General features: G+C 37.8%; 1 protein-coding gene across 1 annotated transcript; it reads right to left on the reverse strand.

Moving 5' to 3' along the window:
• Window positions 1–5,239: 5,239 nt before the first annotated feature.
• Window positions 5,240–53,602, reverse strand: CERK (ceramide kinase). The gene is made up of 13 exons (XM_064506132.1): window positions 53,251–53,602; window positions 43,868–43,981; window positions 42,644–42,766; window positions 39,586–39,711; window positions 38,986–39,049; window positions 34,428–34,573; window positions 23,844–23,918; window positions 21,641–21,793; window positions 20,486–20,591; window positions 16,574–16,644; window positions 10,795–11,000; window positions 8,383–8,591; window positions 5,240–7,959 (listed from the first exon to the last, which is right to left on the reverse strand). Exons 1-13 carry the CDS (start codon window positions 53,393–53,395, stop codon window positions 7,863–7,865), a joined length of 1,635 nt encoding a protein of 544 aa, XP_064362202.1. The 5' UTR covers window positions 53,396–53,602; the 3' UTR covers window positions 5,240–7,862.
• Window positions 53,603–60,948: the final 7,346 nt, after the last annotated feature.

A 60,948-nucleotide genomic window follows, 5' to 3' on the forward strand; every position in this document is an offset into this window, starting at 1 on the left:
TTTTCAAGTACTCAGACAAAAAACATTCATGAACCTACATATCAAAGGCCATTCAGTATGGCCTGGATATACTGTAACATAAGCACTTTGGTGCTCAGGGATGTGTCCAGATGCTAGACAATTTTCTCATCTCTTGTCAGTGATACACAAGTAGGCCCCTTGTTTCAGATTTAAGTCTGCATCCCAAAATCAAGGAGAAAAGTTCCAGAACAGAGCATCAAAGGAGCATCGAAGATGGACCAAAGAAGATTAAAGGATGAGAGAAATGTAATCAGATGGATACTAGAGGAACTGTATTTTCACACAAGAAGGGACCAGTAAAAGAAGGCGATGGGAATAATAAAACATCAGGATAGCAATGAAGAAAGGAAAAAGTGAAAAACTGGAAGAGCTGAGAGCATATGTGTCAGGGTAAGCTGGCTAAGCAATAGGAAAAGCAGGGGGAGAATAGTGGCACTCAGAAATGATGTTAAAGCATAAAGAAGCAAATGGGGCTGAACCTCAACCTGGGAATTATCATGAAGAGGAAAAGCAATACAAGACTGAGTAAGTTTTGCTCCAGCTTCCCATATGCCACATGGCACTGACCAAAAATAATATACGATACAGTGAGGGAGCGATTTCCTGGGTGTGGTCTTGCAGAATATCGGTTTATTTTCCTTATTTCTGCTGTATTATGAGATTCTTTTACTCTGTCTTAGTGCAGAGCATAGTGAAACCCTCATTAACCAGGAACTAGAACTACATAAGACCTGATGGAAAGGAAAATTTAAGATGCCTTTACCAGTGTGCCAGACGTACTTAGAGCGCAGGCAAATTCTCCAGGAGCTGAGAAGGTTGGTACTCGAACAAGAATTTAAGGATCCCAGACACTAAAATCTACAGTTATGTTTTTCCCTGATTTGAGCTATGCTTCTATCCTTTTTTAATGAAGATGTTGTTCAAATCATTTAGTTGTCTGGGACAAAAAACAATGGCACAGCATCTATCATTGTTTGAACACAGTGAATTTTGCAAAGAAAATTAAACGTTGAAAATCTCAGTTTGAAATAGATATATAATTTGAATTGAAGCATATGACAGCACATCTCATCAGGAACCATAAGAATCCATAAGAAATGGATTTGCCAGACTACCTTAAAAATGAATGCTGTATTTTCGAAATGTGGAGTTATTTTCAAGAGAAGTAATTTTCAGTAGAGGGAGCTGCAGGACTAAGTCAGACTTAAACACAAGAAAAACTGTCATTGCGGTAAGGTGGAAAAATAAGTATTTACTTTAACATGTAGAATTATTAAACAGTGTACTAGAGAGTTTATTGTCATAAGTTTATTATCACAAAGGAGTGACATGAATATAGCTGAATGCAAAGGCATTACTTGACATTCTACTGAAAAGTAATCTCTTTTCCTGGATTATAGGCATTGATTTGTGATACAAAGTTTCTGAAGAGAAAACAAAGCCATATTTCTTTCTTTTTTGAAAGTTAGTGGCAGTATTTGCAATAGGTAACTTTAGACTGTAGGTTCAGAGATTCAAATAACTTGCATATCAGAGAATAATAGGCACAGTTATCTATGCTGTCTTCCATCCTGTTATATTTGTGTGCAAAATAATCTGCTTCTACCTAAAAGCAAATCTTGTGCATGTGCAGTTTTCCATAGATGTGTCATTTTCAAACTCTTTTAGACCCAGAATTCACTGAACATTTTTTCTCTTGAGACAGCTCTGCCAACATACGCCAGTTAGCAACACTTGAAACACTGTGCCACTTACAGCTATTTAATAGCCCTCAGTGTTAGTCTTCTGTATAGGGAGCCACAGGGACACCATAGGGAAGACTGAAGAACAAGACCTTGACAGAGGAAGCTAAGGTTACAGCAAAATACCTGAAATTATATACAGGTCTCAGAACACATCCAAAAATGCATCTGGAGTTGGATAACATTCATATCCTTAGCCCCCCAACCATGTCAAGCAGAGGAAAAGGTTCTGATATCTCAGTAGCCTTTGTTAGGACCTTGGTAGAAATCAGTACAAGGAACTGTAGTGTCTTACTCCCCTTGCATGTGTAAAATGCGTTGTGTCAGTCTTTCATAAGGGACTGGGCTAGTCAGCAAACCTTTCCTCACCATTTTACTCTCTAAGTTTCCATGAAAAAACTGAGTCCAGTCTACTTTGCTAATAAATTTCTGCTGTGCTTTTCCAGAGCAGTGTTACAGGACAGATTTGTCCCAGACCAGTGAAGTTTTCTCCAAAAAAATAAGGCAGGGTAGACAGCGACGGCCTTCAGTCCCAAAATTCAAGCAATTTACAGAGGTGCAGTGCAACTTTGTGGTAACTTTTTTGGACTGCTGAGTCTGCATAGCCATATATTCCTGCTCACCTCATCCCTCTTCTGCACTAGTCCATTCAGAGGAAGCATTAAAATGAGGCATAGCCTCTGCCTGCTGTTCTCACTTTAATAGCCCCAGGGTGGACTTCTCCAAGGACAGACAGCAGCAGGCCTGTGCTTCTCCCTGGGCTCACTTTTCCTCCACTGAGTCTGTAAAATCTTTTATCTAGGAAAAACTGCATTAACTGAGACTCAAATTTTGTTGTTAGCCTACAGCTTTGCCTCCAAACCAAGGGGAACAGACAGCAGAATCAGCCCATTCTGGTGAGGGAATAAGCCTATGTTTATTGTTTCCTTATTCTGCTACCAGTATGTTGAGGATTTTCTGAGAAACTTTAATAGAAACTTGCAGCTAAAGCAATGTTAGGGTGTTCAGGCTTTGCCCATTTTCTGCACTGTGAGAAGAAATGGCATTCAGAATATGCCCCCTTCAACCATCTGAGAGCTACTTACTTTATTGGGTTGATTCTTCCTGGGATGGGGCATGACAGACTCTACCAAAACTGTGACACTCAGAGTAGTTACCTGTTTGATAGATATCACTAACGTGAGATATCTATTCTCAGTACATTCATCAGAGCTTCAGACACCACTCTATGAAAACATGATACCTGATCTGATCGAAGACCACCTGTAGATAGGCAAACTTTTTTTTCTGAAGCAACCCTGTCAATACCAGCTTTCTGTCTAGAGTCATTCTTTGGTGGCAAATAGAAATCAGCTTTGAGCAGTTTTTCTTGGTATCGATATTCCGTTGTCTTTTTCCTTGCCTGTCTGAATATGAATACTGTATAGGCAAAGAACAAAAGACTGAGAGGGAACACAGTAACATAGGTAAGGGAATTTCCTTGAACGGAACTGTTCTCAGTGCCCACTGTGAATAGGACAAGCAAACTTAGATACAGGAAGGGAGATTCAGTTAAGATAGCAACAGAGTAACTCTAAGTTTAAAGATCTTTAAAGCAATCTGTTCTGATAGTTAAACTACTTCACAGAACTCACATCTCTGAAAGCTCACAAACATCTACCAGGAACAGCATTGGTATGCACGTGTGTAACTGGGCATTGTGGGAAAGGATGGTCTATATGACTTCAGATCCTCCATCCCTGAAGTTAAAAGGTTTATGGGGCAGATCCTTAGCTGGTGTGAATTGCTATCATGCAGCCTTAACTTCAGTACTGACATACTAACCTTTCCTCTTGCTGCCCGGTCACCTCTTCCTGAAATATAGTTGCTAGATATTAACAGGAAAAATAGATACTTGGCAGATTAAATAGCCATTTCAGAATACTGCACATCACAAGAAGTTGCTTCTACTGTTCTCCTTTAACACCTGTTCTAGTGATGCTAGATGCCTATTTCCCTAAAGTTTGTGAGCAGTGGTATAAAGCATGACCATTATTACTTTTAGCAGTATGTCTTCACAACAGAGATAAAGCTTTTATTCTGCCTACCAACTGTAATAGTCAAAACTTCTGGCAATCTACTCAAACCTTTAGTGCTAGCTTTACTGTGCACTTACCAGGTAATGCTCTCCAGCAAAAAATAAAAATTAAAAAAAAATAAAAAAATAAAAATAAAATAAAAATAAAATAAAAATAAAATAAAAATTTCTGCCTTATGCTTTTATTTCTTCTTTTATTATACTTTTCCTCTTTCTAAAATTTCTTCTGCACTTATTTTCTTTCTTTCCAGGATTTGATTTTTGGTCTCCCTGTTTTTGTCTGCATGTGCACGTGTGTGACTTTTGTTATTCTTCCACTATTTTTTTATGAATAATTTTGCCCTGTTTTTCCTGTTCTACACTTAAGAATTATTTCTATAAAGTAGGAAATAAAAAATTGCTAGTCCTGTCATTTCAGAGCGTCTGAAAGGCATGATTGCAGAAAAAAGCCCCACCCCCTTCAAATTAATAGGACCAGTCATATACTAATTAAGAACATGCGTAATCCTTTGCAAGGTGTACGCTACGTGCATGTCAGAGGATAAGACAGAAGTTTGGGGTGACTGTCACTTCATTATGGACAGAATTCATTTACTGCAACTTAAATCCCAGTTAAAAATCTGCTAAATGGACTTAACTATCCTGCTGTAAATTTGAAATAATAGCAATGTGACTAATGAGGATAAAAAGATGAATTCCTATTACTCTTTTACTTCAGATGAATTAAGGCAGGAGTTCTAATAAAATAATACTTGATCTTGAAGTTTATGTATGAATTGCAAGACAGAAATGCTCAGAGACATTTCTGATTTTACATACCGTCTTCCAGTTGATGAATAAATGTGAATTTCTTATAAAGCTGTATAAGTATCTCCAGTGTTGAAAAGCATATTCTCATACTGTGCCCACTGTTCATCTACAAAGAACATTTCACTTAGTAGTAAATGCACTGTAATAATTATTATTATTAGAGTGACATTTTAAAAATACACCTTTTTGGCGTATAACAGGTACTATTTATATTTTTCATGCTCCTTAGAATGGTAGTTTTGACTTTTTATAGTTTAGAGTTTTACATAATCAATAAATCTAAATGCTTGCATTAAAACTAAATTTCCTTCACACCCTTCCATCTTTATCTTATATAGTTAGTTACTTAAATGTTTGGCTAATTTAGAAGAAGACTAACTTCATTAGTTGCTTTTCTTCACTCTTGGTATTTGTTCACACTCACACTTGCTACAAAGTTCTAGTCAACCCAAAAGGAAGCTTATGAATTCCTTCTCTGCCTGGCTTAATTTGCCCTTTTTGATTATACTGAGTGTGATACCTTTATTAGGAAGATATTTGGTGACAGATATTGCTTGAAATCAACTTGTGAAAAAAGAAAACTACAGAATTACTGTACAATATAATTTTATTTTGTCAATGAATTCATTTAGCCTCATAAAACAAAACACATTTTCTAATCTTGAAGCCAGCAAGATTGGGGGAAAATGGAAAATCAAAGTTGGTGTTCCCATACATAGTTTCCATACTGAGACTACATTCAGAAAACAAACCAAGAGTTAAAACATAAGCAGACACTACTTATGCAGCTCTCTTAAAAAAAAACTGGACATGTCATACAACTTACATATGGTGCTTTGTTAGTATAATATGCTACAGATAGAATTATTCAAATGCAACTATGTACCTTGTCTACTGTCTAACGCATTTTATTCTTATGTTGCAACACATTATTTTCTTTACACTTCATTACCGTACTACAGAACCCCCTTTTTTCTTCTCTTCTGGGGGCTTGTTTCTCAGAATGAGGGCCTTCATTGTGGGTTTCTTTGGAAATACCAAGCACATAGTTTCAGGTATTAAAGGTCTTCAAAGCTTTTCAGTATACATTCAAAACTAGATTAATCCTCCCATTTTCCAAATAAGAGCCTCATAATTTTTTAGTAAACTAACCAGGACAGCTGGTTAGTAGTTATTTCTGATCTCAGAAATGAGAAAATGACCTGGATAGCTGTAGTGCTTCATAAATGTCATCTGTTGGTGAGCTAAGCACACACCTAATGTATCCTACATTTCCTACCCAAGAATTAAAATAGCCTGAAATCTGGGTTCTTTCCCAATACTCACTGATAGACCAAGCTAACTTTAGAACTTTTTAAACAGATGACAGTTTTACAAAATACTTGCATTTTTGGAACTGCATAATTTCATTTTCAGCGGGGTTCTTAGTTCAAAAAACTGTTCCATTTACTAAACATGGCTTTAAAAATACAGCATAAATAACATTTTTATGTTATCTGAAAAACAGTGGATTCATCAACATTTCAGCTCATTGCATTAAAGACGACAGCAAACAGCACTACTTTTGGAAAAGTATTCAAGTATTTTCCTGAAATACTATATATAATGAAAAACAGATCCTAAACTTTGTATTACTGTACTTTAAACAAAAATCACTTGCATGTGTTTTATCATATACAGCAGTATGAATACTTTGTAGCAATGATATAGCACACCATTTTGATATTACACAAGACTAGAATGTAAATCTTTTCAGTGGAAAAAAATAGCCTTTTACATCAACTGTACTTTTAAGTGCTTTAGTAATAAACTGACCAATCATCAAGGCTTACACAGAAAAATATATAGGAGACATGAAACTAATACAAGTTGAATGACAGAGGTATCAATAAATATATATGAATAGTGAATCATTAGCTGTTCAGACACAAAAAGTCAGATGTAGTGAGTTTTAAAGAGATGTACATACTTAAAAAGTTAGAAGAGAGCAGGGGCTAACTTCTGATGCTCACCAAACAGGCATAAATCTGTACAAGCAGAGCAAAATTTAGCCCCAAGCCTGTACACAGAACACGTGTCACAATACACAAATTAATATACAACTTAAATAATCACTCCACGGCTGTACAGGATAATCTGTTTTTGCTATAAAAACAAATCAGCATAGTAAATGTGATTTAGCAGATTCCAGGTTCTTCCCTTGACTTCACAATGCAAATTATTTTGTTTCATGTTTAGTTAAATAAAACATTATTTAAAAAACTTTGAATCATTAAATCATATTTTTAAACTTAACATTCCAACATCTTATTTTGCAAAGACAGTTTAATGTATGTAGTAGAATCTCCAAAGAATTATGTAACCAAAGAGGGAAACTTATCATATGTTAAATTTTTTTTAAAATTTAAAATTTGCTGGTGTTTTATAACATTTTTATATTTTTCCCTTGCCTATTTCTTCCTCGTACTGTAGGTATCCTGGTGAGCAGCTTGCAAGATATTTCAGTTGCAGTGTGTGGTATTTGGTATCATCCAAACAGTCATAAGAACCCTCTATAATCCCAGTAGCAGCATGCAAGGAGGCATTTATAAACAGGGTATATAAGGTATGATGTATATACAGGTGTGCTTTTTATTTTTCAAAATATTTCTAAACTCTTATAATTATTACTTAAAGCCAGGAATGTATCTTTGAATTGCATTGATAAGTTGCAAGGTATAGAAAGAATTACAAAATGAAAGACTTTACTCAAAAAACTGAGGATAAAATGATATAAATGACAATACTAACTTCCAGCATTTAAGTCATATGCAACTACAGAACAGTCCCAGCAGACAACATCTTCTTGGACACGGATAATACCTTGTCTTGATGTCAATGGGAAATCCAATATTTATAGCATTTAGATATTATTGCAATACAACTGCTAAATTAGCTTTGGAGAAAAGCATAGAGTATTTATTATTGTGAATATATACATATGCCAATCCTCTCTTCTCCAACATACATAACTTAGATTACATTACTCCAACATGTATTTTAATGACTCAATCTTTTTTTTTAAAAGTACACAGATGAAATAAAATGTCTAAAATTACACCGAATCCATCAAAAACAAAATTTTTAAAATATTTGTCAATTTGACTAAAATGCGTATTTACTCAATTTCCTTGAGCTTTTATTGTTTCTTCTCCCCATTCGAGGAACAGTATCTATAGTAATTGTTCAACTCTACTCTGGTTGCTGACAGCTTCTTTATGATTTTCCTCAATACCCCTTGCAAACAGCTTCATTAGCTGACAGTGAACCCTGAAAAACAAGAAAATCAAGTAATCAGAGTACTTTTTATTAAGTAGTAAATGTGTACTATGTATTTAATTCAAATAATCCATGCATTTCTAGCAGTTGGGTAAAGCTCCTTGCTTCAGACTGCAAAAACATTTTCTTATTCTTGATACAATCCCTCCCCTGTACAGAAGGTTGGATGCTTCATACATTCATCACTCCTGTTACTCCTCTTCTCCACACAGAAAGTTCTATGGATGCTTAGATGAGCGGATTTTATACTATATATACACTGTGTTTATAAAAATCATTTTGGACTTCTAAGAGATTATGTTTTAACTGAACACTCTTGGATGTAAATATTTCGTATTGTATTTTTGGTTTTTTGGTGCTTAAAAAAAGGCTTAATATCTTTTCTGGTACACATGCAGAAAAACAGATGCTCACCTCACTTCAATTGCTGAGCTATCCAGAGTTTCTCCATCACAATTCCAGGTGCTATTAGCAATATTGCAGCAACAGGCTGGATGATCTCTGCAGAACTGGCCAAAATGTTTCTTTCCTATGTCCGTGACATCACTTTCATTGTCTTCCAAAAGCTTTGATGTAAATTGAAAACTCTTCACCCGATAAACATCTACAAATGAGAAGTCAAACTACAAAGAAAAGGTAAAATCAACAGAAGCAATTACAACTAGCTGGATATATTTGATGCGTAGAACAACTCAGCAAGCAGCATTTTGTATTCAAGAAAGTCTATCCACTCCAATTTTCTAGAGCAGCTTACTTGAGATATACAATGATTTTTGTTTTAAAAGACTATACAACAATTCAAAGAAAATTATGTGAAACTGTAACATGACTTTTCAATGATACTTTTTAAGTAGCTACAACACTGCCACTTTATACATAATCAGGTAACAGGTTCTGAGATTTTGAGTAAACGGGTATATTATTTTATGATAAAATCAAAGTCAAAAAGGCTTGGATTGGTCTCTTGGTATCATCCTCAGGATCTGTTCAACTGCACTCCTTAAGACACACAGGCTTTTCTGCATGCCCTCTACTTCCATGTTTGGAACAATCCCCGAAGATGGGCAAACACTGCCCTAATCAAAGAATTCCAAGGCAGTATAATCACATTAGAGAGTTGAGTGTGTAGGAAATAAGAGTACTATTAACTAGCTAATTCAGCTAGAAATAAGTAGGCCAATTAAGAGATTGCTGTTATTAACAGAGGTTTGCAGGATTACATTATGATATTATATAAATGCTTTAAAATGGGCTTTGTAAATTAAAGGAACAATCAAATTAGTGGGTGCCTCCACCTGTCCTGAAAGCAACTTAGTTGATACAGACTGAAATGGTTAGTAAGCGGTAATAAAGACAGACATGCCATTTAGCAAAGTCAATGGAGTGTGTCTGTGGGAGGAGAATGGCAAGGAAGCAAAAGTGATTAAAGAAAAACAGAAATGCTTTTATCAGGTGTTACCTATGAACTTGTCTGTATTAATGTACATCTTTTTTTTTCTCTCCATATTTTCTCGGGTTTTCCAACAGGGCTTCCCCCTATGGAAGACACTAACCTGGCATGAGGAAAAACGGACAACCTTGCATCTAATCTGCAGTCCAACATATCCCAGTGAGAAACAGTGGGGAAGCATTGGAACGGAATAGAAACAGACCCTTGTCTGTTTATATTATGACCACAGTGGCAATCCCCAAAACCATCAGAGCTGAAGGGACCTCCTACGTCAGTAAGTTGTCTGTAGTTAACCACAAGCAAACACCTGAAGTTATCAAAACTCCACACTTTGGAGCGGTGGCTAAAATACGATGAGGCTCACTAAGCATGCTAGTGCAAACAGCCTAGTTGCAATTTTGATAAACGAAAAAGATAGGGAAGGCAGTTGCGGAAGGCTTCAAATAACAAAAAATAATCGAGGGTACAGGGAAGGAGAGTGGAGAGGATTGAAGGGAAGAAGAGGAGATGATGAATAATTTGGGAGGAGATACAGAGACATACACAATGTCCTAAGACATGGTATGAGGAAATACAGGGAAGAGAATCTATAGCAACTCTTCTATGGAAAAGAAAGAGTAATAACATGAACAGGTGAGTTTAATTATTGCTTTTATAACTACATGTGTTATTATTCCACTGTTCAATCACCAGAACATGCTAGTATCATCAAGTTGTGACAAATATTGAATGTGTGCATTCCCATAGCTATACATATACATATCATTAACAGCCATAGCTGTAGTTTCAACAGATACTACACTCAAAAACACTGATGAATGTTCCCTTGTTGTTAATCCTGACAGCTGTAACAATATATGTGAGGAAGAATTTTGAAGCTGAATGCATAAAGCTCATGTCATGGTCACCTATATGTATTAAAATCCTGCTGAAAGCCTGCAGTTTATGATCAAACTGCAGTTCTGGTAACTGTATTCTAAACCACATATTTCATACAGTTTACAAAGAGTGAATTATCATTCCTCGCTACCTCAGCCACATCATTTTGCTGCATTTTCCATGCCAAATACAAGTGCAGGTAACTGATAAACTCATGGTAAATAGAATCCAAACATAACATTTTCCAAGTATTTGCTAAGATAGAATTCAATTAGCAAAGGTGGAATTTGGCTATGACACTATGGCTGTAGCCCTAGCTAAAATGTCCTGGGATTTTTTTTTTTTTTTTATGGTACACATGGTAAGATTATCTCACGCAAAATATATGAGCACTTTTTTAAAATCCATATTGCAGATATTTTTTGTGTCATATAAAAGTATCAGTATTTACAACTTGTACAGCCTCTGAAGAATTCACAGTCAAAGGGAAAACACACCTGATCATCTTGGTTTGTATGTCTGACAAGATACCGTAAAAAATCAAATCTGGAGCATTTACGAACTAGAATGAGGTCAGCTGAACCATCTGCCAAATGAGCTGCTGGTGAAAGACCTTTTGGACTTCGTGGACAGGCACAGCTCATATTTACTGCATTGATAGCTAGAAATTTTCCTTTAATAACCTTCCATTCTTCTTCATCTTCTGAAACACATAAATGAAGGCATGCAAATAGGTTATTTGATCTACTCACAAGAACAGTAAGAAGTAATCATTCTTGGCAAGTTAAGTTTTTACTGGGCATGTTCCTGCATTGTCAATACATAACTAACATAAGTTACTTAAAAAAAAAAAAAAAAAATCAACTGACAGAAGAAGTTGCTTCCTCCTTTCAGAGACCACGCTTATCTACTAAAACTTCTGACCATTTCTGCCATATGCATGTCAAATTCAGGATCAATGCTATTTGAGTAAACCTATAAAGCTTCAGGTAGGGACACAGCAGAGACAGGTCATAACTTCTGTAGCTAAAAGTTGAGGGAATTTTAAATTTTAATCTTGCTCTTCAACACGTTAATCTTAAATAAATAATGATGTGAACATAGTGGCTTAGTATTTGCTTTCTAGACCAGTATTCATATTTTTCCTCAATGCCACAAGCTGTATTTAAGAAAGAGTGACAGAAAGGAGGATATGACTCAGGGTTCAGCAATGACCAGAATGGAGCAGATCCATTTTTGGTTTTTGGTGGGTATTTTTTTGTTTTTTTTCCACCCTAATTTCTGCAGATGAAAAGTGTTAACGAAGAGTTGAACTTGTCTGTGTGTAAATCCTTGAAGATTCCTAGAAAACAATATTATTTTCAACAAGTTTGAACTATGCTGTTAGAGATTCCACAAGACCAAGCTTAAATGAGCGATGGCATAAATACTACCAAGAGGCGAAGGTATTTTCTAGATCAAAGATCTGTTACACTGTCAGGCCCTGCACAGAGTTATCATCTAAAATTTCTTTTCTTATATGGGGTAAAAACAGATAAAAAAGCCTTTGTATTTTTAGATTACACATATTTGCCTTCCTCACTACAATAAAAAAGTCAAAAAGCAGCCATAACACTGCTTTTCTCTTCTATATGTAAGTGGACTCATATTTAAAAATGAACAATTCCACTGAACTAATGATTTCAGAATAGTTTACGGTGATGCATGCGGTTCTAAGACTAGCGCTAAGGAATGAAGTTCCATATAGATGATGAGGGTAAAATTAACAAATAAACAAACAGACAAGGTTTGTTTATATAAACTTGTTTAACAAGCTTGATCAAACTATGGTAAGGTAGAGGATTTGAAGAATACTAATTAACAGTGCCTTAAAAATCTAACATTACGCTTTCAAAGGCGTCCTCTGATGAGACTATATATGACATATATGCTATATATGTCATATGTCCTGAAATTCTGATAATCTTTACTGTCTTAGTTCTGGAAACTTCGCATTTACTTTAGAGAATCATTATTACAATTGCCTAGATAATTTTAAAGTTGGATATAAATTCTATGCTGGGTTCATTCTGAATTAATTTTTTCCAAGCTACACATCGGGGAGGGGGGGAAGTCTGGAAAATATTCTGTAGCTCTTCTTTGGCCCTTTGAACTTTTCTAGTGTCCTTGAATTTTTTATTTATTGCTGCCTCTTACCCACTCACTTTTCAGCAACAGAACTAAGAAACATGGAATTCAAGGAACGGTAGAGTAGTATTACAATGTGACAGAAGACTTAAAGGAGATTAGAAAACTTCATTCTTTTTCTATCTAGAGATATCCTCTTCTATCTCCTGAAAAAACAGATCAGTAATAAATCAAAGGGAAATGCAGCTTTGTTGAATTCAACTTTTTACATCATTTACCAAAGTGGTTTTAATATCAATTATACTTGCTTCAATGCTGATCATCTTTCATGTTGCTTTTGAACAAGACATTACAGAAAGAAATCATTGCTCAAATTAGATTAAAATATGTATTGTAGAAGGGCAAAAAGCAGATTTATATGTCAACCTGCAGAGAGACTTTGCTCAGGCTGCAGGCAAATGACAAGGCCCTGCTCTGAGATTAAGCTAACTGAACAGAACATGAGAAACTACTGGATGTAACACGGGAAATTTTTGGACATGACAGATAACAGTTAGACAAACTGACAAAAGCTACAGATAGCACCATGAGAGATGCCTGAATTTCACAGGTGGTTAAGGAGGAGACAGCCGAACTGTGCAGAAAACCAAAGGAAAGCACTGAGGATCTCCTGGGAAGCTGAATCTTGCAGGACTAACAGCTCCCATGTAACTGTCAGTAATATCACATAAGGCTGGGATTATCTAGGTGCTGGTATCAGAAATATCAAATTTGGGTACAGATGTAGCAAAAACTGGAGCCAATAAAGAAAATGTGGTTAGGGGCAGTTGTTTATTTGAGAGGGGACAAAGGTGGAGTAAAGAAAGGATCAAGGTGGACTGAGGAAGGACAAGCATGGAAAATGGGGTGATAAAAGTGGTCGGTGGAATGTAAGCAAGCTGTTGGTCAGCACACTTGTCTGGCCAAGCCCTGCACCCGATCACTGTAGCTTGTTCCATCTTCTTACTGAACTTTATTCCTTTGTTCTCTACTCAGTGTGTATGATCTGCTAGTGCTGAAACAGCCAGCAAATAGGAGACCATAAACTGTAAAGATCAAAGGTCAGATGCTGGCCACTAGCTAACAGGGCCTGGGGTGTGGGAATGGATTCTAGATTTGCCTCTAGTCAAGGCCAGAGTTCGAGGGACCCACGCATGTGAGTGCGCATGCGAGATGAAAAACTGAGTGTGTGTTTTGCTAGCAAACTTCAAATTAGCCAGCAGGAAAATAGGAGGAGACCAGCACCTGGAAAAATCCAAGGTCTGAGCTAGAGACTGGGTAAAGGGCCCATGGATATGCGCATGGATGCTGGATAGACTTAAAATCCATGCTAATATCCGGCATATCCCTGAATATAAGTGTGCTTCTGAATCAAGAGAATGAGGATGTATGCATGTTCTACCAGCAAACTTCAATCCTGATCAGAAGCACAGGAGGAACATGATTGGGCTAGCTGTAGCGTCCATGTTTTATGCGGATGCTGTTTGTGTTTATGGGTGCTTGTAAAGGTACTGATCTCCTGCCTTTGTGGCCAGCCACGTCTGTACTGTGTATCCGTGTGTTTGCCTACTGGGAAAACATGCTCGGCCTTGCTACTGGCTGGACCTGGAAACGGGAAAAGCTGCAATCTTGTATCCAGCCGGGGTGGGGAGGGAAGGGATCCCCCTGAGTCTTCAAGCCCACTGGATTCTGCTACCTTTAGGGTCAAATTCATCACTTGGGAATCTCAACTAACTGTAATACTAAATTCTACTTCACATACAATGCTTGGCAGACATCTGTGTCCAGAACTATACATATACTTACTTACAAAATATTTACAAGAAATTTACAAGAATTTGCTCCCATACACAAACACCAAAATGAAAACAAGACCCTTTACTGCTAAATCCTTTTGCTGTTATCTGAGTAGTATTAATAATTTAGTCTATAGTGTGTCTAGATATGTATTAACTTTTTGAGTATGCTCATTGTCATAACTAAGTCTCGATGCACATGAACTAGAATACCTATACACATGACTATAATAGATTGGTTTTTACCTGGTGGAAAAGTACTATCCAGTATAAATCTCAGCATGTCACAACAACAGGCTTCACTTTTCAGTAAGAATAAAGTCAGGGTATCTATCACATGTTACTTGTCCAACTGTTTGCATATCCATTCTGCATGGTGCATCATACTTTTATGCCACATATTGTTCACCCAAAATATCTTTCAAACAATGGAGCAATAATAAACAAGGAGAGGATGTAGAACACTCATTTCAACTACTGTGTATATACTGCAAGCTGCTGGAATCAGCCTGAAGTGCTAGCACTCAAAGTTTGCTCAGTGCATGCATAAAGATTTCTGCACAGTATAAAGAAACACGTTTAGTGACAGTCAATGCAAGCATCCTTCTAGACAGCAGAATTGTACACAAAGTAAGTAGGCATGATGAAAGATTTAGCCAATACAGTCTGGTGAGTAAAAAGCTTATCTGAGGTGTCGATTTAAAATCCTTTTCATTGCAAATAAAGAGCAGTGGATTACTATCATTTGCTTTCTAGTGCTGCATGGAGATGGGGCTGGAAAGAGAACCAGCTACTGAAAGAAAAATGGATTTAAGTAAACAATGTCCTACACAGTCAGCTTCCTGATGTCTTATTATATGCTGAGCAGAGTAGTCTTGATTGTTCACTAACCTGTAGCTCACTTTCTTCAGCTTTTGCTCTTTTACTGGATCAAAAGTAACACAATGGCAGATTTCCAAATAAAAATAAAAATCAAGAAAACAAAAGAAGAAAGGCTGGCAATTTCTAACTATAGTTATTTCTCAAAAGACGAAACAATTTATTTCTTACAAAAACCCTGCTATTAAATTTAGCTCCTGAGGAAGTATTATTTAAAATAATTTCTTTAGCTGAATCTGGGCATAAATTAAAGCAACTCAAGAAACACTCTAATCTGGCCATGTTTGCTATATGAAAGAACTGAAAACACTAGCTGGAATAAAATATAAAAAGCATGTGTAACAGGAATTAAAGTTAATACAGAAATCTATATACAGGTTTTATGCTACCAAAGAGTATCCATGGAATGATGATACTTTTTTTTTTTCCCTAACAAATGGCTAGAACCAGGCACAGATGCTGTACAAAATAACTGCAATTACAAGGCAATCTAGGTCATAAGGACAATACTTGAATCATGAAAATTAGGGTTTATGTATTGGCTCTAAAAGAAAAAAAAGAGAATTAGAGCAGAGGTAAGCAAGGGAAGGCTGACTGCTGTTTAAGAGGGTTTATCCAAGAAGACAAACTGAAACCAGAAGCTAAACTCTGTCAACTAAAGTTGCATATTTAACTGTTGGGCCACAAGCACATCAAGACTTGTGCTTCTAGTTAGGAGGCAGCAGTAAGATGTAGAGATATAGCTAGGAGAACCACTGTGCAGAATCCAGTATGTACACAGTGGCTTAACACAAGGAAGGAAAAATTACATCCATACAAAAATTCACAGAAGCTTAAGGGTTGGAATAGGGGAAGGAGGATAAGGATAGTGTAACTAGAAAAGGAGGAAAAAACCCTGATTTACTATTTATACTGAGTAATGGAAGGGTGTTGCACAGAAACATTAACTCACTAAATAGGTTATTAGTTGTCCAAGTTTAAAGTTTCATATTCATTTAACAAACAACTTCACTGGGTGACTTTTGTGCCAATACAAATCTTAATCCCAAACTGTTCCAAAAACTATCTAATTGAACTGCTTCCTTCTATACTAGCTCACAGTATACCAGTCGAGTCCTACTCCCAAAAAGAAGACTAAAAAGTCATAGCTCACGGAACATATTTGTCTTCAAGAAAAGAAGCCTCACCTATTGAACTATACACATTATTAGTACAAATATTACTAGAATTTTCTGGGATTAGGGTGGAGGAGACACTGATACTATTAGTTTTTTACCTACATATTTTTCTTAAAGAAATGCTGGATTATCTGGTAATTCACAAAGTTTGGGGAAAAAAACCATAAACCCTCACACTTGAACTGAGATATATTAAAAAGCTGTATAACAAATAAGTTCTATAATATTACACCCTCTTACTTTTCATCATAAATTACCTTCATGTTTTAATCCACATTTCTTGCGCTGTTCTGCTAGCTGTTGCTCACTTTGCCTGCAAATGTGACATCTGAAAACAAACATAGTCAGTTTAACTCTACAGTGTTTTACTCAGTCATTACAAGACAGTCCCACACCACGAGATGGAGCATAGAACTGATAGCCCTGACATGGCACTAATCATGATAGCCCTGGAAGAAGCATAGGTAATTTGAGTACTGTGCTCAAGATTACTGGAGGTGAGAAATAACATGCCACAGAGTCATAAAATCATGCAGTTTGGAGGTCTGAAGCTGTTCAAAGCAGGTTCGAATAGATGAAGCTCCTCAATGTCTTGTTTGGTCAAGTTTTGAGTATCTCCAAGGATGGAGTCTAAAAGTTCTCTGAGCAACCTGTTCCAATATCTGACTACCATAATGGTGAAAGAATTTCTTCTTTTATCTTCGTATTCTTATTTTTTACATTGCAACTTGTGTCTATTGCCTCTCAGCATTCCACTGTGCACCTCCGGGAAGAGCCTGGCTCCATCTTCTACAATCTCTCATCAGGTAGCTGTAAACAGCATGAAGATCCATCCTTTGCTTTCTCTTAAGGCTGAACACATCTAGTCTGTCAGCCTCTCCTCAAATGTCACATGCTCCAGCCACCCAGCCATCTTGGCAACTCTCTGCTGGACTTGCTCCAGTATGCCAGTACCTTTCTTACATTGGGGAGCCCCAAAGTGGACAACTGCCAACTGATGTTTGAGTTGGTTATAAGATTTGGTTTGATTTGGTTATAAGAAGAGTATAAGAGACAGGCTCAAAGGCCTTGCTATAGTCAATTATGCAACACCTACTGTTTTACCCTTGTCCACAGGCTTGGGGACATGTAAGGCCTGTGGGCAGCCTATACCAGTGAAAACTGGAGCAAAGAAGGCATTGTGCTTCTCAGTCTTTTTCATGTTCTTTTCACTCCTGCCCCTCCAAGCAGAAGGTTCAAATTTTCTTTAGCTGCCTTTTTACAGTCAATATACTTACAAAATCCCTTCTTACTGCCCTTTATATCCCTCTCTGATTTCAACTCCACCTGAGCTTTACTTTTCCCAATTCTATCCTTTCATGTTTGGGCAATGTCAAGGTGTTCCCCCCAGGTAGCCCATTCCAGCTTCCACCTTCTGTTTACTTCTCAGTTGCATTTGGCTTCAGTCAGGAGATCCTTGTTCATCCATGTCAGCTTTCTGCCATGCTTGCTCAGCTTCCTTCATGTCAGAATGGACAGCTCTTGTGCTCTGAGATCATCCCTGAAGATCAACCAGGTCTCCTGAGCCTCTATGCCCTCCAGGGCAGTCTCCTATGGGATCTTGCCAAACAGATCCCTGGATAAGCCAAAATCTGTTCTCTTAAAGTTCATGCTAGCAATTCCACTATTTGTCTTACTTCTCTCAGGATTTTAAAATCCAGCATCTCACAGTCACTGCCACCAAGGCTGCCCTTGACCATCACATCCCCCACTTCCTTGTTTGGAACAAGTCCAGCAGAGCATTTCTCCAGCTTGTCAATCATCTGTGTGATGACCGTCATCAACAGGCTCCAGAAATCTCCTAGATTGCTCGTGCCTAGCCCTATTGCCCTTCTGGCAATTATCAGAGTGGATAAAATTCCCCATGAGTACTAGAGCTTGCACTCTTGAGGCTTCCTCTAGCTGCCTAAAGGCATCTTCATCTACCTCCTCCTTTTGATCAGAGGTCTGTAGTAGATGCCAAACACACTGTCATGTGTGTTGGTCTGTTCTCTGATCCTTACCCATAAGCTCCTAGCAAGCTCTTCCCCAATTCCAATGCAAAGCTGTGTGCATTGGTGCTGCTTCCTTGCACAAAGTGCAACCTCCTTTCTCCCCCTAAAGAGCCTGTATCCACACAGAACTCGTAAGCAACCCTGTCACATCTATGCAATCTCAATGAGATCGTAGCTCTGCAACTGCACATTCTTTTAACTCTTCTTTTTCATTTCCTATGTTGCATGTGTTCAGACACTTGAAATGGACCCTCAGTCATGCTGCTTTCACAAGGGGAGTGTAAGAGCCTCCTGCCTTTTTGTTCCTAGATACTTCCTCAGTGTCCTCTATCATTTTCTTCTCTTCATGGTATGGTAATCCTCCGTTAATCTACCCAGTCTGAAGCCCTCCTCACCAGGTTAGAAAGCCTGTTTGCAAAGGCTGTCGTACTTTGCCATATGGGTCCCATTCCTCCTCAGCAGTCCCTGTTCCTCTAAGAGTATGCCACAGTGATAAAAGCAAAAGCCCTGCCTTTGACACCTGATGTTGGCAGCCAGGTGTTGACCAGCAGGATGCAACCACTCCTTCCTGAACCTCTTCCCTCCCTGGAAGGACTGAGGGGAATAGGCCTCATGTCCTCAGAGCTCTAGAGTCACTCTTGATATGCTCAGGGTTGGAAGAATCACTGGTGCTCGTGTGGATGAGCAGCAAGGAGTAATGATCCAAGGGCTGACAGGCTTTTGCAGTCTCTCCTTAACATTCAAGCCCCTGGCAAGCAATGAACCTCCTGAGACATCAGGTCAGGTTGACAGATGGTTTCCTTTATCACCTGCTTCTTCCTGCAGGTGTGGCCTTTTGGTTCAGGCTCGATTGCCTTCCCTGATCAGTTTTGTTTCTCCTCACTTTCTCCCACAGGATTGTGTCTGTTCTGTAATTTCAGACCTACATGTGGAGAAGAAGCCTTCCTTCTTTTGGCAGAAGGAACAGGTTTCCTGTCTCCCCCATCTTGCTCGTCTCCACCTTTCTGCAAAATCTCTAGCTGTCCCCACTTCCTTCCATTGCAGGACTGGGGCTCCCGCCTCTGCAGGGTCTCTGTAAAGAACCTTTCAATCTACTGTTCATCCCCTCTCATGCTATGCAGCCTGCTCACCTCCTTTCCTCACCTGGCAATTCTCGTGTCTTGACCAAAACACACTTTCTACAGGTAAGGCCATCATTACCCTCAGGCCCAGCTTCAGGGAGAGGCACCAGGCACTCCCTGCTCCTGGCCTGGGACCTGGATGGTGACAGCCTCCTCCTGAAGCTCCATCTGCATCAAAGCACCTGATGAGTCAGGGTAGTTGCTCCAGCTGGTGCTGGAGAGCATGTCCTGCAGTATGTTACTGCACCAGCACTGCACAGCCTCAAGAAGTTCCATATAGGCTTTGGCAGAGTTTCTGGGCCTCTCTGTATCCTGCTGTTGAGTGCTGTGACAACTGCTACATCTCTGTTAGCTTCATTCATATAAAGAAGGAGAATAAATGCTTTCTATTTCTTGAAGTTATGCACTAGTAAAGAGAAAGGAAGAAAGGCTAGGAGATCAAATCAGGCCACCTGATTGGAGAAACAGCCAAAGATCATCATGTATGATTTGCACAGGATATTGGTAGTCCATAAAGACGACTAAATAGGAAATGATTCCTGAAAGGATCTATCCTCAGGACAACAAGCTGTTGTCACGACACTAAAACAATTTACTGAAACTGTTGGCCCAATTAAAATGTCAACAGATGAGCAATTTTGAATAATTATTTCTATTTGTTGAAGCTATGAGGCATCCAGACTTCTCATTTATTAGCAGTAACATAGCATCTAACCTTCAGCATCTTCCAACTGAGCATTGTTCTGTTATATTCTGCTTCATTTAAAATTCAGTGGGAGGGAGCAGGGGAGGAGTTACTTTTTTTTTTTTTTTTTTTTTTTTTTTTTTTTTTTAACTGACCTGCCAAAATAAGGTGTTCTCTTTAATCGATCAAGAAACTTCACTTCTTTTTCAAAAGCTTGTCTCTTCCGGGGCAAGTGTTTTGATATTAGAAAAATAAAACTGCTGTAACCTCTTACTTATGGACCTTTCCACACAGTTCATGTCAAATATCTAGAGATAAACATTAGCCTACCCTGTTCTGCAGCTATCTTTATCTCGTGGAGATCCCAGTGTGTGTTTTGCTGGTTGAAAAGAAATTGTTCCTTCATAGCAATGATGAGACAGAAAGGTCTTGAAGCCTACATAAAAAAAAGGTATTAAGTAGCATTAAGTTATTATAAATCCACATTGCAAACATCTCTGTGTACATCTCTCTGTTGTCCCTCCCTTTCCATAAGGACTGCAAAACAGTGGCTGTCCTCAAGCTTCCAGCTGTTTTCTGATGTTTAGATTGGAGAGGAAAAGGAAATAAAACTCCCCAAACCTAAGACTTTTTAAAACTTGCCTACAGTGCCTTTACTTTGACTGACATCTTTAAAAGCCAACTAAAAGAATTCAGCTCTCTGCTGAATCTTCAAATTGGCCTTCAAATTGGTTAAAATCTGCTTTTGTAACTTCTCTCCCTAACACAAAACAAAGCAAAAAACAAAGATAAAAAATACTTTCCAGTAGCATAGGATTTATCTAAATATTAGCTAACTAGATGAAACCCGTCAGCTCTCTCTAAAACCAGTAAAGAAAGAAGGACATAAATAACATAATTCATCCATCCTATCAGCTGAACATGTAAGACAGAGGAGTGCCTACCTTTCTTCAACTGATTGTAAAGGAAGTCAAAATGATTAGCACAGAAAAGCTGTTACCTTTTAGGCAGCTATTATTAGCCAAGATCTATCAACACGTTTCTATTACCAATATAGAACAGTGCTAGCAATTATATTCATTAAAGAAAAGCTAATTAATCAAATTTGGATTAAGGTTCCTTCCAACAACCTCAAGGGTTAAAACAAAGGTTCTTTCCCCAACAATATGAAAATTGCAGTAACCATCATTTATTACAGTTTAATATAAACTTTTTAATTCTTTATAAAGCTCATATAACACTGAAAATATTCACTAAAAGTTAATAAATTAATAGTGCTAATGAGCACATTACTAATGTTATCCCCAGCATATGGAGTTTTACATTATGTGATTCAATGTACTTGATACAAGGAGGAGTGTAAAATCATGTTCTGTCTGGCTTTTATGTTTAAAAGCTTCAGAGAAGCACGATTTAGAGAGAGGGTATTAACTGTTCTAATATGTTTACATGCAGACAAAAGGTTGTAAGAATTACACAAGTTACCTGAATAGTCATATCTCATTGGACCCATCCACCGCTTTTTTTCACTATCTTTCAATACATCTCCATAAAAACCATAACCCAACAATGACACTGTGTACTTCAAAAATGTGTTGTTATGATGTACAGAGGAGACATCCAGAGGCTGAGAGTCACCTATAAAGATTAGAAGTTCAAGGTTCTATTAAGGCTAATTTTGTTTCAAACTGCAAACAGGATGTAGTAACTTTAATGTCACAGATTTCTTTTCCCGACTCTCCCCTTATAACATACATGTAGAAAGGGAAAAATATTTCTGAAGACTAGCAATACTTCATACTTAAAAAGGATTAAATAATAAGTGAAAAGAAGGACTGTTACACTAAAAATATATAATGAAGACTTTATACTCATTTACCATGTAGTAGTAGTAGGGAATTTGATAGGAGAAGAGATCAAAAACACATCTGCACAACTTGAGTATTACTGTATCCTACATTTCATTGAATCAGAGGAAAACTCAAGTTGGAAGGGGCCTTAGGTGGTCTCTAGTCCAGTATCATGCTCAGAGCAGGGTCAGCTCTGTGATCAGACTAGGTTACTCAGGGCTTTATCCAGGCAAGTCTTGAAAACTTCCAAGGACAGAGACTGTACAGCCTCCTGTGGATAGTCACCTGCTGGCACCGATGTCAAGCAGTGGCTTGACATCCTCTGGTGAATGGTTTTTCTTTATATCTGAATCAGTCTGAACATCTCGTTTCACCTCATTGTCTCTCATCCTCCCATCATGCACCACTGCGAAGAGCTTGGCTCTATCTTCTTGATAAGCTTCTCATAACTATTACAAATGTTAAATATCTTCAGCCTTTCTACATAAGTGGAGAAACACTGTTTTAAAAATCTAAATATATGTATATACATTTAATAATCTGGCTAAGATACTATGATATACTAAGTATATATTAGAATCCAGATCTTTAAACTTAGTCCATTGAGCTAAACTTAACATGTGCTGGACAGATGTAATCATAGATTAGTAACAGAGAAGCATGTTTGCAAGTCTTTGCAATGCCAGCTCCTAATGCACCTGTTAAGCACTCAAAAAAGCTAGTGATAATGAAATAACTGTCATCTAGAAATTCTGTCCTTTATGTTTATGCAACATTATTATGCTGAAGAGCACAGAATCACAGAGTAGTAGAAGATGGAAGGGACCTCTGGAGATCATTTAATCCAACCAACCCACTGAAAGCAGGATCAGCTAGAGCAGGTTGCTCAAGACTGTGTCTGGTCAAGTCTTCCATGCCTCCAGGAATGGAGACTTCACAACTTCTCTGTGCAATCATTCCAGTGTTCAACCACGCTCACAGTTTTTTCTTACATTTCGATGGAATTTCCTGTGTTTCAATTTGTGCCCATTGCCACTTGTCCTGTCACTGGACACCACTGAGAAGTCTGGAAAAAAATTGTACCATCTTGTACAATTCTTCAAATTCAATATAAGAACAAGGTGATTATGATTGTTCATCATGTGGCAAATAGGATGGAAGACACCATTCACAGTGCACTGAATATACCAAGCTGTCTCTTTCAGTCCCTGTGCAATTCAAGGTCTCCGTTACCAGAGGACTTAGAGAAGTGGCAATGAAGGGTGGCTGTCAGCATCCCTACTGACAACATGTCACGAAGTATTTCTTACTGAAGAGTAGTCGTTTCCCCCCCGCCTAGTTCCTTTCAGCTGAGTTATCAGCTAATTCCAGTCAAGCTGAAGACACATTTCTGACTTGGCATGGAAACATGAAAATGCACAGGACAATTGGGCAATTAGTACAGAATACCACTATTCAAAAGTTCATGCATGTATGATAACCTTCTCTAAGAGAGAGATATAACTTACGTATCCAATAAATTACATTGCTTACTTTATTTTACTGATATTCTTTATGCATGCCAGAGTCCATGAAAACTCAAGCATTATATACAAAGTTTCATAAAGTTATGATCCCCTGAAAAAAACAAATTACAGTAGAGCAAGCAATTCATTTTTAACCTCCCTGTATTTCATATCATAAAGAGTCCTAATCCCAGATAAAGAGTTCATATTTTAATTTATCTGTTATATTAAAATAATATATCACGGACATGTAAAAAGACAGACTGAATACAATTGCTGTTTTGGAATATTTTAATTATTTTCATAACAAAACAGTGAACTGTGATTACCTACCTAGAATAATATGTAGAGCTGATGTTACTGGATCAGAAATGCCAACTGTCGAATAGCATACGCAATCTGTTGACCCTGAAAAATGAAGAACTAGAAATTAATTTATATCTTTCAAAACAAGTATTATTGGCACACTCCCTCCAAACAAAAGCATTATGTTCTCTCAGCCTGCTCCCTTTTACTTTATGGAACACTATATGGACTATACGGATACAAATATTATGATCTAAATTGGAACAATAACTTTTTTCCAATGAGTAAAATTTACTTCTCTCCATACAAAGACTTTCATTCTATGCAATAAATGTATAGCAGTTGGTGAGGGGAAATAAATCATTAGTTCGCAGATTTCAGGATTACATCACAGCTTTTGTATTAGTTATGGATAAAGGAGAAGAAAGGCATACATGGATTCTCCTCTGCTTAAGATTTCTTACTCATTGAGATCTCATAAAAAGAAGATATTATGACCAGTCTCCCGCTTTCTGGGGAAGTGCTGTAAATTCCAGGCTGTCAACATACCCAACTTCTCCAGCTGCATTTTAAAACACAAACTTCTGCTTAATTCCATTATTTGAAAATTAGCAGATACTTGCTCTCAGGAAATAGTTTACAGATAATGGAAGCAAAGTGGATAGAGAGGTGTCTTTACAGTCTTGAGCAAAATACCCAAAAGCAGACAAGGGAAGACTTAGGTTTCACCCATATTCTCAGTCATCACTACTAACTAGCTTTAGTTGGCTCTGCACTCAGTACACTGGCTATGGTAGGTGCCATTTAGAGATAGCCAACTCTATCCCATACCTACATGAAAAATTAGAGAGTCTAACACAGAGCTCTAAATTTTAAATTCTGCTCTGCAGCAGGGACTTGGAAGTCAGGGCTGGACATATCAAAGCACATAATTTGTTATAGCACCTAATTCCAGATCAAGTTTCTTCCTTCTCTGCCCTCAAAACTAATTCATTTAAAGTCAGTGCTGGCAATTCCATGCATCTGCTTTCAGATTTGCTATTGATACACTAGAGGCTGAATACCTCAGAAAGTTTTTTGAGGCCTATTCAGATTAAAATATAAAACTGAAAATGGGAGATTGACAATCATCATTTAAAATCCACTTTTGGTTCTTTTGCACTTTGAAGGCAGTCAGGGCACATACTATCAATAACGGCAAGGAAAATCCTTTCCCCTCCATCTCACTTCTCAGGAAATGGACATAATTTCTCCTATCAATGAAGAGCATAAAAGAAGCTACTATCTGGTAAACACTACGCAGAAGCCAGTCACAGTGAACAAGAAACCCCAGTAACCACTTAAAGAAAAGACACATATAACAGAACTGCAAACCAAAAGAAAGAGTGTGATTAAGAGCTCTTTCTCTACAAGACAAAGGTTCACCACAGTGCAAGTGTATCATTATCTGTATAGGCTGTTGCACAGACAAGACTCCACTCTCTCTCAGTATCATACCAGATGTGGTACACAGAAGATGCAATGGTGCCAAATTTGGAGTTTTATAGAGGAAAGTGTTAATCAGAGTTCAGATACTGAAGCTCTACATTACTGTCAATTTTGCCAATTTCATTTTGCCTCCTATACTCAGGAATTTCAGTTAGGCAGAAAATTCTCAGTGCTCTCAAAAAGAATATCCAAGAAAATTAGTTACTGAATGATCTGGCCTGAACTTCTACTGCTAAATATACAAGCCTAATGTTCCAACCAATCTTTTTCATTTCTTCAAGATCAACCTGTATTCTGCTGCTAGAATTACCTCCAATTCACATTAATTCCAGAGGTATACGGACACAGCTTCCTGGCAGTCTTACATGCTAGGTGGGAGCAGAAGAGGGGAACTCACACAAGCATTTAAACACAGGAGGCTTGTCTCCCTGTACTCTTCTGTAGTCATTTTAAAAAGCTCATTTATCCATTGGACAATTTCTAGAACTCCTGTTCATTTCTATTCATTAACTATAAAGGGAGGCCACAGAAACTAGTCTATACGTAAAATTAGATCCAAAGTCTGAAATTAATTCAAAGATTCTAAAATGGTAGGCTGGGGAAAGATAGCAACAATGTTTACCAACAGTCAAATTACCCCTATTTCTTAGGCATGCCAGTAGAGTATAAAATATTAACATAGCTACAAACAGTAAAATATCAGGTTTTTTGCTCTCTCAGATCTGGTAGCACAGAGCAACAAAACCAGTATTATTCTTAACGTACACTCCAAGAGAATAAAAGTGGTCATAACACCACATCACACCAAGTATGAACCTAACAGTGCTAGTTTCAAGGTCACAAAAAAGTTCAACCAGTATTTGAAATATATCATAAAGCATAAGGATTTGAGTCTCTTTGACTACTTCATAACTAAATAGAAAGTCTACACCATTTTGGACAAAATTTTTCTTCTTAGTTTTAAATTAGAATGGTCTTGAATAGCTTTGGAATCTACTACTTCCCAAACAGCACAATAGATGCACATGCAAAACTCATGAAAATCTAGCTTATTTCATCCATACATATCTAATTTGGAAAGTGAGATTAGAATGTAAATCTAGAATTTAACTTGCATCCCTTCTATTCCCTGGAATGATTAACAGCTTAGGGTTGCCAGAGCACTCAGTCTGGGCAAGAAGCTTGCACAAAGCGTGATTCTTGGCTAACGTTAGGTGATGGATGTTATTTGTTCTGGCTAAGCTGAGAGAAAACATGGTAATACATCCTGCTAGAATTTGTGTATTTCAAGTGCAACAGCATAAGAGCGAAGAAAAACAAGAGAGGCTTCCATTGTATGCAGCCCTTCAGAGGAAAGTGTGAAGAAAGCAGTTGATCCACTTGTTAACTGAACTCCAATTCATTAAAAAAAAAAAAAAAAAAAAAAAAAAAAAAAAAAAGTCCTCTGTATGGAAACTACATTTTGCTTTGGTGCACAGGAAGGTTAAAAACAGTATGTAAGGGAAGGACTGAGTTTCAGGTGAAAACACCTAAAAGTAGTTACATGTGAACCTGGACACGTGACCGTATGTCTAAGCTCCGTTTCTTGAAGGTGATCTTGTCAGGACAGCTGGTGGCAGCCTGAGGTTGATTCAGGGTGCCCCCACACAGGCACCTCACACCACTTGAGGTGCCTCAGGAAGTAGGACAACTGCACAAGGGCAGACACACACAGGACCTAGGGGCTGTATTGACCAGATTCCCCCCTCCACTATAACATGAGTTTAGATACCTATCTTACATGCAGATACCTAAACGTAGGCATTAAAATTTGCATGTGAATTTCAAATCGATACCCTACTTACAGTAGGTAACTCCCTTAAAAATGACACCAACCACCAATGTTCAAGTGCTGTAGAGTCTGCTTTGCTTCCAAATACCATTCTAGTATAAAACATGTCTTGCATAGTGCTAGTACATCTCAAAGAGCACTAAGCAGCCACACGCAGATAGCTAAGTCCCAAACTAAAAGTCTGAAGTCTCCCAACTAGGGAGAGCTCTCGTCCCAGATATCTTGACATTAAGAGCCTACTGAGACCAGTAAGTGCGTAAAGGGCGCAACAGCTGCTACAGTAGCTAATCCTTGGTAGAACACATACAGTCATTTTGAATCTTTACCATACACTTATGTAGACTAGAGCCCTGTTTCATTACTAATCAATTTCCCCAAAGCCTGTTATTAGAAGGTATCATGTAGCCACACAGTTGCTATATAGGTAAGTTCTACATTCTTTCTTCCCCCCCCCCCCCCCCAAATTTGTATTAAAAATGATTTAAAAATTCATCAAGGTAATTCCTCCTTTTAACTAATTACAGAAAGAAATGGTCAAGATATATATTTAAAATATTAGAGAGAGTACATAAGCTCATGCTCCTCACCAAACATGTTTTTGCCACAGCAAGATTTAAGAAAACAAAGGGATGAGACTGCATAGAGTAAGGTACAACTAAAGTAAATCAGTCATTTCCCCACTTCCCTCTCTGTGCATGCAAATATTGTTGAACTACAGTGAGTAGGTAAGTCGTGCAGACAGGTGCTCAGATAAACTTCTCACCAGCTTTAAATTGGTCATTAAGCCACAAGGTGATATGCAAGACCATTCTTACTGGTTGCATGGGAGAGTTCATACCATATGATACTGTGGACAAAAAATGGAAAGTTTACCATCTGTAACAAACAAGAGAACAGGCAAAGTGCTAAAATTAATCCTGTGAAAAACGCTTAGGACCACTAACTCACAACTAGCTTTTCTTAAAACAATACACATGCTATTTGGACTGATTTTTTTTTTTGTCTTTTAATGACTAAATACAAAAATAAGTTCCAGAGAACTGAAAGACTGCCACTGTAGTTCCAACTACTAAAGGTTAGAGGGATGACAGAAGCAACAGTCAGCTAGATGTTGATCCATACAACAAATAGTGAATTTAGGAGAGAAACAGAAATACTCTTAGTGCTCATGAGCATTGCTCCATGTGAGATACTTCTGACACTTCTGGTTATGGGGAAGGTGCTCCTTTAGCATATTCAGACTCCTCAGGGGAAAATTAGCATGGCAACAGAATTCTGTACAGTAAATATGTAAAATTAATAGCTTCAATGTGGGTTCTGTCCATTTTGATTATTTTTGCAAAGTCATACAGTTCATGCAGTTATCCCAGTGAAGAAATATCAGCTGAGTCATGCTACTGTCAGAGTAACTGCAAATGGAATTATTCTCAGTCCAGCACCATTTAGTATTTTGAAAGTCTAGATGGCATCTTTCCTGGGAAGCGATTTTCAAATGACAAGAAACTGACACACTCAGAAGAAAGAATATTACATGATTTTTAGAGGAAGAGCTAAATGGCCTGTGCATACAGTTGTGCTTCTGTTCAAAGTTTTACACACCTTCCTTTTAGCATCCAGAAACCAAGAAAGCAATTTAACATCTTCAGAATGACAGACTTGCTTAAAAAGAAACAGTTCAGAAAGACTTTGGGCTGTTTTACTTTTCTTTTTTTGGTACATAATCACTTCAGCAGAAGTTCACTACCACAGTACAACAACAACAACAACAACAAAAAGGGTTAATGCAAAGCTAATGCTAATGCACAAATTTAAAGGTAAAGTTATCAATACAGGTAAAAGTAATCTTGATTCAGTTGTCTTTACAGTAGCTCCGCAGTACTGAATGCTCTAAGACTCTCATTTCCAGAAGTATAATTGATTTAAATTGCTGAAGGAGAAACATAAAATATTGGACCTAAGAATTGAAATTGGACATACATTGGACAACCTTGAAATGAAACGCTAAACTACAAAGATCATTAAATACTACAAACTTTATAACAAGAAAGGTTGTGGACACATCGTTCAGTCTTTAAAAAAAAAATAGCTGTTTATAGTATGCTTTAACACAATTTACGAGAGAAATTTTACAGCCTAGAGAAAGCTAGAATAGGAGTTGAGTCATGCTTCATGATCTTCTTTCTGGTTTTGAAGCGTGTTAACGAATCCCCAACCATTTTTCTATCTAGCCTTCACATAACAAGCTGGTGGTGTCATCTTCAGTATTCTCAACTTTTACAACCACACGTTGACATTCTGATTATCAATCACAATGCATGTTTCAATACTTCACATTACAGAGATCGCATCCTTGACTGCAACAAAAGATTATACAGTGAGAGGGAGCTGGAAACACTAGGAGTCCAAATTACTATAGCAATTAACACTTCTTTTCTGCATTTCACTTAATCTTCCCTAGTGCTTGGAAGAGTTTTCCCCTATTCCCAGGGGAGAGTAGACGACTTGGTTTTTGGAAAGAGAACAATTGCGTTAATATTACTGCCTAGCACAGAGAGTGCAGTAGTATTTTTATTCCAGCTGCTGAGATCATACGGGCATTTAATATAATCAGTTCTCTTTTTCTAAAGGAGCCTCCGACAGCAGTGACAGCTTCGTCCAGCCATCCTATGCCAGGTTTATTAAAAAGAATGAGTTATTTTGGTTTACTCTAGAAGCTAAAATTTTAGTACTTAAGCATCAAGATGCAACTTCAATGCTGCATGCTAAAACCAGAGAAAATCATTTCTTTAAGTTCTATGGCAGTATACTACCACTCTGAATGTGGTATTAAACCACAGCTGGATGTGCTTTAAGGCTAGATGGCATTAGCAGGAAGTAATCACTCAAAGTTTCTGTAGGTGCACTGACTTGCAATTTCCACACTAGAGTGCAAAACTTGGTCAAGTTGCTACAGCCTCTAAGTACTCCTAACAAACCTGTTTGCAACACCAATCAGTCTAATTTATCTCAATTTACACTAGCATATTTGAAGAATGGCTGCAGCTAATACAGAACTTCAGCAGTCAAAAATGGCCATTTGAATAGAAGCTTTTATTTATTAAATTAAAATACAAGTTTATTAAATAAGCAGTGTACAATGAAGTATAGGAATCGTTGATATTTTAGCCAGAAGACACACTAAGGAAATAGACTAGCTGGACACACATCAATCACAAAAGGCCAAGTAAGTCCTTGCTTTGGAGAGTACGAATCATGGCTTAGAAGCAGCATTAATATTTAAAAAGAGCCTGAAGACTTCTGCCTATGAAATAAAGCTAATCCCTCAAAAAAGGTCATATAGGTGAAAGTGTTATAGTATTAAATCTTTCTTTCATTTTTAGTTTCAAATGTGTGTGCAATTAAATTTCTGAGCAAAAATTAAGCCTGCTGAATTGAGCATTAGTTTGAACACAGATGCTAGATGAAACCTGAATGAAATGCTATGCTTCATGCATTGGTAATTGGTACAGAGGTACCTCCTAAGTGATGAAAAGGTTAAGTGTGTCTTACTACTACTTGAAGACTAAGGCAGACTAGAAGTGAGGTAAGGTGGGGGGGGGGGGAGTGCTACTTTTAAAGATATCTCTTCAAAAATGTAAAGCAGGGAGGAGGAATAAGGGAGAAAGAAAAATTGTGACCTATGAGGAATTTACACAGGTAAGAGGATTCCTCCAGAACATGCTTTAAACAGTATGGCCTGTACATGTACAGTGGCTCATCTATATCCTCCCTTCTTCAAGAAAAGCAGAATAGGTAATAGTGAAATGCAAGACACACGAAAAATAGGGATTGTTGGGCTGCATTTATGTGAAAATTTGGTTTCCCCTCCCTCCCTTTTTTTATCTTCTCCTAAGTCCAGGTGGAACAGGAGGACAGGGTATGTGAACTTGGATGGAGATGGCAAAGAACAGGTTTTCAAGAGGAAGAATTTTCTATGTAAGAACCAAGCCCAAATGAGATACTGGTTCTGGGCCACAATTCAATTTTCTTTATCCAGTTCTCAAGTAGCTTCAGTTTCAGCAAGAGTAGAGAACTCTACTACTGAAGAGACAAAATACAAAAAGCAGGAGTGAGCTGCCACGTACTCATTCCATCTCAAAGGAAAGGAAAGAACACATTTATGGTAACATCTACAAGGAACAGACTTGAATCATCATGTGTCCACAGGATTTCTGTTAAGACTGAAACCACTATTTCCTGGTTTTAGATTTTAATTCCATCTTAAACTACACCGAGGTAGATAGCATTACAGCAAAGTTGTGAACTCTTTAGCATAAAACTATGTTAGAGAAATGAACTGTGAATGTAACAAACTAAGAAATCAACAAAACGTGTTTAACGTGATAGCACCTGGCATCTCTGCGAGCAGGCCATTTGGGGGCTTCTCAGTGGGGTAAGCTACAGTGAGCTCAGCAAGGAAAAAAGTCTAGAGAAAAGTGTCAGTGGAATTAGAGTGAGGGGAAAAAAAAAAAAAAAAAAAACTAAAACAAACAAAAAACCCTGCCCTGACCTCAGGCAGGCATACATTTTAACTCAACCAGCAAGATGTAGTTAAATCACAGCAACAAAAGTAGAACAATTTGCTATGTTTCAGATAACACAGCTTGAAGTTAGGGACTAAATAATAAAAAAGTTGAAGTCCCTGAGATGGTATTACCTTACCCCAGGCTCCTGTCCTCACTGAGTTAACTGTCTGCATCTATCAGAAGACAAGAATACACACAGCGCTTTAGAACTTAACCTCTGAAGCCTGCATAATGTTTGCTTTTAGTCTCCATCAGTATGTTCTTAGGATTTTAAGAAAATGTTTGTTATACTGAACTAAAAAGAGTTATGCACAAAATATTTTCTTATATGCATGATTTATACTGCATTATTCTTTTTTACTTGCTGTATTGTTAGGATTGTCAGTGAAAAGTTCAGGAAAAATTCAGTTAAGAATTTCATTTCTTTTGGAACAAGCCCCTTGCACTAGTAGTCTGGGAACCAGCAGATTCCTTGGGGTTAATATATGGTCAGAGCTCTATCACATCAAGTAAAACCTATAACTATAGAAAAGGTAATGATCATGTAGCAGTCAGGTAAGCACTATGGTTACCAGAGAGAACAGCATCACTAACAGTTGGAGAAAATTCATGCTACCTTCCCCACCACACTACAATACATGCGTTTGGTCATTTCATACACAATTTCAGGTCCCTGGGACAGCCAGATATGTTAAGAAAGGATAAGATTTATTCAGCAAGTAGATTCCCTTTTGTGGTAAATACATCAAAATTAAACTCCTAGAAGAACCTTCCTATATATTTAAAATGGTCCAGTTTTAAAAGTTGTACAGCATACAGGCAGACCAAGATGTGTACTATCCTCTGGACTTCTTTAAAAGCTACTTAGAAGAACTTCAAGGCCAGCCTCCTTAAAAGTTCTTTATAACAGCATCTAAAGGATCTGAACAACTTGAAGAAAAACATTTATATCACAGCACCTCATGTTAGTTCAGGCATAGAGCATGCAGTGTACATTCAAGTAGCAACTCACTACAACAACTGAAACACAAAACCCAAAACATTGTGAAATACCTAAGAGAAGAAAGTGACTTGATACATGTTAGAAATACTAAAATATCAGTAAAGCTCATACTTTTTGGCTGCAATTGGAAAAAATGCATTAAGAAATTGTTGAAAAAGCAAAGTTAATCTTTTATGATGTTTATAGTTCATTTCCTTCTCCTCAGGGCAAAGAAATAGCTCTTAATACTGATGTTCTGGTATTTTAATTGTGTCTTCTTATGGTCATGAATATCACCTGCAGACAAATTCTTCTGAAAGCAAATTATGTAAACAAAAGCCCTTATTTGAAGAATTTTGCCTGAATAAGGGAAAGGAAGGGCAGAGCACTTCCAATTCTATTTTTGTAAGTTTAATACACAAATTGATTTTAATATGATGCTTTGACAAATAAAATCAGAGAATATTTCAATATAGTAATTATATACTAGCTAACCACAGGAATGGAGACAATTTAACAATACAAAAATGCATTCTCATCACAACTGTTATACATCTAACCTTCAGTGTAATACAAATGGAAAGGGTTAAGCTTCTTCCAAGCAACAATTCAGATGATTTAGGTTTGGATACATTCTTCTCTAAGATATAAGGAACAAAAACAGTCACCTAAAGTATAAGATTACAAATATTTTACTTTAGCTTGGTATATTCTTGTAACCTGTGTCAAATGCTCTCATAATGTCTGTGTTTTAGTCAGCAAGTCATAATAGCTATTTCATATCAGAGTTTAATTCAAGTCTCAACCATCTGATAAACAAAAAACCTAAAATACAAGAGACACTGACTAGTCCATTTGTCTTTTCATCCAGACTTTAAAACTGTCAATGCCATTAAAGAGCTGCAACTTTGAATTCAATTTTGAGAGAGGAAATCATCTCATAACTACACTTTTTTTGAAGGAATGTTTGGAATCGAGCCTTCTACTGGCAGGGGTGAGGTAACACCTGGGCCATTTGATTTATTAACTGCAAGATTGATCCAAAGAGTGTCTGTGGCAACTAAAAAGCACACGCACACCCCCCACACCACACCCAGTTTATCAAAGAACTGAATTCTGAGAAAGTTCCCGTCAACGTCTCCCCACAACACTCGTCAGGATTGCCTGAAAAAGTGACTGTCATGACTGTCATTTAAAAGTGTGAAGGTATAGCCTCTAAAAAGCAGCAAGGGCAACTCTGGAACCTGAGGACTGTTCCTCAGCTGTAGTTGCTATAGGCCTCCTGCAATGACAACTGGGGCTAAGGGGAAGGAATTCTGGCATTTATGTGAGTTTACCAGGTGTATGGGAGGTTCTCACTGCAATTCTAATTAAATTTGCAGAGAATTTTGAACTGGAAAAAAGTTTATCAGTTAAGTGTCCATTCAGTAAAGTTTGCTCATTAATGTTTTCAGATGGCCTAAGGTATTAGTCAATATCTTATCTTGCATTACTATAAAATAAGCCATAAAATAAAGACAAGAAAGAAGCAACTACCTCATTATTAAAAATTCTAAAATTGCACATTTTAGACTTGCTTTCTAGCATCCTTTCCAAATAGGATTGCATATGATCGATAATTATACTGAGATAACAACAGTTCTAATTAGGCATCTTTATGAAATAATATTACTCATATTTTACATTTAGGCCTACTATTGAGAAGTTAAATGAATAAAGTAAACTGAAAGTTAACCCTTTCTTACCAGCAGGAATTATGCCAATCCTTATATTGCACTGGACTAACGGTGCTTTGGGATTATTTTGGTCTATGCCAGAGTCCTTCTGCATTCTTCCAATAAGACCATGCATCACTTCACTGAACATGCCGTCCCCACCAACACAGACAACACTGCCAGGAAACACAAATTAGAATGCACACGAACAGTCAATAACCAACACAGCAAGTGTTCTATGTAGGGCATGCAGTGCACATCAAAAAGTTGTTCTATTCTTCTTCTCCATCTTTATAGATTATAACAGCACACAGTCAACTTGGAACTAAACAAAAAGGAGAAAAAACAAATTCAAGCTACTCAACTACAAATGTACCTAGACACTTCTGTAGTGTTAGAAAAATGTTGGAATGCAACCAAAAAATAATAATAATTCTCTATGCTCTTTTGCTATGTGCAGATGACAAATACCAGTGGAAACTCACTATACAAGGAAAACACAGAACAGGACTGTACGTATAGCTTTGTAAGTATATTAGGTAAACAAAATGTAAATATGGTACCTTTGCTAAAAAAGGAAAGTTAATATTTGTAGCTTCAGGCAGAATTGTGGTATTTAGCACTATCCATTTAATAGGGACGTAAGTTATACATGAGTCAAAAACGGACAAGTGCATGCTTGCACGCTCTTTTGAACATGCTGAACTTCAGAAGCCCATAAAACAGACAGAAGCCATGTGACTTACACAGCCATTCATAACGAAACAGAGTTCTAAATGTTACCAGAAACAAAAACTGTTTTGCAAAACTAATTTGAGTCAGAGCCAGTGCAGCAACTACACAGATCCTCATTATGTTAAAGTTCAGCAGAGTCCACAGCCAAGCAAGTACTAAGTAGTAAAAGACTATTTTACAGCTGTAGAGATTGCATACACAATCAAACACACTCTGTACTCTAAAAGCGTAACATCTTTAACAGAGAAAATGTAATTCCAAAACACTTTGAAGGAACACATGACAAATCCAAAATTATGCATATAGTCCCCAGCATACACAATTAGAAAAGTTTACTGTTCAGCAATCTTTTCCAATGCATAATCTAACACTTACTCTTTCACACAGTCAGCAATATATACTGCAGAACAAGCACTTGTTCCATAGGACAGGTCAGTTGACTGAATCTTTTAAGTACTGCTGATTTAACTTTAGCTATCTTTGTTTTATTTTCAGCATAAATGAATCCTGAAAAAACAGCCATTTGTTTAATGAATGGAGAAGACAGTCTTATAATATACACTGTCTGTCTCTCAGTCAAGGCCTAAGAGACTGAGAGAGAAGAGAGAAGACGGTATTTGTTTTTCATTTTTATAACGAATTTCTCTTTTCAAAGCTTAGCTACATTATTCCTCAACTTGAGTAGCCTGTTTCATCTTTCCGCACAGACTCTAAGATGTTGAGTGGGCATAAATTTCTACTTCAATTTAAGAGCACTCTTGTATCAATCTTGTTTGAAAGTAAAAAAAAAATCAATACTATTCTGTTCTTAAGAAGTAGCATATCCAGATTCAGAGATGACAGAATGAAATGGATGTCTATGCCTACCAAGGGTAAATGCTGACAGATAAAGAAATTCAGATACAGAATATTAGTATGTTTAAACCAATCGCAAGCATTAGAAGGTCAATGTGCAAAGCCTTAACTCTTAGTGAAGAAATACCATAAAAGAGATTTTGCTAGGGTGTTTTTGCTTTTTTTTCTAACAGACTAGCATCCCACTTTTTACACAGATAACAACAGTAGACTATATATGCTAAAGGACTTCTGGTACACAAAACAAATGAGTTTTTAGAATTATTCTGTCAAATTGTTTCAAAGTCCCCCCCCCCCCAGTTTTTAAAGACTTGTGCAACTGGCATATGGATAAGGAAGTATAGTGATTCATCTCTATCAGCTATTCTAAACACAGTCATTACTTGTGCAATACTACAGCATGCTGCAGTTGTTCTGCATAGCGATATGCAAGAACTTGCTATATGGTAACAGTGAGTATTTTAAGTAGTTGTCTTCAAAGGGAAGCTGCTCTATCAATGAGCTGTCGGATTAGTATGCACACCATAGGAAATTCTTGTAAGGGGAAATGGGAAGAACAAAATGGAAACGTACACAATAGCTATAAATAAGCTGTCTCAAGTATACACTTGGAAGGCAGTGAAGTGATTAGCTTTAAGAATCCTATACCTAGCTTCGAAATGGCAATCATGGCATTCCCAAGTTGGAAATTTGGAGAATAAATGAAAATCTCATCATTTAAGTAACTTCCTCTTCATTATCAGATCTAAGAGGACAGGTGGACAACAATTAGGTGAAGGAATCAAAACAAACTTCTCTTGTATGTGAGAAAAGTCAACAAAACTTCATGAAAACAAGCACATTTACACTGTGCAACTGTTTTTAAAATCTTCCCTATAACCAGGTGATCCTATATTAAAAAAGTAGTATTAATAAAGAGAACTGCTTCAGAAATCCTTACAAAAAAACAACCAAAAAAAACCATACCACCACCAAAACACTACAGTAAGAGATAATTTGAATCTACAGAAAATGCTTCAGGTACCACTACACTCAGTCACTGGCCCTTTCAAAAACAAGTTGTTCAGAGTGAATTTTAGCGTTTTAACAGGCATCTTTCGAAGGAAGAAGGCTTATCTCCGTTTTGTCAGTTCTAACAAAGAGCCTCAATCAGATGGTAGATTCACCTCTGCTTGAAACTTAACTCATCGCTCTACTTACAGCCAATCTTAAGCTTCAAGTTATTCGTCTTATCCCGAAACTTCCTAGAACATCCAACTTCTGCAGTGCAATATATATTGTGTCTTGAGATTACGGGTTTTCTTTTAGCTACAGAGTTAAAATAACAGTTTTTTTTTTTTTTTTTTTTTTTGTTAAGAGGCAAGGATTCTCTCTTTTCCACCCCCACTTTGATGTTGTAACATTTCCTAAATATTTTAAGCTATATAATTTTAGGGAGAGGAGCTAAAAAGCCCAATGTTTGTTTAATGATTTATTTTTCTGTACTTTCCGAAAAGTATTCATTTTTAGTTTTCTGAGGAAATGATACATGGACTTAATGAGAAAACAGATATGCATAGCTTGTGATGACACATCTAATTTACATCAATAAAAAGTTTTAGAAATTGCATGCTGAACTTCTTAACACTTCAGTTTTATAGTTTTAGCCCAGCAAGCGCTGAAACATTACAGTTGAGATAAAATCCTCCTAACTACACCAAACATTCAGCTACATATTTTTCCTGTATTTCACATGAGAGTACCTTGTTTTAATAGTCCCTGATGAACCCTGCAGGTCAGAATGATTACCACTTTGGGCATCTCTTTAGAGCACAGACAGTTCTAGACATTGGCTCAGTTTCTTCCTTTTTCTGTTCTGTATTGGAATTTCACCAAGCTTCAGTGTTATCTTACTTAAAATCACGTAAGTCATATTAAAAGAAAATACATAAATAAATAAGTAGGTCTTTCAAGACCCCAGTTTCCTTCCCTTGCACTTCTGCAAAACTAAGAAAAATGCCAGTATGGTCAAAACTATTTACATAAGTCAACTCATTTTAAAGCAGGTGAAGTCTAGCAATCTGTCAACCTGAGAGTCAATTTGTGAGTCTGGTTACTTCCTGCCACAATATGTCAACATCATGCCTTCACTTGATTAATGTCATACATATAGATATGCTCCTCTAGCATAAGTACTTGTGAAAAATATGAAATGTTTTATTTTTGCAGCTTTCCAGTTTTAAAGTGTTTGTCTACAAGCATAGCAACATACTATCTTAACACACTGTAGCTATGAGAATTTACTTGCATAGGTTCTGCATACTTTTTAACCATTTCCTACATAGTCATGTAACTCATGTCATGAAACAGAACTGGAATGACTAGTCTATTTACTGAAATACTGTACTTCTACTGCAAATTTAACAAACATGCAACTTCACTGTTCAGATAAGCCTTTACTGTACTTTTCTCTTAAAACAGTAATTCTACAACAGAACAAATAGTGTGAAAAAATAAAGCCAAAGGATGTAGTGATTATTTGTATGACCTTACATGGGAAGAGGAACTAACTGAAATGTAGCTGTTTATTTCTAAACAGCACACAGCTTTTACACACTGACCAAATACTACTGATGCAATGTGCTGGAGTCACGTATGTGTCAAGCCCACCTGTACCTCAAAATACTTCAAAATATCTTTCAGGCTGTCACATAATATTAGAATGCTCAACTTCTGAATGAGCAAAAAAACCTTGCATGAGAATTTTGTGAAGAAACAAAAACAATGGAAATATCATTACTCTTCAGTATATTACATGTTAAACAGCTTTACCGAAGCAGTCCAATTTTGCTTTGATCCTCCTAAATGTGCAGCTCTTCCTATGGAGAGGAACGCACCCCAAAACTTTTGTCTGTTGCAATGAATGTAATTATTAATAAAGGTGACAAAAGAGACAATAAGACAGGTCACAATATATCAGCTAGAAGAGAAAAAGAAAAAAGCAAATGAAGTTACTTACCCATCATATTTATTAATATTAACTTCAAATAAGTTGTCCTTAGCATGGTTAGCACGTTCAGTTACTATGAAGAAATATACACATAAAACAATTTTACTCAAATAGTTCACAGAGAATAGTATTCATTAATAACCATGGTTCTACTACAGTGTGACCATAAAAACAGCTTACCTGTAAGGTTTGTTTCAAATGATTTTATGTCAAAGAAAGAATTGAAAGAGGCATGTACTACTGCATACATGGAAGAAACATTTTATTAAAAAATTTGTGCAAATGAACAATTATTTTTAATTGCTTAGGCATATATTATCTTGATATTTAAATAGTAAGTTTAGAAAGAGGAAAAAAGCAGTGTCTTAAAAATGAAGAACTCAAACAACTCAGAAATAGCTTACAGAATTTTAATGTAGTAAATAGAGAATTGATGCATCATCTTCATTTTTCTGGCTACCCATGCTTTAATTAGAAGTCATTCTCTCTCTCTCTCTCTCTCTCTCTCTCTCTAATAAAGCTAAATAACAGAAACAACTTAAGCTATGTGGAGATGTTTCAAAGAATTCATATCATATTTATTAAGAAACTAGAATGCTCATTACTCACCAAAAACATCAGTGGAGATAGAAGCCAGACTGAATAGTGGAGCAACTTTCTGTTCATAAATTCTCTTCCCTTGTCGTTTTCCTCCATATGGATTAATATACACAAGCAACTGCTTTGGTCTAGCTTCTGCCAAAGGGAAAAAAAATTGCAATATACTGCTTCTGTACACACACAAAAAAATTTAACAAGCTATACAAAAACAAACCTGACACCTGACCGGACAAAACAAAACACTGAAGTGAACACAGCACACAATTTTTTTTTACAATCTTTACTAACTCTTATAACTCTATAACTCTTTTTAATAAAGAGTTATAGAAACTCTTTATATAACTCTGTAACTCCTTATTAAAGAGTTATAGAAACCTGCTTCATCTAAACTGTTTATTGTACTGAGTATACTCAGCATTGAGTGAATAGGCAAGCGAAATTCAGAATCAGTAATGCTGATTACTTATTCTCTCACACAAGCAGAACCAGAGGCATCAAATAGCAGCAGAACCGCACGAATCAAATATCATCATCAGATAGAAAATTTAAAAACAAAGAACAAGCATATAATACATCACTGAAGTGTGGAATTCTACCTCCCAATGTTGCAGCTCTACAAGTTAGATCAGCCCCAAAACCAACCAACCAACGCCCCCCCCCCACCCAAAAAAAAAACCCACACACAAATACAAAAGACCCCAAACTCCACCAAAACAAGCAAACTCAACTTGCAGGATAAAAATCATTCTGAATCAATCTCAGGCTCAGGGAGTCTTTAAGACAGATTTCTGGGAGCTGGACTATTGTGCCAGGGGAAGCATCACTGCAGCCTTCACATGCTCTTTCCTAAGCTGCCACTCACCACCAGACGCAGGATATTTGCCAATATGGACCTTTGGTCCAACTTGATGTGGCTATTTTCACATTCTTATGCATATTATTGTCACAGTGCTTTTCCACTAGATAAAATTAGTATCACAGGCATATAAAACAAAAGACAAAGCAAAGGCAGCAAAGGAAAGGCACTTGTGGTTGAGGCACACTTTTAAATAAATGTATTTAAGCGATAGTTCCTGCTTTTGTAACAGGGGTTAAACACAGTTCCTTCATGTGATAAAGCAGCAATAAAAATACCTCACAGAACTACATCATGTACAGCAACAGCCTGCCCTATGCATCTAATCTCCTTCTCCTCCCCCCTCTAAGAAAAGACCTTTGATATTACTATCAACTTTATTCAAACAGTTATGGATTTCCATCAGCGGTGTCAATAAAAACAAATATTAATATTACCATTTCAACTGTTTGTCAGTATGAATATTTGCTACACTTAAAGACCCTCCTTTTTCGTGCGGAACAGAAAGATGTGCTGTAAGATATGCATCTCCTCAGATAGCATTCTAAATTATTATTTTAAAAGAAAAAAATACAGAGTTTAGATCAGCACACCTGTACAGGAAATCCACTCATGCTACAGTTTGAATGGTTTAAGGCTGCCATACATCCGAACACCACCCTCCTTTTCCAAGAGCACCTGTCACCTTTTCCGAAAGTTTATTACTGGAATGAACATCTGCACTCAAACTGAGATTGATGTTATTTTGTTTTAAGCTTACAAAGACATGTAATCATCAGGAACGGTTAGATGTGTGGGGTCCCCCCGCCCCCCAGTCACAGCTACTGCTGGCTAAGCCACATTTCTCTCATATGCAGCAAATGAGTGCACAGGATCAAGATTGCGTTTTTTCCTCTCTTTTTTAATTGCATTCGGAAAAGGATGTGGTCGAAGATTCTACTGGAAGCCAGCTACATGTATAGTGTATACAAAGGAAAATATTGTTAAGATATATGCTTCCAATGCCTGTACAGCAGAACATGTTTTGTTAAATAACTGTATCTGGCTTGCATCTAGAGGCCCTTCCAGTATCAGTATTGTATTAGCTTCTGCACAAAACACCCACAGAAAAAAAGTTCAATCTTAAATCTGATTTCACTTTTAACTATAAATGTGAACAAGAGGAAAAAACATTGCATTATGCCTTTCTAATTTATGAAGTTACATATGTATTGTTGACAGGGACCCAAGTGCACTGATAGGCCTTAATTACCCTGACCAGTGCCAGATGGGACCTCCATCCATGCACATGCTGCCCATAGGTCTGGGGGCTCCATTTAAGATTAGGCCTGGGCTTCAGTCCTTGCCTGAGCTATGCTGTAGGTGTATCTGCCTCCAGTCCTGTTTCTGGCCCTGCCTCTTGGATGGGCCTCAGACCTGCTGTAGGTAGCTTGTCTCTAGTCCTGTCTCCAGCTGCTCCTGACTGGCCTCTCTGGACTCGATTACTTTACCTTGTCTGGGCTTTCAGCATGACCTTTTGCTATCAACATGCCTGCTCTGCCTGCCCTGCTCAGATACAGTGGGACTGCACCTTGATCGGCAAGGGCACCGCCTGCGCTGTCCTCACCCTCAGCTCGCCTTCCCTTGTGGAGCTGCCCTGCTTCCGCTCTTCCCTAACATATGTCAGGGTATTTCTTCCAGGAAGAACTCCTGCAAAACTCCTTTTAGCCTTCCAAGAAGCAGATGAGAGTCCCAAAAGTGGATAATGGGAACATTTATTACATAAGGCATACTACTGGCAGGAAAGACGGGACAAGGGATGCAGACACACAGAAAGCTGTGCACTTATCTTACAAATGCTGCAATCCTTCAATCTCTAGAGGACCTCAAATCTCTGAGCTTACATCTGCTCTTTACTTCCTTCAAAGCTAAAATCCATTAAAACCCCTGCTAAGCTTCCAGTGTGTCCTTATTTTGTGAGAGTAATCTACCTCTGATAAAAAGGTACAAGAAACCTATAGCCCTGATTGCAGTAAAACACTCACTTAGTACAGGTTGAAAATTATACAAGTGCAAAATAGTGGCAGCAAGAATGAGACACCAACTCCCAGCTTCCATACCTTTTGAGCATAAGTTGGTCTTAAGAGTTCAAAAAAGCAGATAAAACAATCTTAACTGATGTACATGCCTGGAAAATTACACTGTAAATTTTAGTAACTTAGTCAAACTTACTCTGCAATTCAAGTAATTCTTTCAGTGCCTGTATCCACTGGTTACACAACTGCTCATCAACACACCAAAATGTCACATCGCTGCACCGCCAGCGGTGATTTTGGGCTTTTTTCACGTAATACACTATTTAAAAAGAAAAAAGAGGAGGAGAATGAGAATGCTATATTTCCTCTATTTTCTGTCAATTGACAAATGCATTTCAAAATGATTTTGTGGGGGAGGGGTGGTAGTTAACCCCCACTACACATTTCTGCAAACGACAGAAGCATTCAGAGTGTGAACAGGACACACTGTAAATAACAAAAATTAAAACATAAATGAAAACACTTGCTTCATCTTTAACCATACAGCAAATACATAAACATTTCATTTTAAATGAAATATGATCCATCATCCTTAAACCGATCATAGACAGAGGTACGCAAAAGCTAACTGAGCTCACATTTCTTTAACCATATTTAATAAAATCTGTAATGTCTATGTAATATACAAGACCATGAGCTTAGGAGGATAAGCCAAGCCCCTGCATCAGCTCCCACATAACCTACAGACCTGGGTGAATTTAGCTTCATGATGCTGAAATTTGAGAACGCAAAAGAAAATTCCAAATCCCTCTTAACAACGAGGCTGATGAGACAAGAAGAACTCTTTCTTTTTCATCCGAAGCATCACCAGTCATCTTAACTGGAAGGACCAAATCTGAAAAAAGTACTCTACAGCCTAAACCTTTGGCATGAGAGCATTCATTTTTTCCCAGCTTTGCAGCACAGAAGGTCACCACTTTTTCCACAAAAACAACAAGAACAATATTTTTTGGCACTTTTTTTGTAAGAATGCAGTCAACAACACAAAGAACAGTCACACATATGTATTCTGATGGATAGGGATAGTAAAGGAACTCATTTTTCCAGTCTCTCTTTTCTGATTTTCTAGTTAAACAATAGAAAAATAATTAACCTACTCTAGATTCATTTATCAGCAGAAATACAGAGACAGGCTAGCACGTAATTATATAATCAAACACAGCATGTGTTCTAAAAGCAAGGGTTTCTTTTTTCTTCTTAAACTAAAAAGCTTTAAATAGTAAACTGATTTTTTTTTTACACATCCGTTCTCTTAAAAAAATAACACTATTTCTAAAGATTCCTTTTGCATGCAAGTCCCCACAAAAATAATTAGCACAAAGTAATTAGCACAAGCATCCTGAAACTGTAACTGCCTTACCTGTGAAAGCATGCAGTTTTGCCATTTTTTGCCATTTGCCACTATTACGCTGTTTCTTGTTAAGATCAGTTTCTTCTACAGCAATTATCTCAGATGTTGGTACAAAACAGCTTTCTGTATGAACACAAGATCCTACACATTAATATCTTAATAGCATCAGAATGTTTATTTCTACACATAACATAATATAGACATGCAATTAGAGCAGCTGTTTATTAAGCACAACCAAGAGCATAAAAAGAAATTTGCTGAATATTTCCAATTTTCTTTTGCCTTTACTCAAAGCACATTATCTATAACCACCTACACACTACTTGATTACTGTTTAACATGTCTGTGATTTCTGAGAAAGCTAAATATCGTGAGTATGAGAACTTTTTTGCATGAAGCCAAAATCCAGGAACACCGATTTTGGAATAAGAATATTGCCCCTTCAGTGCCCCTTAATCCAGATATTTGATAGCGAATAGCACAAGCTTTTTCAAAGGAGGTGCAAGTAAATCTAGTGGCAGAGTGACTACAGAAGCTATTTGTTATTCCCAAGTATGTAGCTGGCTTATGAAGAAAAAGCATTCATATAAATCCGTAAGTCCTACTAAGCTTTTAAACCTAATTCTAGACATTATGATAAGGTACTGTTAGAAGTATTTCCCTTGAGTCAACTTAAACTATTGTTTTTCAGAATCAAAGGCCTCTTGCTCTTATATTATGAAAGAATTTCCTCCATCCTCAATTTTTCCCTTCATGGTCCCTCACACTCTGTCTTCTCAACCCTTCTCAAACAGAGCTCTCCCCCCCCATTTTCACTACTGATTTCAAAGTTTCTTCATTTCCACCTTAAATAGTCTGTTCACCTTCTTTCAAAAAAGGAAGTGAAACTGAAAACACATGCCAGGTATTTACATACAAGTTAGCACATGTATATACACAGTATTGTTATATTAGATATACATTAAATACAAACAGTGATACTTTTGTTACTGGGTTCTATCCTACATTTCATCTTTCTCATCACTGCAAAAGTACCACGGTGCTGGTGAGGAATGTAAAATAAGCAAGATTTTTTCATGATCTTTTCACACTGATGAATACAATTCATTTGTTACTAGTTCAAATTGTTTTTCCCATTCCAATTTACTAGTTTTAGTCAACAGCCATACTTAGTTGTTACATAACGGTACAGTCTATTGTCAGTCAGCAGACTAAATAAGCCTGTCTTTTTCCTGTACAAGTGTTTTACTATTTTACTCAATGCATATTCCTTTAGGGATTTTATCCTCCAAGACTTTTTAAGCTTAAATTTAAAGAAATGCTTAGCAGTCTCCCAGCTTTACACTGACTTTATTTATGACTACACCCTTTTAGGAATATGGCTGTATTCAAATGCTGTTAACTACTTGTGAAGCAAGTTTCAGCTTATAATAGTTGCATTTACTATATTTAAAGCATGATTGGGAGATGCAGCAGTTACAGAATCTCTTGATAAAGATCCAAGAGCAGAGACTAACTCACTAGAAGTTTTACATACATGCAAACACACATTTCATACATATACATGACTACATTAAGTCTTTAATATTGGACAGTAACAATTATCTGGCTTTCCTGACATACAGAGAAAAGATCTGCTTATTTTATGGCATCTCAGCATGCTTATCCACTTATCCATTTAACCAAGGGAAAAACGCAGAACAGAGAAGGAACGTAAAACTAATAGAAGGGAGCAGTTTAACCTTTCTTTTCTAGAATTGCTTTTAGTTCTTATTTTTCTATTGGCTATGCCACCTACCCATACGTCACACATATGAAAGAAAGCTTTGCTGCATTTCTAAAGATTGCACTTTAATAATAAAACATTTTGATATTGCTCACAGATATGCTATGAAAGTAAGAAATTACATTTAGATCAAAATTTAAATGACAGTGTTGTAATGAACATTGTGGGAAACAGTTTTATGTAGTGGATACTTGTTAGCATGCATGCTAGGAACGGCAACAGAAGTTATATTGTTTTATTATACATCATACAGATAGAGATGGATGTCCAACCCCGCAAATACATTAAAAAAATACTTTCAAATCAGTATCACTGAAAGCATTTATTTGGTATACATACCACGTAGCTTATATTAACAACCCTGGATCGTGAAGCCAGCAACAGTTTTACTAAGCGCTCCTAGTTCTTCAGGTATGTTCCCTCTCTCAGAAACACATCATTACAAAATCCCTATTCTTCCAGCTAATCTCTTCACAGATGCAGCAAAAAAAGCAAAGTTAAATACATGGATTTAGTTAAATACAGGCATATTTTTTAATCTTAAGCCATGAGAGTTACTTGTGCTAGGGGGAAAAAAAAATCCTGAACACAAGAAGTGCGATTTCATCTTCCCTCTGCAAATCTTAAGGGTTTGGTGAAAGTCTTTGAGCTATTTCTTTTTTATGAATGCCAGCCATAAGGCCCCTCAGTACTACCTGACACTTTACAAACATCAAGCAACTCCACTGCCCTGACAGAGTTCTGCAATTTTAAGCTAGTCAAAAAACTCACACTCCATAATACAGTAATTGCATGGGGCTGAAAATCTGCAAAGCTATTTCAAATATAAGAATGTTATTCAGAACATTCCCTGCAGCATATAAGAACCAAACTTGGATGTAATAGTATTTGTTTTTGGATAGAGCTTCAGAATTTCCAGCAACCTAAATATGACTCCTACAATTTGACTTAAAAGTTATACAATATATTGTTTTATTGGCAAGCAAACTACTTAGTCCCTCCCTCTCCCTCACCCCAAAAAGGGAGAAGTTCCCCCATCAGGAAACCAAATACAGATCCACAATAAAAGCAGAAAAATCCTGCTCCAGTAAACACAATGTCCTCATTTGCCAACTGTCATGCGGTATAATTGCCAAAACTGACCCCATAAAAATAACCAGAAAGGTCTATCCTTCCCTCTCTTTTGAGAAGCTGGCAAGGTTAATATACTATACTGATTATATTCCTTTTCCCACACTTATTTCCCCAGCACTGACCCTATTATCAAGTGGCATGAACCATTTCTTTCAGTTTTTTAGCATATCAAGTGTTTGCCTTTATGAGTTTCTCCCAAAATATGGAATACTTTATTCCTACTTTTATTAAGAACTATACTGACATCAGCACTACTTGATCACTTTTAATGAAAAAAATTGAACTATGAGGTCAAACCATACCAAATAAACTAAATATTTTACTTGTCTCAGTATGATACACCCAACCACATATCACACAGCAGAATCCTAGGCAAAACTCCAAGCAAAATACCACTTTTTTCCAAATATAGAGACCTAAATTCAAGGGACCGAGTTTCAAGCTCAGAAATGCTGAAGTACAGTTCAAATTTCTCAGACTTCATCTGACAAATGTTTTCATGTCTCACCATGTTCAATGTCTAACACAAACAACATGCTAAATAGAACAGTGACTTGTAAAGCTGGAGCAGCTGAACGGAGGCATGGCAGAAGAAAAAAAACCTGGACAGAACACAATGGGCACGTGACAATCCTCCCAGCACACTGGCTCTGCCAGTCATTGCAAATTGAAGTTCCAGGTCACAATGCTTTACAGGCTTACAGTGTCTTCACACATTCTCGAAGTGCAAGCTGACACATTAACACAATATTGTGTTAGATGCATAATACCATCTTTCCACCCAAACTTGCTTTCCTAAGCTGGGGGGTAGGGGAGGAACACCACACAAATACAAGGTAAGCACGCTAACAATGATATTCCTTGTGAGAAGAGGAATTGGCAGGTGTGAAGCGTCGTTTTATGTGCAAGAAAGGCTTTTTGGTGCATCGTGTCTGCATGCAGGTCCCACAGAACGTTTCCCAAATTCACAAGCAAACTTATTCAGATTCAAAGTCAAGATTTGTTCAGCCTTGTTCATTCCTCATTGCCAGCCACTTACCCTACAAGCCAAATTCCCCCCTCAGAAAGGTACTAGTTCAATGTGCAGTACCATAAAAACACCTCTGATCATGGCAGGTGGAGAAGTTCAGTTCATTCTCAGCCCCATGGATACACTGACATTCAGAATTAAATTAATTATTAGCCTAATCTTCTGATTTAAAAATATGAATGATTAAAAAACTTGGCTGCAGATTTAAAGAAAATGTATTTTTAAAAACAAAGACAAGTGTCAAGTGAACTCTTTTTCAGTCACTTTGAGAATTAATTACTTTTACAGACTTCAGGAAGAGTAAGTTTAAGCTTTCTCTTCATCTAAGAGAGAAGAAAAAAATAAAAGTTTTCCATCAGAAGGTACACTGCATTACACTGACTATACACTAGGGAAAGTTGTGCCTAATAAAAACCAGAATGAGAGAAGATGGTGCATAATAAAACAGCACATGATTCCATAGAATTCACATCCTTAGAAAAAATTAGAAAAAAAGTCATGCAACTAAATGATTTCATTCAAAACTGGGGGGTGGGGACACACAAACAGCTGAAGGCCATGTTCTCACAAAATACAACCAAGCATGATATATGAACTTTTTTTTTCAATGAATTTTTCTAATTTTTTCAATTTTTTAAATGAATCATGCACCAGATCAGACACACAGTTGCTACTGCATTTCACATATTAACTATTAATTGTTTTCCTGCTTTTTTTTTAATTTCCAAATTAAATCTCTTCAACTCAACTATGAATATTTCAATAGTAGAGCAAAAAGTTACTAAGTAAGATGCACATGCTCACCATAAAAGAAAAAAAATGTGTATGTAAAAAACTACACATTTGTTAATGTTGTATGCATCTATATTTAAACAATATGTTTTCCAGTGAAAGCAACAATGAATTCTAGAGCTGTTATCCTCCACGTCCTACCAGCTCAGTGTAATCATCGGAATGGCCCAGAGAAGAACCTGGCTCAGATTTCTATACAAGCTTGCCAACTGGAACAACTGATGCAAGATACTCTTTGACTAAGGATGTGCCAACACGCTACAGGTGCTACACAGACCTTGTTCCCAAGCAAGCACACTCTCTCTGTCTCTGTACAATATTTCAAACCAAGCATTGCTTAGAATCCACATCAGAATGGCAGAGAGCCTTCTTAGCACTAGTGCTGAGACTCGGGACTAGGCTACGAGTCACTGGAGTAAAGGGATGGTAGCAGCAGTCCCAAAGAATTGTTACAAGAGATGCTGGACAGCCAAGCTGTAGAACGCTGCATACTTCCTCAAGTGGCTGGGTTTTTTTTTTTTTTTGGGGGGGGGGGGGGGAATGAAGCTGGAGAAGAGGTTGAGGGAGGAGACTGAAGGGAGAAATAGAAGGGTTAAAAAAAAGCACACAGAACAAGTGAAGGTATACTGAGCAGTGCCTAGTTTAGCCATTCCCTTCATGCTTTCATTTTACAATTAAAAACCAGAAAAATGACAGAGAAGCCCATTTGGTGTTTGTGATCTCTTAGTGCTAGACATCATACAATCTTTGCCAAGACTTCTAAGTACCCATAAATACATATGTACAATACATAATCTTCTACCAAATTTGGCATGCAAGTTTTTCAAGGGGTTACTCCAGAAAAATTGATTGTGGCATCAGTAGGAGGACATAATAGAACTGATTAGCCCAGCTTTGCATAAGCTATTGATGATTAACAACTAAATCTCATGACCCGTGTTTCAAGGTTGAAGAAGAACATCCTTTAGAATACCTGAAGATGAAGACATGTCTAAGAAGGAAAGGTGTATAGCTGAAAGTAATGGAGAAAAGTATGAAGAATTTAAGACAAAGTTTTTCCCTGAGTTCAGACAAGTCTAACAGAAAAGTCTCTCAAGGAAGTGGGAGCCTCATTACACTGAAGAGAGCACTTGAAAATATGATTCTGTCAAATAAGCTCCAGGAGGAGGAAGGGAAATAAACAATAAGGTTTTATAAGGATTTAAGGTTTTATAAACATACCATGACTTGAACAAACCTGTTAAAATTTGGTTATTGCTGGCATTCTCCCAATGTCTGCATTAAAAATAATTCTGCTGAATTAACACTTTTTTTCCTTCACAAAAAGCATTTTGACAGAATGGATTTAAAAAAATATATTTTAATATTTTTGTGCAAAGATGAGAAACCACAGGAATCTCCCCATACTCCACAAAATTATATTTTTCTCGACAGCAAAGTCCCTATTGTTTCCTGTCTGTTCTTGAATTTGGATGCAATAGCGAACGTCATATATTTCAACACTTTTATAATAACCTGCTACAGCTCCAGTTTCTTATCTGTGAAAGTCTGAAAACCTTGATAATATATATACACCAAAACATCTTTACCCATGTGCCTAAATCCCAGACAGTAATAAATATGTAGAAGATAAGCAACTCTCACCAAGTTGTTCAGTTTAAAAAAAAGACTGTTTCACTGTAATAACTACCTATTAAGCAAAAAATATAGAATTTTTATACTGCATAATTGTCTTTAAGCATAATGCAAAGCAGTCACATAGTCAAAGGCTAAATGGTAGAAAGATATCAATCTTGGTCAAGCTACACCTCTTAAATTATATGCTTCTAACTTACCATCTTCTGTATTATAAAGTTTACTTATATATTTGTAAAGAACACAATGAACTGTCTCAGGTCTCAAAAAAGCTGACAGACAACAGGGCAGTAACAACATAAAACTGAGATGGTATTAAAGCACCAGTGCAGAAAACACATGCATTAAATCAAGGAGTTAAGAAGATACACATCATCGTATTGTTCTCTAGATAAATTGTATTTTTGCCTCCAGTACACTCGGGCATTTCTCTTTCTTCTCCCACTCTCTTATTTCTCTTCCAATTCTGCTTCTTATTTTCTAAAGTCTTGTAAATAGCTATGTTACAGGACAATAGCCACACTCAGTAACCAGGCTTGTCACCTCAGGAAGCTCCAACCTGGTGGGTGTTGCTTCAGAATGTGTCCCTCTTCTTTTCTATCATTACCACCACGCACATCCACTTTGGAACAGCTTTCAGGTCAGGCTCCTTTTCAGTTTGGGCAACTGGGAATAAACTGAGAAAACTTATTCGTAAGCAGTTGCAGCACTAGCAACAGGGCTAGTGGGATTTTGTGGCAGCATTTCAGGGTCTGAAGAACTGTTGTACAGTACAGCTGAGCTGCCACTGAGCTCAGTCTGGCCCACGTGTCAGTCAATTAGTAACTCTGCAAAGCCATTTTTAGAAAGACTTTCCAACGTTCATCAGTATTTGCTATAAAGCAAGGATTACTTTACCTAATGGGAGCAACTCTTGCAAAAAGGCTTTGAAATTTCATATTTTAAATTTGACATTCAGGTAGCTTTTTCTAGATTTGTTTATTTACAGATGTATACAGCTCATTTTTCAGAAGAATATATTAAGCTCAGCAGAATTGAAAAGCTAATTCTTTGGAGTCTTAAGTTCACTTAGTTGGGGAACTAAAGTTTGAAATTTTAAAATAATTTTCAGTAGTACTGGTGAAAAGAATTAGAGTACATGAGAGTGCAGGCGCACAAGAGCAAGGGAAGGATAATAATAACAATAATGTTTTTTGTTATCAAGAATTAGAAGGGAATTATTTAAAGAATTATTTAAAACGTGATTGATTTTTAGTCACACAAACTGCAACATCAAGTTCTTACATGTGTTCTGGGGTCTTCCTTTTCTCTTTCACTCCCTCCCTCCCCTTTTTCTAAATGCCTCAAGCCATTAAGATATTCAAATAAAAACAGGAAAATATTTAAGAGAAATAAGTGATAAGAAGGCAAGGGCTATTTAACTGTCTGGGAACTTGCCTGGGACTGGAGATATCTACATTCAACCTTTTTCAGATAAACTTTTAGCCAACCTTTCTATCATTCACTTAGTTTTTCTTTCTCTGCCTCAGTTCCTCCACCTCCAAAATGGAGGTGACAGCAGTTTCTCACTCTACAGCAGCTGCTGTGAAAAGAAGGACGTTAAACATTTTCAGATGTTCACATATCATGTTGATAAGACTAGATAAATAGTAGAAAGCATGACTATTTAAAAATCCACAGATTCAGCGAATCTGATAAAATAACACTTGAAACGTAGTAGAAAGCTTGTGTATTTCATGCACACAAGTTCCCAGAAGTTATCTGGCAATTTTGTCAGGTACTTTCAGCAGTACTCTCTCCCACTTGCAGTTTTGTAAGTAAGCACTTTTCAGGTTGCTCAAATGGTGAATTATAAACAATTTTTGTAACCACATAATAAACCATTAGCCTGTGTTTAACATTTCTAAAATAGGATCTCGCAAAAGTTAAACTTTCTTTGGTAAGTTATATGAGGTCTTTCAGTAAGCAAAGAGCTTCAAAAAATAACTTATTTTAAAAGATAATAAATGCCTGAAATACTACCTCAGTGTGAGAGTGGTTTTTAACCATAGTTCAGTCATGTAATTAGAAAAGTCACTTTAAAGTTCCAGAAGTGTATCATGCCCTGCTAAAATTAACCAAAATACAGTATTAAAAGCTTTATGCTTCTACATACTAACATTGCCAGGAAACAAGAGGGGTAAATTACACTAAGCGGTGCTTTTGTCGTCCAACTACAGGGACAGGTTTCCTCTCCTTGTTATCAAAAGCACGTTCTTAGATGGGATACTTAAATTGCATTTTCTTAAAAATACGGAACTCACTGCGCTCCCATGTAATGTCTAAGCTTCTCATGCCTAGTTTTCATCTTGGTTTTGAAATGCACAAGCTGATTAATGGGTTGATACGCTCAACACAGTCAGCCGCCCACATGCGACAGTTTTGTCGTTATTTTGCCATTATTCTGCCCCCGGTCCCCACACACACACACACACCCCTCCCCCCCCCCCCCAACGCAGCGCAGACCGCGCGGCTGCGGCCGGGACGCGGCCTCCCGGGGCCCGCGGGTCATTAACGCCCGCTCCATCGCCCCTCCGCGCCGGACTCTGAACCCGGCCGCTAACAGGCCTCCGCGCCACCTTTCCTTCAGGAGGGAAAAGGGCGCCGGAGAGCTGCTAAAAGCACCCAGCCGGCAACCCGAGCCGAACACCAGCCGCGCGCTGCCAGCAGCTGCGAAACCCGACCGCAGCAGCGTCCTTCCCAATGTCAGCACACGCGCCCCAGTCCGCGCCCCTCGGTCAACACTTGCTTTTAAGCGGTGCTGACAATCGCGAAACTCCGCGCATGGCACGAATTTTACACGCGGAGGCGCGACCGGCAGCGCTGGCTACCGCTTCCCCCGCGCCGCGCCGGGCGCGTCCCTCCCCCCAGCCGCCCGGGCCCGGCGCGCGGCGCGGCAGGTGCGTTAACGGCCGCTCGCCAACGGCCGCCGCGCCCCTCCCCCCGCCCCGCCGCGGCCCGCCCCGCCCCACTCACCACCGCCGCCGCCTCGCCGCGGCGGGCGCGGGTCACGCCAGGCCAGCAGCCCCCGCTCCGCGTCCAGGGTGACCTCGCAGGAGCGCGGCCCCAGCGCCAGCGAGGAAACCAGCCGGCGCCGCCGGCCGCCCGGCGGCTGCTCCATGGCCGCCCCCAGCCCGGCCCGGCGAAGCCCGCTACCGCATGGCCCGCGGAGGCGGCGCCCCGCCGCCGGAGGAGCGGCCGGCCGCGACGGGGCGACCCCGGCAGCTAACAGCGCCCCGCGTCTGCCGCTGGCCGGCCTGCGCCCGAGGCGGGGCGCCGGCGTCAGCGCGTACGGCGGCGGCGCCGCCGGCCCGGCCCGGCCTCCGCGGGCGAACGGGCGGGGCCTGCAGGCCCGCGGCTCCGGGGAGGCCGGGCGAGGCGGCCGGCTTGGCGCGGCCTTACGTCGGGGGCGTCTGGCGGCGCGCAGCGGCAGGCTCGCTCGCCCGCTGCGGGTGTGCTTTGTCTGCGGCCCGCACCCCGCTTAAATGGTGCTGTAGCAGCAGCTGCTGCTCTCGGAGGCACGTCGGAAACGCCAACAATGTGAATTCCTGCCATCGGGGAAAGTAGCAGCTGCAAAAGAATGATTCGAAGCAGAGAAACTTACTTTTGCACAAACACTTAAGTTTCCAGATTCTTTTCATGCATGTTGGCAGAGCATCCAAACACCTATCACAGTACTGAACTTAGCAAGACAATGAAAATGTAATGACCCTATTTAGCCGGATAAGCCCCAAGACCACTCAGTCTAGTCTTGCCTTCTTTGTCCTAAAGAAGCTCAAATTTTGGGTTTGCCTTAAGTATGTTGACAATCATTCAGTATGATTAAGCTCTTAATTCCTTGCTCCCCTTCAAGTGTTCCTGGACCTTATCACCTTAGACAATGTCATCATTGTACCCAAAATACTGGCCAAGAGGATAGGCAACTGCTCTGCCTCAGAACTTACCCTAAACTGACTGGCTTCCAATATTTTCTACAGAGGAGTTTTCTTTGAGAAAAATGTCAATGGTCTGTTCTTATTTGGGTCCAGCTCCTTGCCCCTACAACTTAGGGTCTGTCACAACCCTTTTCGCTCCTGCTACTGCTATGACTTGCTGCTGGTTTCTGCAAGGACCAGGTGTTATCCAGAATCAGCCCATCACTTTGCAGCTCTGAGAGCATGATGCGGATATGCCAGCTGGCTTGCTTAGAGCCAGCACAGGTCTAAAAAGCCTCTCTCTGCACTTGAGCTCTGCTCTGAGCCGCATACTCGCATTTCATTCTCAGAAAACAAATGAGCTAGGCACTATCATCCAAGTTACCTGGTAAAGACAGTCTTTCTGTTCCATTCATCTTAAACTTTATTATCACAACATCCTTTCGTCTGGCCTTGGAAAACATGATGTTGTTTGCTGTGTTTTTTAAGATGCCTTTCACATGTTCAGGGAAGGGCTTTGTTTCTGTCAACTGTGTTGCCTTTACATTTTGGAATTCTTCCCCCCCACAACACCTGTGAACTTCTTTGCCCTGAAAGTTCTTTGTACTGAGGCTCAAATTCAATTAGTCTATCGTTAACAAAACCCACTGCTAAACCTACTGCTTATCAATCATTAATGTTTTCTCAGTGGTTCTTCGTATTTTGCCACTTACATCATGTTATCATGTCTCTTACATTTGGATTGTAAAATCCTTGGGCCAGGAATCATTTTTGTTTTGGGTTGTACGACACCTAGCACATTCCATTTCCATTGTTTGTAACCTGTTGCACAAGGCAGAACAGCGGCTTGAAAATCACAGACTAATGCTAATACTCCCAATACAACAGAGACTCAGCGTTGACCCCCTCAGACATACTCCAGGAGCCAAGAGATCGCTCATGCAAAGCTGTGTTATTAAAAACAGTAACTGAAGGTACTTATTTATCATTTTTTCCTCTGACTAAAAATTAATCCTTTATTGTCTATAGTCACCTGAATCAGTATTCTTATAGTGAGCTCAATGCTAGCTGAAGAGGTAAAAAGTTCATTCTTTCTGCTGCCCTTACATGCAACCATTTCCTTTCATTCTTATTTCCTTGACAAGCCTTTTGGCTTGACTAAGGCTAAAGCCTTATATTGTTAAAACATAGAATTGATAACATATTTTATGGTCTACTGAAAGTCTACTAAGAGTCTGTTAGCATCACTACCAGTTCCTCTAGCATTCCTCATCGACATTTCCTACTTGTTTTACTTTTCTTTTCCTCTAGCATTCCTCATCGACATTTTCTACTTGTTTCACTTCTTTATGTAAGAAGTCCCTTTATTCCTTGCTCGCACAACGTTTTAGCATAATAGGGTTTTGGTCTATGATTTGGGCTCCTTTGCACTGCTACAGGAATGTCTTGCAGGAATTCTTAACAATGTGTTGATCTGCTCTGGCACTCTCTTATAGTCCCCTGAATATGAAAATTTGCTTCCGTCCTTAGAAAGTAAAGGTCTACTTTGAACCAACACATTCCCCCCCTTCCCCCCCCCAGTTTTAGCATTTTATGATTCTCTTTCCTGACTGTAAGAGAGAGAGAATTTCTACAGAATGACTGACTACTTGGTATACTAAAGTATGTCAATTATTGTTTTATTGGTCATTACATAAGCCTTTAACTACTACTGAGGGGACAGAACTGCAGATGCAAGGATGCTAGTAAACTGCAGGATTTACAGCCTCAAATCTTGTTCTGAAGACAGCTGATCACAAGGTTCTAGGCCAAGAAATGAGATGATTTCAAGAGCACATCACTTTGTTCACAGGTCTAAAAGAGGTCACAAGAGGGGTTACAACTGTAGATAACTTGGGAACAATAATATATTGTATAACAAGTATAATTCACAATGTCAAATGAAAAAGAAGTCCAGGAAGGTATCACAACTTACAAGGTTTATAACATCTGTATGACCCATTTATTTTATATATAGCAAACAACATAACTTTTAAAGCCACCTTTCTCTCCCCAGTGTCTGATTTTATAATAGGTCATTCATCTCTATAAAAGTAGTTACTCTGAGAAACTTTATGTCGTACTGAACAGGATCATTACATGAAAATGTGTGCAATCAATTAAGGAGTACTTCTAAGCAGGTACATCTTTTCAATAAAGAGGAGCAGACATGTTCTTCAGTATGATCTGCATTAACAAAACACTGATTTAAATCTTTACAAACTTGCGCCAAATTGAAAAGTAGTCCTGTGTTTATCTTGAGAAAGATCCAATGAGTTCATCCATTGTCAAAATAATAATCTAGCTCTCTTCCAACTCTTTTGGAGGTTTACTTCATTAGGACCTTGCAACTATTTTTTCACAGTGAAAATCAAGTGTGCCCTTGGCAGAAGCAGAAAGTATTGTGTATCCAACATTATCTAAGAGAGTGGAAGGTCTAAATTGAAAAAATATAAAACATAAATTGTCTTAACCAAAAAGAAAGCTGGATAATACACACAAAATTGCACCAGAGATCAAAGAAGAATCACAGTCCACTGTAATTTTTCCACTACATTCCATTCAGTGTTGGAAGTAAGAGGGAATCACAGATTTTTTTATCAAGAACTTCAGAAAACATAGCTTCTTACAAGCATGTTATGGAGTTTTTCAGCTATACCACTGAGACAGTACCCCATGTGCTCCCAACAGAGCTAGGCCTTTCTATCAGCTGAGACACAGCGAGATGGCTCCAAGCCCTATGACTCCTCTCAGTAGCTTAAGAAACACCTGCAATGGTTCTCAATCCCACTGAGGGAAGAGAAAGATGTTCAAGATCCATAAAGGTGGTCCTTGTATTTCCCCTTGAGCACTTATGTGAGAACCAACTCAGTTGGTTGTCCAAATGGCAGCTAGAAGGACAGTTGGTATGGAATTGAAATTTTAATCTAGTCACTTAGGAATTTAAAACTGGATCCAACATCAAGATCAACTTTTTGCTCTGCATATTTTTCACTGATCATTGATAACTAAGAAATATTTCTTCTCTTCCATAGACAGAACAGCTTAAGAAAGTTTCTAAACAACCGCTTGGGAATTTTCAAAGATTTCAATCTTAGTGCATCTCAGCAAGATTGAAGTGCTTACCCTTGAACCAAATTTTGTCCTTAAGTACACACATGCAGCTCCCATTAGAACTGTTTGAATAAGCCTGAAGACCAAATTTGTCCACTGAAATAGTTTTGGAAAATGGAAACTAAGAGACAAAGATAATAAACAGAGGGAAATAGCTCATTTTAACATCAAAATACTGACTGTGTTCTAATGTTCTGTCTAACCATCATCAAACAAAGACAAAATAATGAGTGGAATATTATTGCAGCTTATGGAAAGAATGACATCATTTTCTTTAGAAAAATACCTAAGCTATTTTACAGCACTTTTATGCTTACATCATAAAAGTATCGATTACAGTTATTATTGGAAATGGTCTGGAGAAAACAGTTCTAAAAGCTTGTCAACAAGGATGAAGGCAGCCTTTTTTCATTTGAACTAAAATGTAATTGAGGCAAAGTTATTGATATATTGGAGGCTGTGGGAATGGATCCAGAAGATTATTTGTTTTCTTGAGAAGGGAAACATTTCATAATATTCCCGACATTTCATAATATTCCCGATCCATGGAAATTTAAAGAACCAAAAGAGGCAGGGTTGGAGGCCTTATTAAAAATATAGCAAGAACTTTATATTGCACTCCTCAAGGGATGGAATCTGTCTCTACATTCTCTGCATAAACTACCTGTTACCGTGAAAAATTCTAAACATGATTTGTTTCAAGCTGTTATAACTGTGACTCCCACCTGCAGATATACATATACTTATATGTATACTCAAATACTTATTTGAGTATCTGTATTTCTTTGATTAGATCCTTATTCCTGTTTTAATTATGAGCCTCAGTGAGGGTACCTGAGAAGCTATGAGACCTGCCCCCCCATCCATCTGCTTTCATCTAAGGAACAAAATGGAAAATTTTGGAAATGGAAAACAAAAAAAGGAAATGTTTGCTCTGGTAAGAATGACTGAAAAAGTGGGTCTTTCCCTGCCATATTTGTAGGCAAAGAAAACTGTGAAGAGGCAGAACTGAAAAAATGCTGGGAACATCCAAAAGTTTCTCTCTTCTCTCCATCCCTCAACTATATAATTTCTTATAAAATATTTCTTTCTCCAAACTATGCTTTGCTGATATCTCCAGTCCACCAAAGCTGCAGAAACACTGCTTTTTACTAGGCCCATGCAGACCTTGGCTGGAGCATGCCCATGTGCTGTTTTGCAGAAGTACACATACAGTCCAGTTCTTAAGAAGAGCTGTAGGAGGCAGTAATCCTGGGCAGGGAGACAATTTTTGATAGTTCAGGTATCAAACTATCATCAAACTAAGTATCAAGTTAAACAGTAAACTCTAATATATATACTATCATACTCACTCTTGTACTTATTAAGTTTAAGAAAAGTAAGATTTTTACAGCTTTGTAACTCTGCCTGGAGGGGCTTTTAGACAATTACAGGGCACATTCTTGCCACCCGGGTGACACTATCAGCAAATTTTAAGTGTAGGCTGCAATCCATCAAAGTAAAAGATTTTCCAGATGAAGGTATTGTTAAAATACAAACTCTTACCATCACCAAAGTCTTTTCTCCTAACATCATTTTCAGACCTCTAAGTTGAGCCACTTTAAGTGGACCATCTCCATTCTCTCAAGAAGAGCATTCTCCCAGTGTGCTTTTGTGATCTTCTGCTTTAGCAGGCAGGGCTCTAATCCATACCAGTGCTCCTGTAAGTTATATCAGCCCGTGTGGCCTTCATAAACTAAAGTAATTTCTACCATTTTAAGATGGAGAGACTTTTTTTGATGCTACACTTAACAGAATGCACTGCAAAACTACTAATCAACGCTCTAGGCAAAAGGAGAGCAAGGAAAAAAATCACACAGACTAAGGAAGAAGTAGACACATCCTCTTCCCAAAGAGAATGTAAACCAAACAAGGAGCAAGATTCACTGAAACAGAAGAGGAAAATCTGGACAGAACTTTAATAAGGCTTATAGTAATCTACTAATGAAATGATTTGAAAATAAAGCAATCTCAGTATAAAAAACATTGCACTGTAAAATGTAATTTACTTCCATCAGTTCTGGATTTCCTTAATAACAACACAGGAACTCAATAAAAGTACAGATAATCAGATTATCAACACCAGCAAATAGGCATATATGAGAAGCACACCCACATTATTTTGCATGATGCTCCAGAAGAGCTATTACCTAAGATATACTTACTTGGACTAATTAATCTAGGACATAAAAACAGATATATTACTTACTTAGACAACCATGGTAGCATCTGTGTAGGCAGCACCTGTGATCTTTATCATCTTCAATACAATAGAATAGAAATTACCTGACCAGCAATATCATCCAAGAAACTCAAATCACTTCATTTTAAAATGAATCAGTGAACATATCTGTGATCTATAAATGTTCACTGGTAACTAAGAAAAACATAAACACCACAAGAATGTACAGAATGTAAATGTAAAGATTATACATCCTTTAAAAAACCTTTCCACTTTACATAGCTGCCAAGACTGAAACTCTAGCTGATACACACTGAATCAGATGAAAACATAAACATAATTTATATTTTAATTTCAAATAATTTTCAGCTGTTTTCCTCTTCTAGTCACTGGAGTGACAGTGATGCTATAACTGTGCTTCTCACTAAAAAGGCAATCACACCTAGGATCATAGCTAGACTGAGCTCACTCAGAAGGGACTGAAATGCTTAATCACCAATTACCAACAAGTCCTCCTGCTCCCTTCTTGATACTTTGTTTTGCAAGGTTCTTCAATGTTTCAATTATTTTTTTGTCCTTGGGAGCCTATCACCTATCATATGAACCACAAAATACTATAACATTCACCCCAGTAGCTCAGTACTTTGGAAGAGATCTACTTTTGGCCTGACTTCTGCAAGCTCATGCTTTGTTCATTACCTCCCCAGGATTACAACTAATTTCTGCTGAAGATGGATCTTGAGGTCCATCCTCTTACAAGAGCAAGGTATGTGTTAAGATGTATCCAATATTTAACAAACAGCACAGTTACTGTATGAGGAAAAAGGATGTTCAGAAGGGCAAAGACATTTGTCTAAACTGAAAAAATTAGTAAGACGCATTAAACTCCATCTTCTTTGTGAGCACTGTCATTTTGAAGTAAAGTAGCCTTAGATCATTCAGACTCGACTTTCCTGAAAGTTCCTCTGTTGAAAAATTCACGATTTTTACTCAGGAAATTTATAGTTTCACATTTCCATTCAATCTGTCTCACCATCTCAGTTTCACCAGAAGAAAGAAGAATCTTATACAACACACTGATGTAAACAAAATTAATTCAGAAAAGATAAAAGAATATATGAAATACAAAATATTTGTAATTTTGTATTCCAAAATATTGGAAAGATTATAGGTACATAAGCATATATTTTAAGAAAGTCTACCTTTGTAAAGACAAAGATCCTGGGTCTAGATTCTTTTAAAGTTGTGTTTATGGATTTAAGGTAGAAGAAGGAAGGATTTATTTGTCTTTAAATGCTGGTGAATTGTCTCCTTGAAACTGGCTTGAATGAATTCATGTGAATCAGTTAATAATATTATTTTATGTGGTTACTATTATACCTTATT

This window comes from Dromaius novaehollandiae, chromosome 1, assembly GCF_036370855.1.
Source record: "Dromaius novaehollandiae isolate bDroNov1 chromosome 1, bDroNov1.hap1, whole genome shotgun sequence".
Classification (NCBI taxonomy): domain Eukaryota; kingdom Metazoa; phylum Chordata; class Aves; order Casuariiformes; family Dromaiidae; genus Dromaius; species Dromaius novaehollandiae.

What these genes read in the sequence shown, in the direction of transcription:
- CERK (XM_064506132.1), bottom strand. Translation starts at nt 53,395, where the DNA reads ATGGAGCAGCCGCCGGGCGGCCGGCGGCGCCGGCTGGTTTCCTCGCTG. An exon ending in GCGGCGAGGCGGCGGCGGTG is followed by an intron (nt 43,982 to 53,250) that starts GTGAGTGGGGCG and finishes GTGTTCATACAG; the next exon opens with AAAGCTGTTTTGTACCAACA. An exon ending in AATATTAATAAATATGATGG is followed by an intron (nt 34,574 to 38,985) that starts GTAAGTAACTTC and finishes GTTTCCTGGCAG; the next exon opens with TGTTGTCTGTGTTGGTGGGG.